The following is a 72,089-nucleotide window of genomic DNA, read 5'->3' as shown; positions in this document are numbered from 1 at the left end:
AATATGTATTTTAGATATTGGGGCATGTTTTATGTTTTAATTCAAGTATTAACATTTTTTATACATTCAAAATAGCATTAATTATTATGTAGACTTTTAACATAAAAGTTTAAAAATGTTTGAAAGTCACATGTTTTATTTGTATTCTTCTAGTGGTTCCGTTAAACTTACTTTTTTAATATTAAAGACTAAAAGTAGTATCTATTCCTATTGTCACCCATTACTTCTCTTCATCCACATTTATTTTGCAATAAATATTTGTTTGTATTTAATAATGTCTTTTTTAAATTGTGTTTTGTATTCCTAGGTAGACGAATATGTGTGTGTGTGTGTGTGTGTGTGTGTGTATTTCTTGTTGAGATACATTTGCTGGTCACTCTCTTTTAAAAGGGATTGGTAGGAGTTATTGTGGACAATTCTCTAGGACTTTTTTATTTCTAATATTCAGAATATGATTGGGGGGCTGCATATAAGATAAAACACAAATAACAATGGCCTAAATAAGGTTTAGAGAGTTACTTTTCTCTCAGATAGCACAAAGCACAGCAACACCAGGGCACCCCTGGGAGTTCAGGTCTCTTCTATATATCCAGTTTGTCAACCTTAAAATATTATTCTCCTCCTCCCACTAAAAGGTACCTCATGGTCCAAGATGGTTTCTGGAAATACAACTATTACATTTACATTTAAAGCAAGAATTACCGTAAGGGAGAAAGGGCTAGAGAGAGTGCTTATCAGGTATCTTGTCTTCCCACTGATGAATTTCCCTCAGACTCCTATCTATTAATCTCACCTTATAGCTCCTGGCCCAGAACACAAAGGTATCCGGGAAAAGTCGTGTTTCAGCGATGTATATTGCCACACTGAATAAAATTGTAGGTTTGTTTCCAAGAAAAGTAATACAATGAATATCATGTGAGCAATATTATAGGAGTTTTACTTTCTCCAGCTTAGTCAAACTTGTGGCTAGTCCTATCTGTCTTTTAGGTATTCTAAAAAGATGACATGAAATACCCCAAAAAACATGCAAAGGAAAAAGACGTTTGCAGGTTTGTGTTAAGGACGTATCAAGCACATCTGCAAATGCCATGCCTTTGTTCAGGAGTCCTGCCTCTATCTATTTGCTCTTCTCTCCTTAGGAAAATGCTTTTGTTGTCATTGCTGTTGCTGTAACACAGCCTGAGCAAGTATTTTTCCCAGCAAGAAATAATGGGATTAAATCCCAGGAGACTGTGAACAAATCTGGTTCTTAAAACACAACATCTATCCCCTCAGGCTCAAAAATAGGCTGTTAGGGCACTTAGACCAGTTGTCAGGTTCTTAGGGTCTGGTACTTCTCTGCAGAATTCAGCCTTAAACTGTGTGCACTGATTCTGTCTGTCCTGAACATGAGCAAGGCAACTCAGAGACTCACGACTGCCTGAATTTCTTTTCTTTTCTACCTTCAGGAAGGAGTAATATCTGAGTTTTGGGGGGGACATTGTGACAATAAGAGAAAGGTTTTGTGAAACCCTGTTAGTGGTTTCTATCTTTTTGTGTCCTAGTATTTCTATCTAATATAACTACGAAAAAATCAAAATATACTTTGGCATAGAGTAGAAATTGGCAAACGTTTTTCTGTAAAGGTCAGATAGTAAATATTTTCAGCTCTGCAGGCTATACAATTCTGTTGCAACAACTCAATTCTGCTATTGTGTTGCTTTCCAAAAGCAGTCATAGACAATTCATAAACAATGAGTGTAGCTCTATTACAATAAAACTTTATTTATGAAAACCGTCAGTGGGCCGTGTTTGGCCTGCAGGCTGTATTTTTCTGACTACCGGCGTAGAAAATTGGTTTATTCCAATGGAGGAATTTGGTATCTTACCTATAGCACAATCTCAGAGACTAAGCTTACGTCACTATAGAAGATGTCATGTCTCATCCCGTTAGTTATTTGAAGAGCTGTTCTACCACCTTTACTTCAGAAATTGCAACATATGCCACCAAATATTGTTCAGAATTTATTGGTTTTTAAATGGTAATATGTGTCTAATTGCTTTATTTTACCTTGAATTTTCCCTATTATCAGAAATAGTTTCACTTTTGCTTTGTTTGTGTTTTAAATCACCCAAACACTTATCTCAATTTTGTTTTTTTCAGCACTGTGCATGGGTCTGTTACCCCTGTAATATCCTATTGCAACTGCCTCTGTACTTCCTGAACTCTGGCTAGCCAGTTCTGATACTTTTCTACAGAAGGTCTGATTACTGAAAATCATTTTCTTTTGTTTGTGATAATGCTTCCATAATTGCAGTTATAAATGAAAGGCCAGAGCAAATCCCTTCTCATCTGGAAACTCACAGATTTTAGTATCTTCTGCTCAATCGAATCCAATTTTGCTTCCAGTGCTTTTCCCACCCTGGGTCATATAAATGAAGCTCACGGTTCTGTGTCTCATTTTTACTCCCCCTTTTTTGATCCCACTTACCTAAGGGAGATGATATTTCTTAAGGCAATTTTTCCTTCTTAGGAAGCAAGATGCAAAACTGGTGACAGTCATAGTCATACATCCAAAGGCCGACCACACCATGGCTGGAATGTCAAACCTAGATGGCACAGTGGCCGGCAAAGAAACGCGGCTTCTCTGCAAGCTGAGAGCATTTATTTATTTTTTATCAAGTAGTATTCCCAAAGTCCTGTCACTGATCTGATTGCTTCAGAAAGCAGTGCCCTATATTAAAACCTTAACTGATGAAAGGAAGTCCAAGAAAGAGTTGTGGAGGTAGACATTTAAAAAATCTTGAAGTTAAACACTTAAGACTTTGGCTGTTTTGTTAAACATCTCTATGGCAAATTTTCTCATGCTATGGGAAAAATATCAACCTACTCTAAAGAGATCACTGTGATAAATCAATTATTATGAAAGACTTTTTAAATAAAAAACTAAGTATTTTTATGGAAAAATACACCAACTCCCAAAAGTTAGCCTCCATTATCATTCAAAAATTGGAGTTTTCATATTTTCTGATGGTATTTTAAGCCTTTGTTTTAGATTGACAAATCTCTCCACTCAGTTCCCCTTGAAGTTTGTTGTCTTAAAACAGACCACAAAGGAAAAAAATCAGTGTGTTTGTATTCCAAATTTCTACCGTCCTTCTGCTAGGTCAAATGGTTGGGTCTAAGGAGAAAAGAAATCTTAAAAAAAAAAAGAATGACCATCTAGCCTCTTGTATTCAGCTATTTTGTTGGTAATGTATTTTATCCGATTACATTTCCAATTATAGCCTTCAACAGTTTTCCTTACACTGTTTGTAAACTGTTATAAATAAAGAAAAGAAAGAAATATCCAAATAGCCAACAGGTACTTTTAAGGTCATATTATCTTATCAATTTTGTAGTAAATACATATCAGTTTTCTCTCTCACTCTCTCATATATATAATATATATATATATATATATACACCAATTTTGTAGTGCATATATATATATAATGTTATATATGTAGTGTATAATATATATACACTACAAAATTGGTATATATTATATATACTATGCATACACTACAAATTTATATATATACAACTATATGTGTTATATATATTATATATACACTATAAAATTGGTACATATATTTTATATATATATATGTGTGCATATATACATTTATATAAAATCCCTTTCATCAGTTAAGGTTCTAATATAGGGCACTGCTTTATGAAGCAATCAGATCAGGGATAGAATTTTGGGTAGTACTTCTTGATGAACATTATGGCTGTATATTAAATAAACAGAAAATGAAATTATAAATAATTTTCCCAAAACATTTTATCTTCTGAACTACTGTAATATTTTACAATAACACTCCCCCTTATAAGCAAATATTTCTGTTTACTGATTCCAGAGCATTACTTCATTCATTTAGTAGTGTGGGTTTTTATTTTGTTTTGTTTTTATTGAGCATCTTTTATGTATGTATTAGAAACTAGGCAAGGCATGGGGAGGGAAAAAAGAATGAGACATACTCTATGCCTTGAAACTCACTGCAAAGTCAAACACATGGACAAACATCCATGAATAAAGGAGACACATAATTTAAAATTAAATAAAGTCTGCACATTGAGAGTACATTTAAGGGGTTAATTAATCATGTTAATTCATTAATAGGGAAATTAGGCAGAGCTCCCTGTTCAGCCCTCAGAAATTTTAGGGGTAGAACTGGCGACAAAGGACACTATTAGCCCTCCATATTGGAAGTGTAGGCTTGCACTCAAAAAAGAGATTTGATCCAATGTACTCAGAACAGCAATATGCTCTGGGATGGAAAGCTTAAGTAATCATGTTGGTAAAGTCAACAATGCTAGACCTCACACTATGGATAAATCTGAAGACTTAATATTTAAGATACAGATATTTCCTATTTGGTACATAAGGAAAATAAAACAGTAGAACGACGGAGTTCTGACTCTGATAACATTTGCCATTGAGATCGTGTGTGCGATTCAAACTGAATTATCCAGTTCATGTTTTCCTGATGATTAGATATAGAATCAAGAAGTTCATTTGGATGTAAAAGAATTTTAAAATTGGAAAAACATTCAGTGAGCTGATTTAGAGCTACTTCGCCTTCCCTTTGTAACATATCTTCCTTAACACAGTCTTCCTTAGGAGTATTTTTATTCTTGCGATAGTTTACTGACAATGATGGTTTCCAGCTTCATCCATGTCCCTACAAAGGACATGAATTCATCATTTTTTATGGCTGCATAGTATTCTATGGTGTATATGTGCCACATTTTCTTAATCCAGTCTGTCATTGTTGGACATTTGGGTTGGTTCCAAGTCTTTGCTATTGTGAATAGTGCCGCAATAAACATACGTGTGTATGTGTCTTTATAGCAGCATGATTTATAGTCCTTTGGGTATATACCCAGTAATGGGATGGCTGGGTCAAATGGTATTTCTAGTCATGTACCCTAAAACTTAAAGTATAATAATAATTTAAAAAAAAACAGAGTATTTTTAAGGAAGTGGTCATTTCCTCTGAAATATGTGCTACTGAATATCTTCTACAGATCTCTTACTTCTCCAGAATTGGCTGATAAAAGTGTTTACTAGGTGCTGAGACTGCTCTGTCACTGGACATGCTATTGGGTGCTTTTTCTGTCCCTACATTCTTCAGACACTCTTGAAATAAGAAAGCCTAGTCTTTGAAGTGGGAAAGATTTCTTCTTATTGAGATCCAAGATTATCACAGATTTATCTGTGAGTGAAAGCTTGCCATAATTGCAATATGAACACTGTCACTAAGATGTAAACTCTGGACATCAGAGACCATCTTTGTTTTTCTCACTACTGTATTCTCAGTGCCCTGAACAGTGCCCAACTCATAGCAAGTACTCAACTGATAATTGTTTACTATTGAACAGCTGAAGATCAAGTATCCCCATAACTGAATAAGTCTAGAAGCCATATTCTTTTAAATTCTTCCACAACTGTGATCATTTAAGTTGCAGCCAACATGAGTTTGATTCACACATATGTTTGGTGCTCATGAAAAAATATCTATGAAACATAGAATGTAGTACCCAATGAGAAACAACATACAATAATTTTTGTTTCATGTGGCTGAAATTTTAGTATAGAAGACAAACTATGAAGATAAAGGTAAAAACAGGCAGATCAAGAAAATGATGAGTGGTGTTCTATAGAGATTGGTTAGGGAAGGATCCTAGACAATATCTCACCTAAACAGAGACTTGTATTAAGTAAAGTAACTTGTGATAACATTGGGAAAGACCACATTAGGCAGAGGGAACAGATCGAGCAAAGCATTGAGGCAGGAATAAGCTTGGTGAGTCCATGGAACGGCGCATAGATAGGCTAGTATGGTTGGAATGGAGACAGCCAAAAGGAAAGAGAAAAGAAATGACTTCAAAAAAGAAGTCAGAGGTGAGATTATGCAACACCTTTTTGGTGATGATGAAGAATGGATTTTATTTTGACATTAGACAATTTTGAATATGGAAGTGATGCAGTATCTTTTTTATAGGTAAGAACCTAGTAGCTGTATGGAGACAAATAATAGTAGTAGGTGACAAATGTGAGCAAGATATTTGGGGTACATTTGTAGATACTAAGGTGAACCCTACAGCTGGATTCAAGGCTAAGACAAAGTGAGGCTTCATGAACCAAGCCTTAGAATGGAATATGATTTGGAATTTAGCAGGTGTTTTCGTTGACTTCAGGCACCTACAGGTTTGGTACTGAAAAAGTCACAGCTGTCTTTAGGTCTGTGTTTTTAATAATCTGAACTTGAATTTTTTTGTGTGTATTGTAATCACTTCTCTATCATAGCCAATGGCTACTCGAGGGATTCTTATGGTGAATCTTCTGGGACTTCAGTAGTTGAAAATGAAAGGGAACATTGCTCTCCCACAGCTGAGAATGAGTGCTGCTGTCAGGATACAGGCATATGAATGGTCCACCTGATAACTTTATGACTACTCTCAACTTTTAATCACGTTTTGCACCAGCCAATGATTGGAAACACCACTGCAACATGAGCTGCCTAGGTAAAGATTAATGAGCTGCCTGGAGAGTTGATCCTCAGGGATATCCTGAATCTTGTTTTCCTGACTCAATCCTTACAGACGTCTGCCACAATGCAATTAAAATCATTAAAAAAAATACCAGCAAAAATAAAGGGACACACTGCAAACGCAGATTTTCAACAAAAAGCGGCATGAGTGTCAAGTGTTCTGGCTTCTTTCCCAGCTCTGTAATGATTAGTGAAGTCATGTGTAGAAAATATCTGCAGCATGCAAAATTTCTGAAGCTGTTGCTAAATTAAAAGTGAATGGAAACAATGTGTGGTTTGCAAAGCTCAGAAGTATGACTATTTGAATTGACATGACAGGATTCACTTTTAAATTGTGATAGCCCAATCCTGTTAAATTATTAAATAAATTATTCAATTATATAATATTTAGAAAAATTACCTTAAAGTTAGAATTACAGCATTCAATCATTCAATTCTATAACCTTCTTTGTATGCAGCCCTTTCCTAGTTAATACATGGAATATTTATCTGTTTATTTTGGATATTGTGGTATTTCTTTGTTACACATCACAGTTGATCTCAGGAGAGATATAGCTCTGTGTCAATCCTACTAACATTCAAAGTTATTCTTATACAGTGTATTTAATTTGACAAAATATTTCCAAATAATTCCCAATCTTATCAGTTCCTGCCACCAGAAGAGAGAGAGACCTGAGACTACTTAGAAAGATGATCTCTAAGGCAAGTTGTATGTGAAAGACACATATGAATGATATGGAAGAAGACTTCGATGAATAAGACTACATATTAGAAATATATAGTTATGAGTATGTAATTTCACAAAATAATGTGAAGTGGTGGTTCATGAGGTCAGGAGATTGAGACCATCCTGGCTAACACGATGAAACCCTGTCTCTACTAAAAATACAAAAAATTAGCCAGGCGTGGTTGCAGGCGCCTGTAGTCCTAGCTACTCAGGAGGCTGAGGCAGGAGAATGGCATGAACCTAGGAGGCAGAGCTTGCAGTGAGCCGAGATCAGGCCACTGCACTCCAGCCTGGACGACAAAGCAAGACTCTGTCTCAAAAAAAAAAAAAAAAGTTTCAATGTGATATTTTATTAAAATTGATAAGGTATTCCAGTTGTTCATATATAAGAATAAAGAAACAAGAAAGGTCTCTCAAAATGTTGGGAACTAAGAATAATTAGTGGGGCTATTACCCTTCCAAGAATTACGTATATTAAACCTCCTATAATTATAAAATGTAATCAACAAACTTTGCCACAGAACAGATAGCAGAAAACAAATAATCCTAGCTCTGTAAGAAGTTGAAATAGGATTTGTATCCCAAATTAGTGAAGAAGCAGCTAAATAAAGACTAACTCATTGCAAAAATATAATCAAAACTTTACCTTTATAACTTAAAATATGAATTTCAGATATAATGATCGAGTTAAATGTTTACAAATAAACTTATTAAAAATTAAAAGTATGTGTGAATATATGTCTGTTTTGAGGATAAGAAAATACATTGTAAGCACAATTTCCATGAATTAAATTCATTACTAATTATCCTATAAATTTAATGCAATTTGATCAATTGCTCAGAAGAATTTTTCTTGAGAAATTTAGCAGACTGATTAAAAACGTGGAAAAAACAATCTGTTAAGATCTAAGGCAGTTTTGCGAATGAAGAGGTAAAGTTTGGGAATGCTTGCCCTTCTAGACATTATAAAGCAGAATTGATTAAAACTGTTGTATTAACACGTGCACTTACAAATGGAGCTGTTCAACAAAGTAGTAAGCCTATAAAAGTATAGAATAGCATCGTTAATCAGTGCAGTGTGAATTGACTATATGCCTGATGGTGTAAGGAAAGTTTGATTATGATCTGAAGAAAGATAAAAGTTGGGTTTCTACATCACGCAATAGATAGAAATAAACCTTTAAATGTATTAAAATTGTAAATATAAATGGAATAATACTAGAAAAAAACAAAATGAAAGAAAATATATTTGTGACCTCAGGGTAGGGAAGTTTTTAAGGCCCCAAAAGCATAAGCTACAATGAGAAAGTTTGGTGGATTTCGCTGCATCCTCAAGTCAAAGGTGTTTGTTCCATGGGTGACACTACACACAACATGAATAAAATGGTGACACATAAGAAGGTGTGTTTGTAATATCAAAAAAAAGGGACAAGAAATAATTATCACCTAGAATATATAGGAGTTTTTGTAAATCAGCAAGAAAAATAGGAAGCTCAGAGGAAACATGGGATTAAGGGTAAAAATACACATTTCACAGAATAGAAACTCATTCAGCTAAGACGAGTAGAAAAAAATTACAGCTAACTTTACCAGTAATTAGATTTACACAAATCAAATAGCAATAAAAAACCACTTGGTACCCACATTATGGCAAAAACTGGAAAGTTGCATGATATGAATTCCTACTAAGGGTGTGGGGGAGAAAAAGAATATATTGTAATTGGGAAGCAATTCTCAAAAGTAATCTGAAGCACAAAGTAAAATTACATATTTATATACTACATGGCTTTGGATAATACACCTGATATCTCTATAATTGACTCATGGGTAATATAACCTACAAAAATTCCTGCATAAGTTCATGAGAAAATGTACAATTACGTTTATCACAGTGTGTTTTGTTAATGGTAACAAAGTATTGGAAACAATCTATCAACCAACCACAAAGAATAGAGAGAAGAAAAGAGTGACTGCCTTGCTAGGGCTGCTTACTAGGGTTTTCTCCAGAAGCAGATTTTGAGACAAGCACTGGGGATACCAAAAGGGTGTCAGCACAGCTTTAATCAATTCTGCTTTATAATGTCTAGAAGGGCAAGTATTCCCAGACTTCCTCAGGGAAGTGGGAAGTTAAAACAGCATGGGAAAGTAGCCAATAAGAGCTTCGTTCTTAAGCCAGCTACTACAGTGGGCAATTGAAACTTAATCGGCAGACAGGCTGCGGAAAATTGTGAAAAACACACATTTCAGAACAATCTCAGCCAACGGAGGAGCAAAGGTATTTATACACTCCCACCCAGTAGCAATTGTGAAGAACTGCCCAGTGGATGTGAATTTCCAAGCACTCTGGAATGCTATGCATTTCAGCAAAGTGAATTCCTGCAGGTCAATGGCAAACCACTGACAGACCTCAAGTACTAGTCATTGGAAATCAATCTGATAAACACAGAAATAGCAAGGAAGTCTGAGGGGATGGGCAGAACACCAACAACATCTGCTACTGTGATTAAAACATGTGATTTAGTGCTACACTGCCATTACCTATTTGCACATGGCATCAGAAGTAGATTTCAAAATCAAGATAGAATCAAAATTAATAAAAATATTTTAAATAAAACATATATGTGAAATAAAACACTGTATGTTTTGAGCTATGTATACCAAATACATATCAAGGAAGAAAAAGGAGAACATTTTATAGCTTGATAAACACAACATGTAATAAACTTAGGGTTATAGTCAACATATGTGTAGTGATCTGAAAAAAAAACAAAATTCTCTATATGTCAAAGAAAATAAAAATATAAATGACAAAGTAGAGAAATACCACAAATGTAACAGGATTTAATACAATTAACTTATTAAAAATGCTGATAAATTAACAAATAGAATAATTTAATTTTATAAAGGGACAAAGATATAAACAAATAATTTGTAGTTTATGAAATCATAGATTTATAAAACATAGCATGAAAATTGTACAGCTCATTAATAAAGTTAAACAGCCCCCACAAAACAACAATGAGATTTTCTTTATTTTGCTTCTCAAATTAGCAAATGTTTTAGTAGTAAATACTCATAATACAAATTTTCTAGAAAAAAATAGATAATATTTATCAAGAACCTTAAAAATATATTGACACTTCTACTCAATAGTTAAGTCAGAGTTTAATCCAACGATAAAATCAAGACAAAAAAAAATCTTGTAAAATGATGTTAATCACAGTTAGTTTTAACAGAAAAAAAGGGAAACAATAAATTCCTTGAAAATCAAATCGTAAGGGGATGACGACAAAAACTTTGTTGCATAAAAATGTTGTTGCTTCTTCATTATCTATGGTGTAGAATAGAATTGGTCAAAGACCCTCTTCTACCCCACCCCGGTCTAGCCTTCTTCGACCTGGATGATTTTGTCTATCATTCATTGAATAGCTATTTATCAATTTTCTAATAAATACCAGATCCTACATTAATTGTGGTGATAAATAAATAATCAAAAGAGATACATTCACTATTCTCAGAAAACTTAAATTGCTGTGTGTTTGTGAGAGGAGAGAGCTTAAAAAATACCTTGACATGATTATTTTATATAGTTGTTAGTACCATGAGGAAAATAAAGGATAATGTGAAAAAGGAACAGCATGGAGGTGAGGGTGGGCTACTGTTTAAACTGGGGCTCATGGACAGCCTCCCTAAGATAACTTTGAGTTGAGGACCCAATGATGAGAAATTATTTTTCTTTACATTCATTCAAAGAAGCTTATGATCAAATTAATATTTATGCATCCAGCAAAAAGATAATTTTCCCACTATAGTTTCAGAATGTTCTAATTCATATTTAAATGTGATGTGATGTGAATTTGTCACATTAAACAATGAAAATACAGCATTCTTCAGAAAGCTATTTGAGAACAACTTTTCTATCTTCTAAAAATAATCCACTGAGTTTGGGGTCTGAGTGAAAGAGTCAAATTCTTAACTCTGTCAATTATTACTTATGTGACCCTGTGAAAAATTTTAAACTAACTGTCTCTGTTTCTTTATTTGTGAAATGGGGATATAAAATAATTCCTAATGGTGGTTAGCAGAACAGTGCTTCCCAAAGATGTCTATGTCCTAATTTGTAGAACCTGAGAGTATGTTATTTTATATAGCAAGGAGGAATTAAGATTGTAGATGGAATTAAGGTTGCTAATTAATCAACCTTAAAATAGGAAGATTATCCGAGATTGTTCAGATAAGCTCAATGCTCACAGGATCTTTAAAAGTGGAAGGGCCTGATGCAATGTTTTATGACTGTAATTGCAGCACTTTGGGAGGCTGAGGTGGGGAGATTGCTTGAACCCAGGAGATCAACACCAGCCTGGGCAACACAGAAAGACTCCATTTCTACTAGCCAGGCATGGTGGCACATGCCTGTCGTCCCAGCTACCAGGGAGGCTGAGGGGAGAGAGTCGCTTGAGCCTGGGAAGTCAAGGCTGCAGTGATCTTTAATAGCACTACTACCCTCCAGCCTGGATGATAGTCCTAGACCCTGTCTCTAACAGGGTCTCTAACAGGGACAGGGTCTGGCTCTGTCAAAAGAGAGAGAAAAAGATGTGACAATGGCAGCAAGATTGAAGTGAAGCAATATGATGATTCAACTCACCATTCCTAGCTTTGAAAATGAAAGTGGGCCAGGACCCAAGGAATGCAAGCAGACTCTAGAAACTAGAAAAGGCAAAGGGATGGGTTACCACAGAGGGCCTTCAAAAGAGAACCAGCCTAGCTGACTGAAATAGGTTGGATTCGTGTCCCTGCCCAAATCTCATGTTGAATTGTAATCCCCAGTGTTGGAGGTAGGGCCTAGTAGGAGGTAATTGGATCATAAGAGAGGATTTCTCATGTATGGTTTAGCACCATCCCCTTGTGCTGTTCTCATGATAGCAAGTGGGTTCTCATGAGATCTAGTTGTTTAAAAGTATGTCGCACTTCCTGCCACACTCTCTCCTGCTCTTGCATTTGCCATGTGAAGTGTCTGCTTCCCCTTTGCCTTCTGCCATGAGTGGAAGCTCCCTGAGGTCTTCCCAGAAGCAAATGCTACCATACTTCCTGATATGGTTTGGCTCTGTGTCCCCACTCAAATCCGAAATTGAATTACAATTCTCAGTGTTGAAGGAGGAGCCTGGTGGAATGTGATTGAAACACAGGGGGACAGACTTCCTCCTTGCTTTTCTCATGATAGAGTTTTCAAGAGATCTGGTTGTTTAAAGTGTGCAGCACCTCCTCCTCTCTCTCCCCCTCTCTCCTGCCACTTTGTGAAGACATGCTTGCTTCCCCTTTGGGCTTCGGCCATGATTATAAGTTTCCTGAGGCCTCCCAGCCATGCTTCCCATACAGACCATGGAACTGTGAGTCAACTAAATCTCTTTTCTTCATAAATTATCCAGTGATATGGTTTGGTTCTGTGACCCCACCCAAATCTCATGTTGAATTGTAATTCCCAATGTTGGGGGAGGGACCTGGTGGGAGGTGATCAGATCATGCAGATATCCCCCTTGCTGTTCTCATGATAGTGAGTGAGTTCTCATAAGATATGGTTGTTTAAAAGTGAGTAGCACTACCTCCTTCACTCTCTGTCATTCCCACTATGTCATATGAAGAAGGTCCTTACTTCCCCTTCACCCTTATGCCATGATGGTAAATGTCCTGAGGCTTGCCCAGTCATGCTTCCTGTTAAGCCTGCAGAAATGTGAGTCAATTAAACCTCTTTGCTTCCTAGCTTACCCAGTCTCAGGTAGTTCTTTGTAGCAGTTTGAGAATGGACTAATACAGAAAATTGGTACCAGAGAGGTATGACATTTCTATAAAGATACCTGAAAATGTGGAAGTGACTTTGGAACTGGGTAACAGGCAGAGTTTGGAACAGCTTGAAGGGTCAAAAGAAGACAGGAAGAGGTGGGAAAATTTGGAACTCCTAGAGACTTGTTGAATGGTTTTATATACCGAATGTACGAAAATACTGATAGTGATATGGACAGTGAAGTCCAGGCTGAGATGGTCTCAGATGGAGATGAGAAACTTATTGGGAACTGGAGTAAATGTCACTCTTTCTATGCTTTAACAAAGAGACTGGAAGCATTGTGCCCCTGCTCTAGACATCTGTAGAACTTTGAACTTGAGATTGATGATTTAGGGTATCTGGTGGAAGAAGTTTCTAAGCAGCAAAGCATTCAAGATGTGGGCTGGCTGCTTCTAAAAGCCTATTCTCATTTGCAAAACCAAATAAATGACCTGAAACTAGAATTTATATTTAAAAGGGAAGCAGAACATAAAAATTTGGAAAATTTTCAGCCTGACCATGTGGTAGAAAGAAAAACACATTTTCTGGGGAGGAATTCAGGGCTGCAGAACTTTGCATAAATAAAGAAGAGTCAAATGTTAATAGCCAGGGCCATGGGAAAAATGCCTCCAGTGCACTTCAGAGACCTTTGTGGCAGCTTCTCTCATCACAGGCCTGGAGACCTAGGAGGAAAAAAGTGAGTTCATTGGTCAGGCCCAGGGCCCCACTGCTCTGTGCAGCCTCAGGACATGGCGCCCCACATCTTTGCCACTCCAGTTCCAGACATGATTAAAAGTCCACAGATAACATCTCAGTCCACTTCTCCAGAGGATGTAAGCTATAAAAAACCTTGGAAGCTTCCATGTGTTGTTGGGCCTGCAGGTATACAGAGTGGAAGAGTTAAAGCTTGAGAGCCTCCACCTAGATTTCAGAAGATATATAGAAATGCCTGGATGTCCAGGCAGAAGTCTGATGTGGGGACAGAGCTCTCATGGAGAACTTCCAGAGCAGTCTGGATGAGAAATATGAGGTTGGAGCCCCTACATGGAGTCCCCACTGGGGACTGCCTAGTGGAGCTATGAGAAGAGGGCCTCCATCCTCCAGACCCCAGAATGGTAGACAGCTTGCACCAGGCAACTAGAAAAGCCACAGGCACTCAGTGCCGCTCAGGAAGCAGGAATGTGCCAAGGCCCTTCCTCTCTCGGATTTTGATGCTTCAGCTTGAGTTTATAGGATTTTGTGAGTGTGAGTCATAGTATTTCACTGGATACAGAGAAATCTGACACTCCACAGACTCTAGAATAGGTCAAATTCCATGAATTATGTGACACATTGAAATACTCTTCAAATACCCTGTTTCTTTATACTTAAAGTTATAAGGCCAATCAGAACTTGGAGAATGGGCTAGTCATTCTTTCACAGCTTTCTTATAGTAACACACTGTCTTCAAATGAGATTCAGGAAAATGGAACATGTAGCCTTAAATCCAGCTTCACACTCTTTCCCATGTGTCACCTCAAGGCTTGATCCTGATTGACACCATGTAGCATGCCACTGGGCTGTCTGCTTTGGAGTCAGCGTAAGAGAGGAAGGGCTGTGGCACAGTCCTGCTTTCTGAGCCGTATTCATGTGGGTTTATATGTTTTAGTTGTAGCTAAATGTTTTCCCAGTATGTGAGATTGCTCTTCCTGGGTGTCCTCATCAGTTTATAATAGAGATGTATAGTGTAACTTCCCTGAGTTCAGAATGCCCAAGAATAAATGCTGGCTCCATGATTTATTAGATGAGCAACTTCAGGCAAGTTACTTCATCTCTGTTTCTCTATTTGTAAAACTGCTTTACAGGATTCTTGTGAGGATAAAATTAGTTGTCATATAGTGCTAGGCTAAAGCCTGCAATATGTAATTAGCCTGCAATAAATGTTAACTTCTATTATTACCTATTTAGGTGACTTGTGAGTGATAGCATTTAAATACGAATATATGATGCTCTCATGGGTTTGAGAGACAAAATATGTAACCTTGCTATAGGTGAAGGAATCAGAAACATGGAATATCAGTAGCACAAAGCCTAAGTCTACAAATGTATGAGTACTTTAGATAGGAGAGACTACACTGACATTCTACACCAGATTTCATACAATTTTAGGGTGAAAAAAATGTAAAGTCCAAGAATTTCATTTGACATCTACTGTTTAAAGAACATTACAATATTTCCTTACAAAAGACAATGACAGAAATAAAAATTATAGCCTCCAGGGGATACTCAGTGAGTTATAGACTTAAACCTCAAAAGGAAGCATGCCATTGTTTATTGTAATTTTCTTCCTTTAACTTCTTCAGTCTTCACCTTCCTTATTACCCTTACATAGGGTTTCTTAGAGTCCCAAGCTAGAAAGATCTTGACTGACCTGCACTGGCACAGTGTATCTAATGCTATTCTTCTCCTCTAAGCTCAATTCCACTTGTGAACTCAGTTGTATTTGAGACCTCAAATCAGGAGCATGTTTTGTTTAAATGTTGTTGACAAACACCAGCATCATAAAGATCTTGAGTCCTAAAACCTGGCATTTATGGGACTGTGTTAGGGGCTGAGAATCTAGGGAAGAGTGGCATGGTCCCTCTACTGCAGGAACTCATTCACCTCTAATAAGAAGCAGGCACCAAACACATGGCATCATTACAACACAGGGAGTGCTGGACAGAATGAGGGAAAGTATCTTGGGGACTCAGAGAAGAAGCAATTAACTTTTTCTAGAAGGTAGAGGAGGAAGTCCTGGGATGCTGCAGCAAGAGCAAACATCTGTCCCAAGTCAAGGACACGTGAAGGTCCACAAAAGAAAAGGTTTAACAGACTGCATAGAAGATTACATTTTCATCAGATTCACAGCCTGCATCTCTGATTCCCTTTCTATGGCCCCAAATTTGGCAAAACCTGAATTAGTCAGAGGGGGTTAGCTCCCCATGAGTGTCTGTCCCAAGAACATTAACAAGTCCTTTCTCAATGAATACATTGAGAACTGAACGGTGACTCAGTTCAGACTTAGTTCATGAACTCCACTGATGAAATCGCTTAGGCTATTTACTAAGATATTGCTTTGAACTAAATCTCTTAAACTGTAAATGCCTTTATTCAAGGATATTTTCCTATAAATTCTAGTGCTTGTGCACGTTGACTCTGGAATTATTTTTTTGTGGCCTAGGGCATTTGGGCAAGTTGTTTGGCTTGTTTCTGTCTGAGTAGTTCATCTGTAAAATATAGAAGAGATAGAATGTGTCAGTCAGGGTTGATTAAGGATTAAAGGTGTCATTCATACACAGAAAGTAGAGTGCCTGGTCCCCAGTAACTGCTCTATAGCTGTTCTATCATAATTCACACAACTTTATGCCACTGAATTTATTCTTTGAAGACAGAGAAAAGGAGAAGGAAGAGTAATCTCATTTCATAATATTGCCTAAGGCCAGCCTGGAAAGAATGTTATTTTTTTTCCCTGAAAGATGATAATAATTATGACAACAATTGTCACAGTTATTTTAAAATTTTTGCTGTTCTATTATATATTTAATCAAAATGGGAAATGTGTTGTCACATAATAATTGATCATGAGTATGATGACAAGTGGTTCTGGGCGTCTATCAAATGAACACAATACATAATACATTTTTTAAGTCACCAGATAAAGGTCTTTATATTACAATTTCTACATTTTCAGATTTGTTTATCTTTGTGTTCTCTCAGTGAATTTCACCATTCGTTGAACATTTTGTGTCAAAATACCCGTACTGGCATTCTAGGCCTTGTGTGGATAAGAGACATACAAGGAAGGGCTCTGGTTCCAGAGCTTCCAGCCACTGCTCTGTCTTGGCCATATGGGTCTAGTACTACTCTCTGCTACTCTCTAGGGTTTCCATGTAGAATGCTTCAATATTTCAATCTAATGGTAGACCTTTCTTCCAGCCTAAACCATTTCCAGACATATAGTCTTAGCCAGCCAAATGTCATCTTTTCTGAATAGGTCAGCCTGCAGCTGCAAAGATCTCGAGAGCTATTGCATCCTGGAGTGGCATGACATTTTGTGGATCACTGCAGTTAAATAGAATTCTCAGCTGCTGGCCAGGAACTCAGTTATTGACTTGACCAATCCTGGCTTTACACAAATATTAGCAATTTACACTAAAAAGGCTAATATTACTACTGAGGATTTAGTGTATCTGAGTTGATTCTCAGCACTGGGGCAATTTTGGAAAATAATTCATGGAGGGATACACTTACAAATATAATAAACATAACTTTTAATCATCTTTGTAAATATAAAAGCATATTATAAAATATGTGTATTATTATAATTAGAGTAGTATAAACCTAACAAGAAATTATCTTGCGAGGTCAATACTTTCTCTTTCATTTGCAATTCTATGCTCACTTCATTGCTTAATATACTTTTCTTTTTGGATTTTCCTTTGGTAAATACTTTTTATATCTATTTTCTAGCTGTATTTATAACAATTTTACTGTTACACCTCAGCAAAAAGTTAAATTACATTGTTTGCCTGTATCCTTTTACTTAGCCATTCCTTTGTTCTCTTATTCAACAAACGTTGGTGCAGTCTTCTACATGTCATGCCCAAATTTAGCACTAGAATTATAAAAATCAAGATAGAGATTTTTTTTTTCCTTAGTGGGATGGGCTGATGAGAGGGTTGAAAGGGTGTATTTCTAAAATAAATCCCACTCAAAAGGATTATGTGCCACAACACAGAATATTCAGAAACATTTATCTCTAAAACTAAATCTAATTCTGTAAGTATAATCCAGGAAGAAGTTCCAGTTAGGAATATACAAACATTATAGCCCTCCAGGGTGATAATTTTGAAATTAGTAGGTAAATGCTGGAATTTTTGCCCCAAACAAATACTACTTCTTTATACCTGCACTTCACTTGCATACGTGCATTATTTCTCCTGAGGTTCATAACTTGAAAGCCCAACATATATTTACACAATTTTGCGGAACAGAGCTCATAAAGCACAATTCCATTTATGTGGTGGTACAAGTTAAAGAACTCACTGCAAAAAGGATAATAAAGGTAATGATGACACTACAAATACAGCCTCAATATGCATCTACAAAATATGCCTGATTCTTACAACAGAAGCTGCAAGTACTCATGCATGAAATTCTGCTTAAATTCTTCAGAAAGTCAGAGATCACAAGTTAACCATTATTCTTATTATAGAAGTATCAGGCTATCTGTACAAACCAACCAGATCCTCATAAATTTGCTATATGATGTCACAGATAGATAATATTCTATCAGCTTTATTGTTTCAAAATATGGAAACTAATATTTACTAAAAACTAATGTTGCTTAAGATATATAAGTAAAGACCAACAGCATTAGGTTAGAATAATTGCTAATCTTTTTGGAAGAATTTAGACTAAACATTCCAAATAAGATATTCTATCACTTACAAAAAAACTCTGAAAGAGAGCTGCTAATATTTGAATGTGCTTGTGAATTGTGGGGTATGGAGGATGAGGGGAAGAATGTCATTAAATTGAAGATTTTTATTCTGTGGATGAGCTAGAGATTGTGAGCTCCAAAGCCATTGTTTTGTAAAAGGGCCATAATATGTAAACACGGAAGGAGTCTAGAAACCAAATAATTAGTCAGAAAAATTGTTTGTTGACAAAGGGTGATTTATTGGGGGAATTTACAGACAGAAGCATGGTCTTGGGCAGCAGCAAGACAGGTAGGTCTCAGCACCATTACTCTTTAGACCCAGGGCCTATATACCATGAGTGTATGGGGTCTATACATGAGACAGTTAAAGGCAACCCTCCAGAACAGGTAAGAATGCTATGTGCTTCATAGCCTATATTTTCTGTGATAACATCAAGATTGCTTCTATCTAAAGGCAGGATTTATAGTAAATGCATCTTATTACACTAAAGACAGTAAATAAAATAGGAATCAGGATGCATTCATGGGACTGGAGTTAATCAGAAGTACAAATAGCAGACTAGCATCCAAGATGGCATCACTTTTGTCTTCATAGCCTCCCTTCTATAGTCTGTGTTTTGATGGATGAAGCTAGAGCTTTTCTTTTTTTTTTTTTTTTTATTATACTTTAGGTTTTAGGGTACATGTACACAATGTGCCGGTTTGTTACATATGTATCCATGTGCCATGTTGATTTCCTGCACCCATTAACTCATCATTTAGCATTAGGTATATCTCCTAATGCTGTCCCTCCCCCCTCCCCCTACCCCACAACAGTCCCCGGAGTGTGATGTTCCCCTTCCTGTGTCCATGAGTTCTCATTGTTCAATTCCCACCTATGAGTGAGAACATGCGGTGTTTGGTTTTTTGTCCTTGCGATAGTTTACTGAGAATGATGGTTTCCAGTTTCATCCATGTCCCTACAAAGGACACGAACTCATCATTTTTTATGGCTGCATAGCATTCCATGGTGTATATGTGCCACATTTTCTTAATCCAGTCTATCGTTGTTGGACATTTGGGTTGGTTCCAACTCTTTGCTATTGTGAATAGTGCCGCAATAAACATACGTGTGCATGTGTCTTTATAGCAGCATGATTTAGCTTTTCAGTTAACATTTCCGTTTTGCCAAGTTGGTCTGTGTTAGACCCTAACAGTTGAGCACTAGATGAAGACTGCAAGGATGAAGGAAGAAGAAATCTGTTCCTTCCTGTTTGTTTTCTCCGGGCTTCCTGCCTGCTTCATGTGCCTGTGAATGTCATTTTAACAGTATTGTTTCATACTGACAGTACAGTTACTTCTTGTAGCAACAGATGAATTTGGTTTATATTTTCTAACACTTGTGGAACTAGTCTCATTGCATTCCCCCTCCATCACAGAAAACCAGCACTAATCCGTAAGAGTCCCCCACTCAAAGACTTGATCATCAGATTCACGGAGGCTGCTTCTTTGAGCTAAGATGCCAGTGCCAGTTACCTCTTATGAAGGGTCCCAGCCCAGTGGAGCCCGTCCTCCATGTTCAGTGTCACCAGTATCAGCTACCAGCATCCCTCTTCTGTTGGTCTGGTTACCTCCATGGAGTCTCTTCATGCTCCTAAGATTTAATAATTTAGCCTTGGAGTGGAGCCGCTTCTTACAGTTGTTACATCTATAATACCCTATTGTTTTCTTTTTGCCTTTAAAAATGTATCTATGTAGCATCTTTAATTCTACTTAATTCTTAATCTTACGTTCTATCTGCTAAAATGACAGTTTTATCTTTTTCTTCCTGACTGGATGTTGACTGGTGGAGATCTGGGAAGGGCCTTGATTTTCTGCATGTCTAACAAGCTCCCAGGTGATGCTGATATTGTTGGTCCATGTGTCACAATCTGATGAAGTAGAATGGCAGGGAGATTTGTGAAAATTTTTAATATATGGTATTTTCATATAATTCAAATGGTACATGTGAACACTGAATATTTGTAAATGAAGAGATTAATTACAGATGTAATACTAATAAATGCTCTAAATGAAATAGCTATTCTCCGTACAGATAGCCTGGCATGAGAACAATATGGGCACATTGAGGAACATCTTCATATCTTTAGATAAATCCATACCAACTGAGAAACAGGAGTCATTCTGATCTAATGCTTGCTTTTTATGTTCTGGTTGGAATGTGTTGGTGAGTGAATGAGTGTTTTAGAAAAGGATATAATTTGAAAACTGAAAAAAAAAAATCCACTGACTGCCTGTCTTAACCTGCTACATTTGATAAAACAATGATTTGAAACATCAGCAGCGTTTACTTTCTTTTTCTTATCTTTTTTTTTTTTTGATGGAAGTTTCGCTCTTGTTGCCCAGGCTGGAGTGCAGTGGCGTAATCTCGGCCCACTGCAACCTCCATCTTTCAGTTTCAAGTGATTCTTCTTCCTCAGCCTCCCCAGTGGCTGGGATTATAGGTGCCTGCCACCACACCCAGCTAATTTTTGTATTTTTAGTAGAGGCGTGGTTTCATCATGTTGCCCAGGCTAGTCTCGAACTCCTGACCTCGTGATCCAGCCTCCTTGAACTCTCAAAGTGCTGAGATTACAGGCATGAGCCACCGAGCCTGGCTCTAATTTTTTTTTTTTTTTTTGAGATGAGATCTCGCTCTGTCTCCCAGCCTGGAGTGCGGTGGCACAATTATGGCTTACTGCAGCCTTAACTTCCTGGGATTAAGGGATCCTTCTACTTCAGCCTCCCAAGTAACTGGGACTACAGGCACACGCCACCACACCAAGCTAATTTTTTCTATTTTTTTGTAGAGACACAGATTTCACTATCTTGTCTAGGCTGGTCTCAAACTCCTGGGCTCAAGTGATCTGCCCACCTTGGCCTCCCAAAATGCTGGGATTATAGACATGAGCCACTGCCTATAGCCAGCATCATTTGCTTATACATGTCAATAATGTGCTTGGTATAATCCATCAAACCTAATACATATAGATTGAAATAATTAAGTAGGATTCTAAAATACATAAACGATGATATATTGAGAAAGAACTGTCCAATTTACAGAGATAGGGTTTTACACATATTTGAAATCTGATCTCAAGAGAGATTGTCAGAATCAAGCAACAGCTAGCATTGGCTTCTGCTTCAACCTGGCAAATGAACAAGTTCAAGGATATGTTACAATGGCTTGCAGAAGCCGTATGTTAATAAGAAGCATAAGAGGAATAGGTATGAATAATACCATGGCAAAATGCACTAATAACCTAATCCAGTGGATTCATTGTTTGTACCTTTCTGAACGAGGCCAGTAGAAATATACCTGAACGGGATTGCCAAGTACCTCTCCAAACACCCAAGAATGGCCTCAGAAATATAAAAAATAAGCACCACTCCTACATAAAACAAAATAGATGAAGCTTCTCAAAAAAACTGAACAGTACTATTACTCTAATGAGGTGGTTATAGAGATTGGGGATCTATTGCAAATAAGAATAATGCTGCCTTTATGGTTGTAAAAGCTAATTATAAGAATTAATATAATTTATCTGTGACTTTTATCAACTTTGCTTCAATCAAGTACACTTGTGGCAACTACACAAAATCCCAAAATTTTGTGATGCTGAGAATTTAAGCATTCATCTGTAGAAACCTATACAAAGTACAATGAAATAAATTGAATCTAAATATTTGCCTAGACAATTAGTATAAGGAAATCAGTCACTTTGGAGTTTGTATACTTTAAAAAGGATCAGAGGCCACTTAACACCTCTTTAACAGTCTGTGAAGATGGTCTTCATCCTGTTTATCAAGACATTGGGCCTGGTGCCTGGAAAATTATAAACATTCAATAACTAAGCTTTTAAAGGTAGTTAAATAGATATTCAATGAGTTTTGTTTGTTTGTGTGTGTGTTTTTTTGGAGACAGAGTCTTGCTTTGTCACACAGGCTGGAGTGCAGTAGTGCAATATGGGCTCACTGCAACCTCCACCTTCCAGGTTCAAGTGATTCTCCTGCCTCAGCCCCCCGAGTAGCTGGAACTGCAGGCACACACCACCATACCCAGCTAATTTTGTTTGTTTGTTTGTTTGTATTTTTTGGTAGAGATGGGGTTTCACCATGTTGGTCAGGCTGGTCTCAAACTTCTGACCTCAAGTGATCAGCCCGCCTCGGATTCCCAAAGTGCTGGTATTATAGGAGTGAGCCACTTTGCCAAGCTAAGTTTTGAATCATTCTAGTTTAAGGAATAGGTGTTCTGTAAAGTAATCGGATGTTGGTAATCTTAGGGAGTAAGTACATTAGCATAATGGACCCCAGGGAATTATAGTTGTACCTAATTAGCACTGAAATTTATTAGTGATAGTTACCAGGTTGGAAGGATATGGCCATGGGCAAAGGACACTTCTCTTAGAAAAGATGATGGAGAGACTAGATACTAGTAAACATGACTTTAGAAGAAAAATTTCACAGTAAGTTAGAGGAGAAGGCACTGTACATTTTATCTTTTTTGATAGAATCATACCTGCAATCTAGATGATTGTCCAGTTTTTCAGAACATTTTGAAATTTGAAATTGCTTATTTCATAAAAAGCTCTTATTATTTTGAGATACATTCCATCAATACCAAGTTTATTGAGAGTTTTAGCATGAAGGGATGTTGAATTTTGTCGAAGGCCTTTTCTGCATCTATTGAGATAATCATGTGGTTTTTGTCATTGGTTCTGTTTATGTGATGGATTATGTTTATTGATTTGCATATGTTGAACCAGCCCTGCATCCCAGGGATGAAGCTGACTTGATCGTGGTGGATAAGCTTTTTGATGTGCTGCTGGATTCGGTTTGCCAGTATTTTATTGAGGATTTTCACATAGATGTTCATCAGGGATATTGGCCTGAAATGTTTTTGTCGTTGTTCTGTCTCTGCAAGATTTTGGCATCAGGAAGATGCTGGTCTCTAAAATGAGTTAGGGAGGATTCCCTCTTCTTCTATTGTTTGGAATAGTTTTTGAAGGAATGGTACCAGCTCCTCTTTGTACATCTGGTAGAATTTTGCTGTTAATTCATCTGTTCCTGGACTTTTTTGGTTGGTAAACTATTAATTATTGCCTCAATTTCAGAACTTGTTATCGGTCTATTCAGGGATTCGACTTCTTCCTGGTATACTGAATGGGCAAAAACTGGAAACATTCCCTTTGAAAACTGGCACAAGACAAGGGTGCCATCTCTCATCACTCATATTCAACATAGTATTGGAAGTTCTGGCCAGGGCAATCGGGCAAAAGAAAGAAATAAAGTGTATTCAAATAGGAAGAGAGGATGTCAAATTGTTTCTGTTTGCAGGTGACATGACATGATTGTATATTTAGAAAACTGCATCGTCTCAGCCCAAAATCTCCTTAAGCTGATAAGCAACTTCAGCAAAGTCTCAGGATACAAAATCAATGAGCGAAAATCACAAGCATTCCTATACACCAATAACAGACAAACAGAGAGCCAAATCATCAGTGAACTCCCATTCACAATTGCTACAAAGAGAATAAAATGCCTAGGAATACAACTTACAAGGGATATGAAGGACCTCTTCAAGGAGAACTACAAACCACTGCTCAAGGAAATAAGAGAGGACACAAATAAATGGAAAAACATTCCATGCTCATTGATAGGGAGAATCAGTATCATGAAAATGGCCATACTGCCCAAAGTAATTTATAGATTCAATGTTATCCCCATCAAGCTACCACTAGTCAGTGGTAATTCTTCACAGAATTAGAAAAAATTTCTTTAACCATCACATGGAGCTAAAAAAAAAAAAAAAAAAAAAAGAAGAGCCTGCATAGCCAAGACAAACCTGGGCAAGAAGAATAAAGCTGCAGGCATCATGCTGCCTGACTTCAAACTATACTACAAGACTACAGTAACCAAAACAGCATGGTACTTGTACCAAAACAGTTATGTAGACCAACAGAATGGAACAGAGGCCTCAGAAATAACACCATACATCTACAACCATCTGATCTTTGACAAACCTGACAGAAACAAGCAATGGTTTTGTAAAAGATTCCCTATTTAATAAATGTTGGAAAAACTGGCTAGCCATATGCAGAAAACTGAGACTGGACCCCTTCCTTACACCTTATACAAAAATAAACTCAAGATAGATCAAAGACTTAAATGTAAGACCTAGGACCATAAAAATCCTAGAAGAAAACCTGGGCAATACCATGCACGACATAGGCACGGGCAAAGACTTCAAAAGCAATGGCAACAAAAGTCAAAATTGACAAATAGGATCTAATTAAACTAAAGAGCTTCTGCACAGCAAAAGAAACTATCATCAGAGTGAACAGGAAACCTACAGAACGGGAGAAATTTTTTGCAATCTATCCATCCGACAAATGGCTAATATGCAGAATCTACAAAGAACTTAAATAAATTTACAAGAAAACAAAAACAAGCAACCCCATCAAAAAGTGGGCAAAGGATATGAACAGACACTTCTCAAAAGAAGACATTTATGCAGCCAACAGACATATGAAAAAATGCTCATTATCACTGGTCATTAGAGAAATGCAAATCAAAACCACAAGGCGATGCCATCTCACGTCAGTTAGAATGGCGATTCTTAAAAAGTCAGGAAACAACAGATGCTGCAGAGGATGTGGAGAAAGAGGAATGCTTTTAGACTATTGATGGAAGTGTAAATCAGTTCAACCATTGTGGAAGACAGTGTGGCGATTCCTCAAGGATCCAGAACTAAAAATACGAATTGACCCAGCAATCCTGTTACTGGGTATATATCTAAAGGATTATAAATCATTCTACTATAAAGACACATGCAAACATATGTTTACTGTGGCACTATTCACAATAGCAAAGACTTGGAACCAATCCAAATATCCATCAATAATAGACTGGATAAAGAAAATGTGGCACCATATACACCATGGAATACTATGCAGCCATGAAAAAGGATGAGTTCATGTCCTTTGTAGGGACATGGATGAAGCTGGAAACCATTGCTCTCATCAAACTATCACAAGTAAAGACAACCAAATACCGCATGTTCTCACTCATAAGTGGAAGCTGAACAATGAGAACACATGGACATAGGGAGGGGAACATCACACACTGGGGCCTGTTGGGGAGTGGGGGGCTACGGGAGGGATAACATTAGGAGAAATACCTAATGTAGGTGACAGGTTGATGGGTGCAGCAAACCACAATGGCATGCGTATACCTATGTAACAAAACTGCACGTGTATCCCAGAACTTAAAGTATAATAAAATAAATAAATAAATAAATAAATAAATAAATAAATAAATAAATAAAATAAAAAGAAATTGCCTTTTCATAAAGTGGTCCATTTTGTTGCTAACCACTTCTAATTATTAGAAATTTTTCCCTTATAGAAGTCAGGGTATGTTTCCTGGTATTCTTTGGTACTAGTTCTGCTTGCTAGAGCAATTCAGAATCAGGTGTATCCCATCACAAGCATCATATTAATATTTGAAGACAGCTGTAATGTTCTGAAGAGGGAAACCTTCTCTCCTCCCAGTCACTAACTGCTAGAACCTTCCACCAAAGAACATGCCTTCTGTACCCTTCTCCACATTGGGCAACAAATTTTACTTTGTCAGTTTTCTAAATATAGAACCATTCCCAGGCTGAGTAGAACATTGAACCCAATATTACGTTCTCTTGAACATTTTAACTGAACATGAGACTGACATTTTTTCTTTCTTTTTTTTTTTTTTGAGTCTCACTCTGTCATCCAGGCTGGAGTGCAGTGACAGTGACGTGATCTCAGCTCACTGCAACCTCCACCTCCTGGGTTCAAGCAATTCTCCTGCCTCAGCCTCCCATGTAGCTAGCTGTGATTACATGCATGCACCACCATGCCCGGCTAATTTTTTGTATTTTTAGTAGAGACGGAGTTTCACCATGTTGGCCAGACTGGTCTCAAACTCCTGACCTTGTGATCTGCCCTCCTAGGACTCCCAAAGTGCTGGGATTACAGACGTGAGCCACCGCCCCTGGCCTGAGATTGACATATTTCTATAGCATTAAAACTTCATTGCATTCATTTTAATTTTGTCTGTTATTCAATATATGTATTTTGGAAGTAAAGAAGGGGGTGCATTATAATTTATTATTGTTATACATGTATGGAAGCTGTTTGCTGAACTGGATTTATTTTGTGGAATTTAATTGTTTACGTGCAGCTCAGATTCGTAATCTACAGACAACATTTGGTATGTATTCCAGGTCTTCAGCATAATTATTCAAAATAAAGAAATGGGAGACATGCACTGAACTCAGAATCCTCTGAAATTTCAAAAGTGAACATTTCAATAAGAAGCTTTCATCTAGGTTTTTATGGTTTTAGGTCTACATTTAAATCTTTTTTTTTTTTTTTTTTTTTTTTTTTGAGACGGAGTCTCGCTCTGTCGCCCAGGCTGGAGTGCGGTGGCGCAATCTCGGCTCACTGCAAGCTCCGCCTCCCGGGTTCACGCCATTCTCCTGCCTCAGCCTCCGAGTAGCTGGGACTACAGGCGCCCGCCACCACGCCCGGCTAATTTTTTTTTGTATTTTTAGTAGAGACGGGGTTTCACCGTGGTCTCGATCTCCTGACCTTGTGATCCGCCCGCCTCGGCCTCCCAAAGTGCTGGGATTACAAGCGTGAGCCACCGCGCCCGGCCAACATTTAAATCTTTAATCCATCTTGAATTAATTTTTGTATAAGGTGTAAGGAAGGGATCCAGTTTCAGCTTTCTACATATGGCTAGCCACTTTTCCCAGCACCATTTATTAAATAGGGAATCCTTTCCCCATTTCTTGTTTTTGTCAGGTTTGTCAAAGATCAGATGATTGTAGAGGTGTGGTATTATTTCTAAGGGCTCTGTTCTGTTCCATTGGTCTATATCTCTGTTTTGGTACCAGTACCATGCTGTTTTGGTTACTGTAGCCTTGTGGTATAGTTTGAAGTCAGGTAGCATGATGCCCTCAGCTTTGTTCTTTTGGCTTAGGATTGTTATTTCGGCACTATTCACAATAGCAAAGACTTGGAACCAACCCAAATGTCCATCAATGATAGACTGGATTAAGAAAATGTGGCACATATACACCATGGGATACTATGCAGCCAGAAAAAAGGAAGAGTTCATGTCCTTTGTAGGGACATGGACGAAGCTGGATACCATCATTCTCTGCAAACTACCACAGGGACAAAAAACCAAACACCACATGTTGTCACTCATGTGGGAATTGAACAATGAGAACACTTGGATACAGGAAGGAGAACATCACACACCGGGGCCTGTCGTGGGGTGAGGGGTGGGGGGAGGGATAGCATTCGGAGATATACCTAATGTAAATGATGAGTTAATGGGTGCAGCACACCAACATGGCACATGTATACATATGTAACAAACCTGCAGGTTGTGCACATGTACCCTAGAGCTTGAAGTATAATAAAAAAAAAAAAGAAGCTTTCAGAGAAGGATTGCTATGAAGGTTTTGTACTAGTCAAAGTCTTAGAGGTAGAGATGATAATGGACTTTTTAAATTGTAAGTCTACATGAATGGTGGTCATAAGAAAGTAGCATAAAACCCCCCCAAAGGTGTTAACCATAAAGTTAACATCTTCGTCTAAGATTTTATTTTGGTTACTGTATTCTAAAGAATAAAATCTTTCTTGAATTTTAAAAAATAATAATAAAAGTGGCCTATCAGACTTGGCTTATTCTAATTCACTGCATATTTCAAACTCCCATGATTGACCAATATTAGGTTTTTATTTAGTCACACTGAGTTCCTTCTTTTTTGAACTCAGTGAAGTGGGAGACCCACCAAAAGTTCTTACATCTGCCAAGCACAAAGTCTTTTCATGAGTTTTATCAGTGGCTGCTATTTTGCCTTAGGTATAACAGTTAGATTTAGAATATATTTGAATTTAGAAGCCATGAGCCCTTCTTTTGTGCAGTGAGGAAACATCTACGAATCTGTGAAATCAGTGAATATATACTGCTTCCTTTATATTTGTTTCTTCTTGCCAGGACATTTTTTCTCATTACACAGGTTTGGAATGCCTTAAAGCATGATAATAATATAATTTGTACTGCTGTCACATCTCCAAGTGCTTAGCAAAAGGAGTTATGTTTTAGGGACAAACTGAGTTATACCAGAAAACAACAATACTAGTGGTAAAACCTAGCAACCAGAAATGGATCATTTTTCAAACTTACATAAAACATTAATGCTGCAAACAGCATTCCAAGGATTTTTAGTATAAACTAATGATAAACCTTAAGGAGTCTAAAGTCATACACCAGCCTAGACAAAAGTAATCTCACCCATTCTTAAATCTTTTACAGGAAATATGGAGCTATAACTGTTACATTTTTGTATTTCTGCACTTCAGATAAAAACAAAAACTCAATCATGGAAGCTTAAATGTCCCTTGAGATGGGAGGGTAGAAAAGAGACTTTGCCTCTAGGTCAACTCCTGAAATAGAGGCTTCAAATTGGTAGTCCACTGATCAGACTTAGTCCTTGTCTGTCTTTTTGTTGGGCTTGCAGCAAGACTCAAAGACTCTTAATTACTTGTAAATATTAAAACATTAGGATATTTCACATATAGTAGCAGATTTCTCTTCAAAAATAGAAAGATATGGCACTGCACATGCAACCGTCTCCTAAAGTAGCATCGGAATATAGGCTTTAGACTAAATGGGTCATTTAATTGGCCATCTTTATTTATTCATCTTACCTCCCTTTCCCTAAAGGATAAGGTAAGGGAGAAGATGTCAAAATTAGTTACAGACTACAATGACTACGGCTGTAGGGGGAAGTTTTGGTTAGATTTTTAGGGATGCTGATTCTGGGATGCACCAACCTGTGCATAAATTTGATTGAGGGCCATCCATAACCTACATTTATGCCCAATAACAAGACACTTTGGTATGATTTAGCTCACTGTAAATTTTGCAAAACTGATTTCATCTCTCCAGTATTACCTTGGATTATAAAGCCAAGTGAGAGTCTCTCCTACAGAAGGAGGCAAAAAAGGTCCCAGAGGCTTTGTCAAGCCAGGAGGAACACTCCAAGTATGGTTGGAGGTTATGGCCATAGGACAGGGGTATATGTAACTATGATGGAGTGAACGCAGAAGGTAATCAGCTATGAGCAGTGTGGAGGTTAAAAGATGATACAGCAGGGGTATTATAGCAAATGCAATGACCAAGACAGATGAGAGTGAAGGAGGGGGTGCGAGTTGAGCTGTTTAGAAACTTGGCTGCAAAAGAAAAATATGTACTGGTGGCAATTTAAGGGATGCCTGGATTAGGTTCCAAATGCCCATCTGTAAACTAAGGAATTTGGCCAGCTGAACAGCTGCACTAGCAGACTGAAACTAGACCAATCTCTTAGGTAGGCAGGAGGAAGGGCAGACAGGATAGGAAATAAGCCATCTATCTTTTTATATTTACAGTTGCACTTTCCACCCGATATTGAAGCAATACAAAAATTAGCATTTTTGTAGTCAATTACAAGTTTTCTGAAATGGTAGAACTCAATCATAACTTGCTGAATTAAATTCATAGATGAAGAAAAACAAATATTTATTTTACTTTAAAATTGGTTTTATTTCTGTGATTTACAAACATGAAAATTACAATATGGACATTTCCATTTAAATAAAATATTTTACGCGGGTGGTTGAACTGTGGCAAAGGAAACCGAGAAAAACCTGCAATTAATACTAATAATATTAGTAAAATAAATAATTATATATTATGAATAAGGTGCATAGTGTGCATTATATTATTTTATCCTTGAAACAAATTTTCAAGGCAAACATGTTATCTATAGTTTACAGCTGAGGAAGGGAAAGATACGAGAGAGAGCCTGTAGAGCCAGGGAGTATTAAAGCCAGGTCTGCAATCAAAGATGGTTTGATTCTACCACCATACAAATACATGGTGGGTTTGGTACATTAATCTATCTCAAAGGTTACTGTTAATTTTCATTGTTTTGTTAATATTATATTAACATATTCTTGAATATTTCAGAGCACGTTTTACAATTATTTTGAAATAAGAATCTGTAAGCAATGACTTTTTTTTATATTCCTTGCCCGACAAAGCTGCCTAGGACCTTCAGTATAATTACAGAGAAAAGTGGTTAAAGGAGGCACCCTTTGTTTCATTTCTGATTTCAGAATTATTTTTTAACATTTAATCTTTAAACAAGATACTTGCTGTAGGTTTTTGTGAATACCTTTAAATAGGTTAATGTTTTTATTAATATTTTATTAATATTTTGCTATAGATTTTATTATAAGAGGATATAGAACTTTTTTCAGTTGCTTTTACTGAAGCTAATAAGATATATGAATTACAGTTTTACTCAGTTAATTTATCATTAAACAACTTTCATTCAGAAGTTAAACTATTAATATATTGATAATGATAAATTATGTTTGTTACATATTGTTGTATTCAGTTGATTAAAATCTTGTTCAGTATATTTGTATCTGAATCCATGAGTGAGATTTCCCAGTGAATTTCCTTTTAGACTTCTCCTCATCAGGTTTTTGGAATCAAAGTTATGCAAGTCTTAAAAAAAAATGAGTTAATGAGTTTTCATTCTTTTTCTACATTCAAGAGTAGTTTTATGAGAGTAGAATCATTGGCCAGAATGGAATCTAATAATTGTTTAATATTGCTCTTTGCGCCTAGAGTTTAATAATTCTCTTTGTGGAAAGAGTTTAATAATTTAATTTCTTCAATAACTATGTCTATCCATATTTTGTTTTCTTATGGTAGTTCTTTGTTATATATGTTAGTTGTATCTCTTTTATTTGTTAATTCCACGTAAATATTCAAATATATTGAAGCAATTTTTTTACTATCTTTTTAATGTTTGTCACATCTGTATTCACGTATAATTTTTAATTCTATTTCATCTCAAGCCCTCTTTTTATTTTCTTAGTCAATTTTTAGGAAAATTGATAATTTATGAAGCTTTTTAACGAACCTACTTTTTTTTATTTTCATTGTTATACATTTGTTTCCTATGTAATGAATCTTTTCAGTTTTAATCAGTTTATTTCTTCTATCTTATCCATGTTTTCTTTTGGTCTTTTTCTGACTCAAAATAGGTAATTCAGTCACTGATTTTCTTTTTTTAAGTAAGATTTTAAGACTGCAGCCTTCCACTCAAGATACTAATTTAAATGTATCCAATTTTCTATAAGTAGCATTTTAATCACTCAGTTTGATCATTTTCCCTTTCTAATTTATTCAGAGATTATTTGGAAATAATATTTCTTAACATGTAAACATACATAAATTTTGTTCTATTTTAATTATGTTCCAGCCAAATATATATTTATGATACAAAGCTATTGAAATGTATTGACTTTATTATTCAATACAAAATCCATTTTTAAAAGTTATCTGTGTGATTGAAAACATTGTGAATTACACAGTCGTTGTATACGATTTATTATTTGTGCATGAATATCTCATTGTTCCAGCAACTTTACTTGAAAAGTGTATGATTTCCCAATAAGTTGATGTATATCCTTTGTTGAAAATCAGTAGACCTTAAATATAATGATTTGTTTTTGGACTCTCAATTTAATCAGTGTAGATATCTTGATCTATATGTCTAGTCTTATGCTAGTACCATACTGTCTAGATAACTACAGCTTTAAAGTGTTGGGTGTGGAGTGGAAGTCCTCCAACTTTAATTTTTAAAAATTGGTTATTCTGCCGGGCGCGGTGGTTCAAGCCTGTAATCCCAGCACTTTGGGAGGCCGAGGCGGGTGGATCACGAGGTCAGGAGATCGAGACCATCCTGGCTAACACGGTGAAACCCCGTCTCTACTAAAAAATACAAAAAAATTAGCCGGGCGTGCTGGCGGGCGCCTGTGGTCCCAGCTACTTGGGAGGCTGAGGCAGGAGAATGGCGTGAACCCAGGAGGTGGAGGTTGCGGTGAGCCGAGATCGCGCCACCGCACTCCAGCCTGGGGGACAGAGAAAGACTCTGTCTCAAAAAAAAAAAAAAAAAATTGGTTATTCTAGATTATTATGTATCTTCATATAAGTATTTGGATCAGCTTGTAATTTCTATAAAAATGTCTGCTGGAATTTTGATAGGTATTATGTTGAATTTATAGATAAATTTGGGGACAATTGCCATCTTGACATTAATGAGTCCTCCAACCCATGAATACAAAATATTCCTTTATTTATATAAGTATTCCTTTATTTACCGCGACAATATTCTGTCGCTTTCAGTGTATAAGCAATAAATTTCTTTTGTACTTTGTGTTAATTTTGTTGCTACATCTTTTACTCTTTTCATGCTGCTGTGAATTAAGTTGTATTCTGTGATGTTTTGGGATTGTTAATTGTGTATAGAAATACAACTGCTAGCTTCGATTAATCATTTCATTTTGGGATAATTGCATATTCACATGCGATTGTAAGATGTAGTATAGAGAGTTGTTTTGCCCCATCTCCCCAGTTTCCCAAATGGTTTCATTTTGCAAATTATACTATACTATTACTATCAACATACACTGATACAGTAAAGGTACAGAAGAGTTTCATCACCAAAAGGTAACTCATGTTGCCCAATTTTAGCTACGTCCACTTCCCTTCTCTTCCTCTTTATCCACTAGCAACTACTAACTGTTTTCTACTGCTGTAACTTTTTGGAAGAAGATTTTTAAATACATAATATTTTGCATATTTATGTGCTACACGTGATTTTTGTTACATGCATAGAATTGGAATGATCAAGTCAGGGTATCTGGGGTATGCATCACCTTCAGTACTTATTATTTTTATATGTTCAGAACATTTCAAGTTATCTTCTCCAGCTACCTTGAAATACACAATATGTTGTTGCTAACTATAGTCGCCCTACTCTGCTATCGCACATTGAAACTTTTGTCTTCTATCTAACTGTATGTTTCTACCTATGGATAAACCTCCCTTCATACCCTCACCCCCACACATACTCTTACCTGCCTCGGATATCTATCTATTTACTCTCTATAGTAACAATTTTTGTATGTTGACTTTGCATCCATTGCAACTTTACTGAGTCATTAGGTTTTTTGCAGATATAAGACCACATTATCAGTAAAAAGGGAAAGTTTGACTTCTTTCCTAAATTGAATGTCAATTATTTTTTTTTTCTTTTGCCTGATTGCTTTGGCTAGGACTTCCAGTACTTTGTGGAATTAAAGTACTGAAAGTGGGTATCCTGTCTTGTTCGATTCTCAGGATAAAGACTTTCAGCTCTTCCTCATTTGGTACCATGTTAACAGTGGATTTGTCCCATATAGGCTTCATTATGTTGAGCTATGTTGCTTCTGTGCCTAGTTTGTTGAGTTTTACAGTGAAGGGATGTTAAATTTTATCAAGTACTTTTTATATGTCTACTGAGATGCTCGTGTTTTTTTTTCTTCATTCTGTTGATGTTATGTATCACATTTATTGATTAGAGTATGAAACTTGAATAAATCCCACTTGAACATGGGGTATTATGTTTGAGTGTGCTGTTGGATTCATTTTTCTAGTATTTTGTTGAGAATTTTGCATCTATTCATCAAGGATATTGGCTTGCAGTTTTTGTTTTCGTTATGTCTTTATTTGGTTTTGGTGTTAAGGTAATTCTGGCCTCACACACTGAGTTAGGGATAATTCTCTCCTCTTCATTTTTTTTGGAACAATTTGAGGAGATTTTGTGTTAGTCCTTCATTGAAAGTTTGGCACAAATCAGTAGTAAAGCTCTCTGATCCTGGACTTTTATCTGTTGGAAGACTTCTAATTACTGATTCAATCTCATTACTGATTATTGGTCTGTGCAGGTTTTCTGTTTCTTTCTGATTCAATCTTAGGAGGTTGTATATTTCCAGGAATTTATACATTTATTCTAGGTTTTCCAGTTTGTTAAGTATATAGTTGTTCATCATAGTCTCAGATGTATCAGTCTGTGTTATCAGTTGTAACATGTCCTACTTCATTTCTGATTTTATATGGGTCTTCTCTCTCTCTCTCTTTTGTTAGTTTATCAAATGGTTTATCCATTTTTTTCATTTTTTTCAAACACCAACATTTAATTTCATTGATCTTTTATTTTGTGTTTTGTTGTATTTTATTTAGTTCTACTCTGAATTTTATTATTTCCTTCCTTCTACTAATTTTGGCTTTGATTTGTTCTTGCTTTTCTAGTTCCCTGAGGTGCATCATTAAATTGTGTATTTGAAATCTTTCTACTTTTTTGATGTAGGTGTTTATTGCTATAAACTTCCCTCTTAGTACTGCTTTTGCAATATCTCATAGGTTTTTTGTATGTTGTGTTTTTATTTTAGTTTGTTTCAAGAAAATTTTTATTTACTTCTTAACTTTTTTCCTTGACCTAATGGATATTCGACAGCATGTTGTTTAATTTCCATGTACTTGTACAGTTTGCAAAGTTCTTGTTACTGACTTCTAGCTTTATTCCATTGTAGTTTGAGAAGATATTTAATATGATTTCAATTTTTAAATATTTGCCCATGTCCCTTGAGACCCAGGTGGTCTGCACTGGGGGTGGTGGTGTCTACAGCGGGCTGGGTGCACCAGTCCTCAGGCCCACAGGTGCTGCATGTGAGTGGTTTGCAAGCTGTCATGGTAGTGAAAGGTGGCGTGGACCTGACCTCAAATGCTGAAAGGAATGCTCAGGTGCAAATTGTGGGCTGGGCTAGGTGATCCCCAGTTCCTTTGTTGGCATGTTCAGGTACCTGGTGGGAGTGGCGCTGGGCTGAAGAGACTTACCCTCAAGCCTCCCAGCGGTGCGTGTAGGGACTGGCTTTTATAGGCAGGAACAGGGTAGAGCCAGGCCCGCAGTGGAGCGCTCAGTTGGGGGCAGCAGCCTCTGTTCTGTGGTTGTATTACTGAGGAAGGCAGAGTTGCTTGCAGTGGAAGCAGCCATCAGATGTCAGTGGGGCACACGCTTCATTCATGCCTCAGCTTCACAGAAGTCTGTAGCAGTGGATGTTATAAGCAGTGGAATTTGTCCCCAAGGCATTTGAAAATGCATAGCTGCCCTTATGCTGTAGGTGGGCTAGGTTACTGGCAGTTGGCCCCAGTGGTGGCAGCTGTGGTGAGGGAGTGTCAGTGGGGCTCTAGGGATGTAGGGATTCAGAGGCTGTTGTACCCCAGGGCAGGATGCAGTCTAGTGCAGGATGGGCTTTCAAAGTGGCACCATACTGCTTAGGACTTGGGAGTTTGTGGGACCCAGTATGAGCTACCTCTGCAGCAATACCTTCTTTTGGTCTCCAGGCAGCTTCCTGTGTTAGTCTCAGGTCCCATGAAGGTCGAGGGGCTCTCTCATGGCTAGGATTGTAGGACTCATAGTTGGAATGTGGATCACTGGGTGTCTTTCACTCACACTTTTCCTGCATCAGGGAGCCCATCCAGAGTTCCAGCCTATCCTGGCCAAACAGGCCTCCTCCCTTCCCTCTCCTTCCTTGTTTGTGGTGCTTCCCATCATTTCTCTGTTGAATTTCAATGTTCTCTCTTAGATGATCTATTTAAAGTGTGATTATCTATTTACCGTTTTGGTTCCTCTCTGTGGAAGAGGCAAGTACCAGATACATTTAGTCAGCCATCTTAAAGCCCCTATCATTTTCATAATTTTTTATTTCAAGTATATTATATAAATTGAATTGGATTATACATAATTTGTTGTTATTGACTTTCATCATTCATCATAATTCTCTGGAGACTCAACCTATTTCTTGTGTTTATCGATAGTTTCTTCCTTTTTGTTGCTGAATTGTATTTAATGTTATAGATGTACTATAATTTAAGCATTTCTTATTTGTTTTTAGTTTTTGACTATTACAGGTTTTTGGATAAACATAATCTTTGTTTCTCTAGATTAAGCTCAGGAGTTCAATGACTGTATCAAAGGAAAATTCCATGTTTTTCTTTAGAATTTGAATTTGCCAAATTGTTTTCCAGAATGGATGTACCATTTGACTTCTTCACAGCAATGTATAGATGATCCAGTTTCTCTTCATCTCCACCAGCACTTGATATTGCCAGTATTTTTTGCTTTAGCCATTCTGATAGGTGTACAATGACATCTCATTATGGTTTTGGTTTGGATTTCTCTAATAATGATATTGTGCCATCATTTTATGTGCTTACTAGATAGATAGATTAGAAGATAGATGGATGGATGGATAGATAGATAGATAGATAGATAGATAGATAGATAGATAGATGATAGATAGATGATAGGTAGATCGATAGACTGATAGAAGATAGAGAGATAGACCCTAGTTCTTCAGATATCTGGTTTGCAAATACTCTCTCCAAGTCTGTAGCTTGTGTTTTCATTCTCTAAACAAGATCTTTCACAGAGCAAAATTTTTAATTTTGATGAAGTTCAATTAATCAATTTTTTCCTTTAATGAATTTTGCTTTTGGTGTCAACAATTCTTTGCTTAGTCCTAGATTCTGAAAGTGTTCTAATTTTTTCTAAAAGATTTTTAGTTTAAATTTACATGTTCGTTTTGCATTAATTTTTATACAAGGTGTGAGATGTAGGTCAAGTTTAATTTTTGTTGTTATTGTTGTTGCTTGTAATTGTCCAATTGTTCTCTCACAATCTGATGAAAAAGCCACTTTTCAAAGTTCCACTGAGTTGCTTTTTCACCTTGCTACACCTGCATCGGGCAATTTTTGGGCTTCTTCTTTCAAAAGTCGTGGTATTCAAGCTCTGAGATTCTTTACGCTGTTTGATCTAGTCTATTGTTGAAGTTTATGAATATATTTTGTATTTCAGTCAATGAATTCCTAAGTGTCAGAATTTGAAACTGTTTCATTGATCTATTGTATCTAAATTTCCACCAATACCATACAATATTGACTACTGTAGTTATATAATAAATTTTTAAAAACTGGAGAATCATTTTTCCCACTGCATTCTTCATTTTCAAAGTTGTTTGACTATGCTAGGAGTTTTTCTTGTTATCGTTTTCATATGAATTTTAGAATAATCTTAGTTATACCTAAAAATAATGCTGTCATTTTGACAGAGGTTTTTCTTGAATTTTTTAAAATAGGTATACCAGCTAGGGGAGAATTGAAGTCTTTACTATGCTGAGTTTTCCAAAATATAAATACAGTGTGACTTTCCTTGATTTATTTCACCAGCTTTTTGTAGTATTTTTCTTTTCTAAAGGTCAGTTATGTACATTTTTTGTTAGATTTATACATATTTTATTTTTTTCAGTGATTGTAAACTCTATTTTTAATATTTTGTATATGTGTGTTTAATGCTAGTATATAGTAATAAAATCAATTTGTATATGTTTATCTGAGTTTTTAAATAAAGCAATGATGAATTAATTCAAATTTTTCTGCGTTAATATAATCATATATTGTTTCTTTCAACTGTCAAATGGTAGATTACTTTGATTGATTTTCAAATATCAAACCAATGTTGCATCCTTATAATAAACACCACTTACTCGTGGTGTATAATTATTTTTATATATTGCTAAATTCTATTTGCTAGCATTCTTTTGAGAATCTTGAAATTATATTTATGAGAGGTATGCATCTACATTTTTTATACCATCTTTATGTGGTTTTAGTATCAGAGTAATATTAACTTCATAAAACCTATTGAGAAATATTTCTTCCTCTTTTGTTTTCTTCAGGAGATTGTGTAGAAATGTTAATTCTTCTTTAAATATATAGTAGAATTTTCCAGTAAAACCAACTGAGCCCAGATATTTATCATTTAAGAGATTTAAAGTTAAAAATTCAAAGTCCTTATTGGTTATAAAACTATTTGAAGTTTTGTAAATATGCATTTATTTTGTAATGGATGAGTTTTGGTGGTTTGTGCTTTCGAAAATTGGTCATTTAAAATTCATGTGTAATGTCATCTGTACTATTTTCATATTATTTTGATGTCTGCTGGGCCTATAGTATTGTCCTCATTTTATTCTTGTTGTTGGTAATCTATATTTTATGTATTTTTATTTCTCAGTTGTCTTGGAAGTTTGTGTTATTCTTTCCAAAAAATAAGGTTTTTGTTATTTTCTATTCTGTTCTGGTTTTTAATTTTATTAATTTCTGCTCTTTTTATTTTACTTCTGCTTATCTTAATATTGCTTTGCCATTCTAATTTTAGTTCTTGAAGGAAGAAGCTTAGGTTATTGATTTTATACTTTTCCTCTTATCTAATGTATTCGGTTCTGTAAATTTATCTCTTGGCACTGCTTTAGTTGAAGTTCACAAATTTTAATATGTATTTCTAATTGAATCTTATTCCCATTTTCATTATGAATTATATTCTTTATTTCATTTTCAGATTATTCATTGCTCATATGTAAAAGATAATTGTTTTGTTTACTTATCTTCTGCCACCTTGTTGTAGTTGCTTATTAATCCTAATAACTTTTTGTGGATTCTTAAAAAATAGTCTACAAACAAGATCATGTCATTTGCCAGCGAATACTGTTTTACTTCTTAATTCTCATTCTGGGTGCCTTTTATTTCTTTTGCTTCTTCTTTTTTGAGACGCAGTCTCGCTCTGTCGCCCAGGCTGGATGGAGTGCAGTGGCACGATCTCGGCTCACTGCAAGCTCCACCTCCTGGGTTCACGCCATTCTCCCGCCTCAGCCTCCCGAGTAGCTGGCACCACAGGCGCCTGCCACCACGCCAGGCTAATTTTTTGTATTTTTAGTATAGACAGGGTTTCACCGTGTTAGCCAGGATGGTCTCGATCTCCTGACCTCATGATCCACCTGCCTCGGCCTCTCAAAGTGCTGGGATTACAGGCATGAGCCACCGCGCCTGGCCTCTTTCGCTTCTCTTATTGCATGCAGTGATTCTTCCAGTACTAAGTTTAATAGGAATGCAGAGAGCAAATATCTTCACCTTTTTACTGATTTATGGGAAAGGCATTCAATCTTTCACCATTGAGTATATTTGCTTTTTATTTTTTGTAAGAGCCCTTTATGTCAAGGATGTTCTCTTCTATTCCAACTTTGTCAAGAATGTCTTTAAAAAAAATTTGTTTGTTTTTAAATCATGAATTGATATTTCATTTTGTCAAATGCTTTCTCTTTATCTCTTGAGATGATTAAAGCCATTTTTTTCTTTACTGTATTAATATGGTATACTACATAACTCATTTTCTGATGTTAAACTAATCTTGCATTTCTGGGATAAGTTCTAATTAGTCATACTGATAATCCTTTTTGTATATCATTAAATTTTGTTCACAGAAATTTTGTTGAATATTTTTGTCTACATTTAATAGAGTTATTTGTCATTTTCTTTTATTGTAACGATTATCTGCTTTTTGTATAAGGGTAATACTGTTGTCATTGAATTAACTGAGAAGTGTATCTCATTTTTATTCTGAAAAAGATTGTGAAGTATTGCAATGTGTGGAGTATTGCATTATTTCTTCTTTAAATGTTTGCTAAAGTTTGCTAGTGTAACCACCTTGGCCTGAGTTTTTCTTGGTGGGAAGTTTTTTGGTTACTAATTCAATTTCTTTACCTCTGTTGTAGCTTTTTAAGGCAGTCTAACATGTATACTTTGGTATCTCATTGTGGTTTTAACTTGCATTTCTCTAATAGATTATAATGTAGATCATCTACTCATGTAATTATTTGCCATCACATATCTTTCTGATGCAGTGTCTGTTCACATATTTGGTCCATTGTTTATTTTTCTTATTGATGTGCTTTGATAATTATTTCTATAGTTTAGATACAAGTCCTTTGTCAGAAATATTGTATTAGTACATTTTCGCACTGCTATAACGAAATACCTGAGACTAGGTAATTTATAAAGGGAAGAGATTTAATTGACTCACAGTTCCACATGGCTGGGAGGCCTCAGGCAACTTACAATCATGGAGGAAGGTGAAGGGGAAGCAGGCACCTTTTTCAAAAGGTGGCAGGAGGGAGTGAGAGCAAAGGAATAAAAACTGCCATGCAGAAAACTATCAGATCTCGTGAGAACTCACTCATTCTCATGAGAAAAGCATGAGGAAAACCACGCACATGATCCAATTATCTCCCACCAGGTCTCTCCCTCAACACCTGGAGATTATAATTTAAGGTGAGATTTGGGTGGCAACACAAAGCCTAACCGTATCATTTCATCCCTGGGCCCTCCCAAAATCTCATGTCCCTTTCACATTTCAAAACCAATCATGCCTTCCCAACAGTCCCCCAACATCTTAATTCATTCCAGCATTAACACAAAAGTCCACAGTCCAAAGTCTCATCTGAGAGAAGGCAGTTCCTTGCCACCTATGAGGATGTAAAATCAAAAACAAGTTAGTTGCTTCCTAGATACAATGGGGGTATGGGCATTCGGTAAATTCTTCTATTCCAAATGGGAGAAATTGACCAAAACAAAGGAGCTACAGGCCCCATGCAAATCCAAAACCCTGTGGGGCAGTCATTAAAATGTAAAGCTCCGAAATGATCTCCTTTGACTCCCCTTCACATTCGGGGGCATGCTGATGCAAGGGTTGGGCTCCCATGGCCTTGTGCAATTTCTTCACAGGCTGGCATTGAGTACCTGTGGCTTTTCCAGATGCACAGTGCAAGCTGTCCGTGGATCTACCATTCTGGGGTCTGGAGGATGGTGACCCTCTTCTCACTGTTCCACTAGGCAATGCCTCAGTGGGAACTGTATATGGGTGCTCCAACCCCACATTCCTTTTCTGCACTGCCCTGACAGAGGTTATCCATGATCATATCAGCAGTAGACTTCTGCCTGGACATCCAGGCATTTCCACACATGCTCTGAAATCTAGGCTGAAGTTTCCCAACTTCAATTCTTGAGTTCTGTGCACCCAGAGGCCCAACACCATGTGGAAGCCACCAAGACTTGGGGCTCTTACCCTCTGCAGCAATGGCAAGGGCTGTACCTTGGCCTCTTTTAGCCATGGCTGGACGTGGAGAAGCTGGGACAGAAAGCACCAAGTCCTGAGGCTGCACAAAGTGGAAGTCCCTGGGCCTGGCCCATGAACTCTTTTTTCCTTCCTAGGCCTCTGGGCTTGTGATGAGAGGAGGGATGCTGTGAGGGTCTCCGACATACCCTGGAGACATTTTTCACATTGCCTTGAAAATTAACATTTGGCTCCTTGTTACTTATCAAAATTTCTGCAGCCAACTTGAATTTCTCCCTAGAAAATGGGTTTTTCTTTAAAACATCATGATTGGGCTGCATATTTTCCAAACTTCTATTCTCTGCTTCCTCTTGAATGCTTTGCCACTTAGGTATTTCTTCTGCCAGATACCCTAAATGATCTCCCTCAAATGTAAAGTTACACAGATCTCTAGGGTAGGGGCAAAATGTCACCAGTCTCCTTGCTAAAGCATAGCAAGAGTGTCCTTTGCTCCAATTTCCAATAAGTTTCTCATGTCTATCTGAGACCACCTCACCCCAGACTTCATTGTCCATACTATCAGCATTTTGGTCAAAAGCATTCAACAAGTCTCTAGGAAGTTCCAAACTTTCCCACATTTCCCTGTCTTCTGAGCCTTCCAAACTGTTCCAACCTGTGCCCACTACTCAGAGCCAAAATCACTTTCACATTTTGTGTATCTTTATAGCAATACCCCACTCTCTGTAGTACTAATTTAATGTATTAATTAGCTTTTGCACTGCTATAAAGAAATACCTGAGAGTGGGTAATTTATAAAGGAAAGAGATTTAATTCACTCCCAGTTCTGAATGGTTGGGGGAGGCCTCAGGAAAATTAGAATCATGGCAGAAGCTGAGGGGGAAGCAGGTACCTTCTTCACAAGGCCACAGGAGGGAATGAGAGCAAGGCAGGAAAAATTGCCACTGATAAAACCATCAGATCTCATGAGAATTCACGCACTATCATGAGAACAGCATGGGAAAAACCACTCCCATGTTCCAATCACCTCCCACCAGGTCTCTCCCTCAACAACCGGGGATAACAATTTATCAAGATGAGATTTGGGTGGAGACACAAAGCCTAACCATATCAACTATAATTTCCAAATATTTTTCTCAGAGTGTGTTTTTGCCTTTTCTTTCTCTAAACAGTTATCTTTCACTATGCCAAAATTTGTAATTTTAATGAAATCCAATCAATTTTTATCTTTTTTTCATCATGCTTTTGGTGTCATATCTAAAACTCTTTGCCCAACTAAAGTCACACAGATATATCTATATGTACATACAGATATAGATATAGATATTTTTTGAGACGGAGTCTTGCTCTGTCGCCAGGCTGGAGTGCAGTGGCACAATCTCAGCTCACAGCAACCTCCGCCTCCCGGGTTCATGTGATTCCGCTGCCTCAGCCTCCCAAGTAGCTGGGATTACAGGCATGTGCCACCACACCTGGCTAATTTTTTGTATTTTAGTAGAGACGTGGTTTTACCATGTTGGCCAAGATGGTCTCGATCTCCTGACCTTGTGATCCACTTGCCTCAGCCTCCCAAAGTGCTGGGATTACAGGCGCAAGCCATCACGCCTGGCCCGAAGTCACACATACATATTTCTGTCTTTTTTTCTAGCGATTTTATAGTTTTAGATTTTATATTTAGTTTTATAATCTATTTTAAGGCTTTGTGTCTAAGATGAGAGGTATAGGCTAAGATTCTCTTTACTGGCATTAAGATTATGAATTATTCATTTTTTCTTCATTGAATTGCCTTTCCATGTTTGTTCATGTGAACTTGCTGTATTTGTACGGGGCAGGTTTTTGTTTCTGTATTCAGTTCCGCTGACTGATGTGTCTATTCGTTTTAGAATTTATTTACTGTTTTTTAATATGGGATAGTGCTATGTTGTCCAGGCCAGTCTTAAACTCCTGGGCTCAAGTGATTCTCTCACCTCAGCATCCTGAGTAGCTGGGATTATATGTTCAAGCCACCATGTTTGGCTCAGTGCATACATGCTTTAGCCAATACCTACTGCCATGATTACTATATTTTTATGATAAGTCATGAAATTGGGTAATGTGAGTCCTCCAATTTTGTGGGTTTTTTTCTCAAAATTATTTTGTCTACTCTCATTCCTTGTCATTTTTCTCATCCCCTTGCTCTTTCTATATATACATATGTATTAGAAGTAGTTTATCAACATCTACCAAAATAATTCTAGAAATTTGATTGTGATTGCATTAAATCTATGAATTCTTTTTTTTTTTTACTCAGAGGTTTCCAACACACTTTATTTTGCAGACCACTGGTTTGTAGCTTTTGAGGACCAACATCTGTATCAATTCCTATAAAATGTCCAATCAATTTCAGTTCCGTAGCAGCCTCTTCCATACTGCACACCATACTTATGACTGGAGGTCCAGTTACACATGCATGAAGGCTGCCCTGCCCGCTGGTTCCTGGAGGAGGGCGCGTCTGAGTTCAAGCCTCTTCCAGGAGCTTGATCTTCCCAGGGGTCATTTCCTTTGGCAAGAAGTCAGTTTACATGTGTGGCTTTGGTGCCTGTGAGCAGGAAGCACCAGAAACGTGCAGGATGTGCTGCTTTTTCTCTCATGAAGACGGGCACTTGAGGATCCAGTGCCCTTGTGCTTAATGACAGGAATCCTTCCTCATTGCTTAGTAGGTTAAAATATAAGGAAGCCTCCATTTACAAAACACAGAGAACATCTTTTTAGATTGCCTATTTATTCTAGAACTACAAAATTTAATTCAAGAAAATATAGGTCCCATGAAAGACTTAAAAGTTTTATAAAACTAAAATCTAGTTTTTCCCGATAAATTGTACTTTAGGCAAAACCCTCCCAATGCTTCTAAAATAATACTAAAAGGGGCATCTGATTATATAAGAGCAATTTAAAAAATTAAATATTTATTTGAATAACAAGTTTAAGTTCGAGCTGCAATGTTGGCAATGCAGGTTTTTAACACAGATCACAAAAAGCGTGCACAAAAAAGTACTGGCGCAAAGGACAAAATAATGCTAAGAATTAGGCTAAATAGCTGCTGATTTTAACAAAAGGCCTGAAATCACTATACAAAATATAAAATGTATGAAACACTACCATCCACAGAACAGTCTTTATTATTGATTATATTTAAAAATTATTTGCGTAATTATATATTGAATTGTAAATGAGTATTATACATGAACCTCCATTCGGAAGGCAATTCCTTGTAGCACTGTAGAACATCTAATTACATTGCAAAAAGTATCCTTTTTTTGCTGTCGATAAAACAGTTAATGGTATTACTGTAAATATCAGGAAGGCTACAAAAAAAGAAATAAGATTTCTTTTTTGTCTTCAAAGTGTTTTCCATGCAGTGAAGCACTTGCTGTGTTAAACTGAATGCACTACTGGAGAATGTTCTGGGTCCGAGATGCTCTTGAGAGACAAGACTAGGCTTTTCAAATCAAACACTCAAAGGAATCATGCAACCCTCTTAGGACTGGGATACCGTCATGTGTCACTTACCAATGCTGTCTCTCCAGAAAACCATTCAAGATGCTTAAAAAAACATCAGACTTCTATGATAAATATACATAAAATGAAGACACCAACTGCTATTTGACATGACTACTGGTAATGTCTGTGCTATGTGAAAGCACCTTTAAAAACAACCTATGCGGCAAGAGCTAAGTGTCTAAAGATTCAAAATGAATCAACAGTATTGGATAACAATATAATTCTCAACTCAGAAGCTGCCTCAAGATTAGGTGCATCTTCAGTTAATGTAACAGGAAAAAAAGGCAATGGATTTTATTTTATTAATTGTATCCACTTACAAACCGACCTAAGGCCACCCCGATGTGTAGACACAATGAGATTTTTGTTGTTTATAGTCTTTAATTGAAGTGATAAGGGAAATAGTTCTATTTAAAAACAAAACCAAACAGCTATTTCTGTCTAGATTAAGAGGTGGCCCCGGGTGTGGGATTCACGTTTTGAGTAGCCACTTGTGGTGCGACCTCGATGATCCGGGGTTTGTCTTTGATTCTCGCTGTGCGGTTGCCCTTCTCTACAATCCCAATAATCCATGCTTGGTGGCCTTCACCGTATTTGGGGGACTTTATCTCTGCACAGAACCAAGCTGCTTGCTCACGTGGTAAACAGATCAGAAGGCCGCCTGAAGCCTCCAGGCAGGTCCCGTGCATGAGGCCGAACATGTTTCCGCAGGCCTTGCTCACCGCAGCCATCTTGGCCAGCACCGGGAGGTTGTGAATTACAAACGACACCTCGTTCCTCTGCTGCTTGACCAGGTTCTGCGCATGGCCCAAAATCCCGAAGCCCGTGATGTCAGTGGCGGCGTGGGCATCGAAAGTGTGCATGAGTCCTGCAGCTGTCCTGTTGAGCCTCGCCATGTTCATCATCGCCTCCTGGTAGGCCAGCTCTACATCTTCTTGGGTGACCACTAGTTTAATCTTATTCCATTTCTCAGGAATATCCAGCCACTGGTGCACAGCCACTGCCACCTGTGTCCCCAGGGGTTTTGTCAACACCAGCACGTCCCCTGGCACTGCATTGTCTGGCACGATAAATTCATTGGGCTGGCAGACAGTGGTAGCGACTCCTCCCAGGACAATCCAGGGGTTTAGTACTGTTTGGCTGCCCGTTACAGACGTTCCTGCTTCCTCAGCTGGGTCTTTAAAACCTCGGATAATCAGAGGCATCACTTTATCCCTTTCCCTGTTGGTCATTTTATTACTGACTCCAAGGAGCATCAGCATATTGTCACATTCCGTGACCCCCATTGCATAGAGGTCACTGAGGACATTGGCACATGCTATCCTGCCCATCATGTAAGGGTCGTCTACGATTGGGTAAATGTAATCTGTGGTTTGAACCAAGGAAAGCACACCATGCCTCAAAGGAATGACGCAAGTATCCATTCCAATGCCAAGCCTTGGCATAACGGCTCCCAGAAACTGCTCATCTTCTTGGAAGTGGTTCTCCTGTAAAGATTCCAGCAATTTTTGCAGGACATCTTGGGGCACTTTGCAGCCTGTGCCCTTCAGTTCAGTGAATCTGGTTAGCCGGAAGCTTTTGTCCAATTCGTAACTTTCCGAGTTAAAGGACTCCCGCGTAGACATGGTTCTTGGGTCCCGCTCTCCTCACAGCTCAGCCCCTCCCCTCCCTCTGCGGGTTGGCTGGGTTCTTCGTGGATCCACCCGCTCGCTTTGCGCCCTCCGCCTCCTCCTGAAAACGGGCCGCTCCCACAATGCACCGGGCACGGCCGGGCTCCCTTAAGCGTCGCCTGAATGAAAATGCCGCGCCCGGCGGCGGCGGCGGGGGCCCGGGCCCGCGCCTGGGCGCCGCGGGGTTTCGCCTGCCTCGGCGCGGCCCTGGGGGAGCGGGGCCGCTGTGCTCACGCCGGCTGGGCGCGCGGGGTATGAATTCTTTTGAGAAGGACTGACAATATAAGACTTCCAATCTGGTAATTGAATAATATCTCCTTTTATATATGACTTTCATTTTTTAATCAATATTTTTTACTTTTCAGTATATAGATCCTTCAAATTTTTGTCAGATTATATTGAAGTATTTCATTTTAGATAGTACTATTATAATAGTACTTTTTATAAAATTTAAATTCCAATTTATTACTAGTATGTAGAAATACAAAGGACTTTTAAATTAGATATTGTTATCTGTAACCTTTCTAAACATATTTGTTACAGCAAATTCTTCAGAGTTTTCTACTTATACAGCCATGTTTCCTGCAAAAAGAGAAAATATGTTGATTTTTCACCAATCTTCATCTTTCATTTTTATTTTTCATAGCTGATTTTGGTGGTTACGACTTCTAGTATAGTGTAAATAGGAGTGGTGACAGTGGACAGACTTGCCTTATTCTGACTTTAGAGAAAAATAATTCATTGTATCATCATTGTTAGTTGTAGGACTTTTTAGATACCTTTTTATAAGATTAAATTTTGATCTTCTTGGTAAAAATTTCACATATTGTGCTAAGAATTTCCACAGAAAAAGGATGGGGGAATGGGAATTAAGGCAGAAAAAAAAAGTCATTTAGGAAAGAAAAATACTTTACCCTGGTATATAGAAATCATTTAACTAAAAAGTGAACTATAGTCATTTCTAAACCAGAGATGCATTCTTAAAGTGTGATTCCTAGAACAGCAGCAGAAGCATCACTGGTAACTCAGAAATGCAGTCTTAGACCACACTTCCAAAGCCAGTCTCTGAATCAGAAACTGGAGGTGGAAACCAGCAGTCTGCCTTTTAACAAGTCCTCCAGCTGATTCCAATGTACATAACAGTTGGAGTACCACCAATCTAAACCATACGCTGCAACTCATAATATGTTTAAATACTTAACAAAATGGCAAAGCACATTAGGAGAACTTGTTTGTCAAATAAGAGCACATTCTCATCAGCTCTGCAACCAAGAACAGACCTTAATCAGTTTGTGCTTACAAAATCAAAAAACTCACACCCTGGGACCAATCTAATTGGAACATACAGAACAAAGTCAGTTCCATTTCATGGTGTTCCAACTAATGAAACTTTACCTCTCTGCCTAGAATGTAGAACTTTATTCTGCTCTAACATTTTATGCCTGCTTTCTCTGTAGCAAAGGATTTCCTATGTGAGTTCCTGATCCCCTTCTGTTCTGACCTGGTAGTCACACCTGTCAACAAGGTGCTCAAGTTCTGGCCTTTGGATTCTGGCGGAACATCAAAACTGCTGAGTAAGTAATCTCCCAATAGTTTATAACTGCAGCTTTCAAAATTTTGGAATCAGCAGAATTACTTCTTCAAATGAAACTTTACGAGAATTTCAATTTATAAAACGAATATATGCTGAGCCATTGTTAAGAAATGGAGGAGCTGAGTGGCAGCTGAGGCAGGAAAGAGGTAATCCTAGGTTCTTTTCCTGGTTTTGTGAGCATTTTAGACTTTATGAGATGAGAATTTTAGGCTTCATGAAATTCACTGATTAGATAATCACTCAGAACTGGGAACTGAAAGCTGAAAAATCAGAATATCTGGACACCAGTAACTTTCCAAGTCCAATATTTTAAACCAAACATAATTTGTATTTTTAGTGAAACTCATCAGTTAAATGACCTTCAAATTTTACACTAAATGGGATGTTTAAAAAAAGGAAAAGAGTGACAAATTTATTTGGTCACAATCAGTAAATACACTTTCCATTTTCAAGGTTGGATTTATGTTTCCTAGATAGACTCGCTTCTTCAGGGATAATGGTGGGGTAGATCTTGTTCACTTTATTTTACAAAAACTCTTCCAAGTATGCCATTTATATGTTCACATCAAATAATCTTCACGGATTGCATGAGGGTTAACTACTAGTAAATTACCAAATTATATTAACCTAAAGTTAAGTGACTAGAGCTTTTATTCTTCTTTTTTTAAGTTTTTTTTCTAAAACTCACTTGGAAAAATAATGATAGTGAAATAAGCACAAAGGCTAAGAGAAAACGACTATGGCCAAAAAAAAAAAAAAAAAAAATGATGATAGTTGATATGATTTGGCTGTGTCCTCACCAAAATCTCAACTTGAATTGTACCTACCAGAGTTCCCAGGTGTTTCAGGAGGGACTTATGGGGAGGTAATCGAATCATGGGGGCCGGTCTTTCTCGTGCTGTTTTCCTGATAGTAAGTCTCTGATGGGTTTATCAGGTGTTTCTGCTTTTCTGCTTTTGCTTCTTTCTCGTTTTCTTTTGCCTTTGCCATGTAAGAGTCTTTCACTTCCCACCATGATTCTGAGGCCTCCCCAGCCATGTGGAACTGTAAGTCCAATAAAACCTTTTTTTGTTCCCAGTTTTGGGTATGTCTTTATCAGCAGTGTGAAAACAGACTAATACAATATTGATAATGACAAATCTATTGTCTTTTGCTTAAATATTCAGTGAAAAATGTCTGCACAATCCTCTCTCAAGCATGATGAAAGCTACTATTTACTTTAGGGAAGTGAAAGTGTATTTATTATGAGGGAGCTTTCTTTTACTTTCACCGTGTTAAAGAAACTGTGTAGAAAATACGCATTTAAAAGATCATAACAAAGAGCAGAATTACCAAAAGAACCGACTGGCTAGCCACTGAAGTTTAACTGTTTCTTCAGGTACTCCAATATAAATGAGTAATTAATTTACTTTGATTCCCAAAAGTATTAATGACTATCTTCATCCTCCCTCATTGTCTGGAAGAGAGTAACACAGAAATCACTAGCAGTTTTCTCACTTCTAATTAAGTAAGCAAATATGCATTTACAGTTTTGAGAAGTATTCCTACCTAAATAATTATAAGTATGGATTACATTCTGTTTTAAATTATTCCAAAAGTTGAAATCACAGGATAAAATTTTCCTTAGTAATGCATGAGTCACCACTGTCCTAACACAATTTCTCAGATATGTATTCAATGTATTCGTGAACCTCTATTTTAGGACACAATTTATATAACACACAGCATTTATCATCTTACTTGTGTCTTGTAGAACAACAAATGGGCATGTTTTCTAAGTGTTTAAATAATGATTTGAGAAGATCCTTATAGCATCTCTTCGAGGTATATAGTAACACCTTTCTCCTAGCAGTAAGGAAACAAATGAAACCCCAAGATAGATCAAAGACTTGGTAAGAGACTGTGAGAATTTTTCAGGCCTCAGAACTGCATTATCATTGTTCACTGAGAAAAATACAGACAGAATATGAACACATTTGGCAATAACACTGAATTGAGCATTCTTGTCCTCCATTCAAAGTTATAAATCAACTTTCTTTCTCTAGAAAACTATATATTTACTGCATATCCCACATTTAACTCAAATCAGAACTTGACCTAATAGGCATATAAAAATGACATCAAGCAGTTACTTCTTGGAAAGACTTCTGGTTCCAAAATACTGACAAAGAAGCAAGCTGGCTTAACTATCCCCCACAGAAAACCAAAAACAAATATATAGTACTGAGATTATCACCAGCAATATCCCAGAATTCAAATAAGAGGATAAGACAGTTCCCAGAGCCAAAGGGAAGTGAAAAGACTCGAAGCACACGGAAGGAGAATCAAACCTCTGTATCCATGATGCCCCTGCCCCGAAAATGCCCCACATCAAGTGCATGAGAATTTTATAACTCATGATTTCTAGAGAGGGAAAAATGAAATTAAGATGGACTACCAGCTTCCCCATCATTTAAGATTCCCTGGCAGGAGGCCTGTCCTTACTTCAACCCACAGAGATCACCAACAGTATCTGAAGGGTAGAATATCCCTGACAATCACCCTAAACAAAGGAGGGAGGTAGGACTACCATCCCCTGCTCTGGAAACTCTGCTCTATAACTCTGCTAAAGGAGGTGCCAAATCAGAGTGGCTGTTCAGAAGCATCACATTGTAGAAGGTTTGTTCCACAGGTACCCTGAACACACATCTGTAGCCAGCCTTCCCACACTAATGGAATACCAGCTTTGGGACCTTCCCATTCTGACCTTCAGCATTCTGATTGTTTACTAGAACTGAGCCAAACCTAGGCTTAAAGGCCTTCAAGTGCTGAAAAGGAGGCAGTGACCTTGTTGGGGTAAAAATAAAAACATCAACAGGCAAATTACAAAAAAAAAAATCTAAGCAAATATATCCTAAAAAAAAACAAAACAAAACAGAGAGCAAAGACTAGAATAAGTAACTAATTCTTCAATGCAAATATATAGACATACATCTACAAGAAAAAAAAATGGAATCATGAACTCTTCAAATGAACAAAGCAAGGAACCAGTGACTGACTCCACTGGGACCATGGCATGTGAATGCTCTTAATAAAATTCTAAATAGCAGTTTTAAGGAAGCTCAGTGATTTCCAAGATAACCCAGAAAAGCAGTCCAGACATTTATTAGACACATGTAACAAAGAGATTGAAATAATTTTAAAAATCAAACAGAAATCTTCTAACTGAGAAAAACATTTGCTGAACTGAGAAATACATTAGAGGCTCTCACCAGCAGAATGGATCAAGCGTGAAAATGATCAGTGAGCTATTCAATAATATACATAAGACAAGAAAAAAAAATGAATGAAAAGGAAAGCTTACCTACAAGATATAGAAAACTACCTCAAAAGATCAAATCTAAGAATTATTGCTTTTTTTTTTTTTTTTTTTTTTTTTGAGACGGAGTCTTGCTCTGTCTCCCAGGCGGGAGTGCAATGGCGTGATCTCGGCTCACTGCAAGCTCCGCCTCCCGGGTTCATGCCATTCTCCTGCCTCAGCCTCCCGAGTAGCTGGGACTACAGGCGCCTGCCAACACGTCCGGCTAATTTTTTGTATTTTTAGTAGAGATGGGGTTTCACTGTGTTAGCCAGGATGGTCTCGATCTCCTGACCTCGTGATCCGCCCGCCTCGGCCTCCCAAAGTGCTGGGATTACAGGCTTGAGCCACCGCGCCCGGCCGAATTATTGCTTTTTAAGAAGGAGCTGAGCAAACACAAGGGGTAGAAAACTTAAACAGAAAATTTTCCAAATTTTGAAAAACGGACAAATATTTAAGTACAGGAAGGTTAGAGAACACTACATAACTTGACCCAAATAAGACTACCTCAAGGCAGGAATTAATCAAACTTTCCAAGGTCAAAACAAGGAGAGGGTTCTAAAAGGAGTAAGAGTAAGCAGAAAACAAGTTGTAAAAGAGCTCCAATTCATCAGGGAGCTGACGTCTTAATGAATACCACACAGACCAACAAGGTGTGGGAAGGCATATTCAATGTACTGAAAGAAGTAACTACCATTTAAGAATATTTTATCCCACAAAGCTATGTTTTACATATGAAAGAGAAACTCTTTCCCGGACAAACAAAAGCTGAAAAAAATTGCCAACACCAGCCTCTTTTATAAGAATTGCAAAAGGGAGTTCTTTCATCTGAAAAAAATCTGAAGAAAAAAAAAAAACCACCAACATTGAAAACATTAGAAGGTATAAAACACACTGGTAAAATTAAGTACATGAACTAACCCAGAATACTCTAATATTGTAATTGTGTTGTGCAATTCACTTGTAACTCTAGTATAAAGCCCAAAGGCAACTCTATCAAGAATAATAATAGCAATAGCAATCTGTGAAGAGATAGGCAACATTAAAAGACGTGAATTGAGACAACGTAAAGTCAAGGTGTAGTTAAAAATAAAGTTGGTGTAGCGTATTTCTTTCCATTATTTTTCTTTTTGTGATCTAAGATGGCATCTTTATTTAAAATAACTTGTCATATCTATAATATCTATATGATGTTTCTTGTAAGCCACATGGTAACTGCAATGCAAAACTTGTAATAGATTCATTAAAAATCAAAAGCAACACATTAAGACATACTACCAGAAAAAATCACCTAGCCACAGGAAACACAGTAAGCAAAGAAGAAAGGAAGAGAGGAGTTACAAAACAACCAGTAAACAAAGAACAACATGGCAGTAGTAAGCCCTTACTTATCATTAATAACACTGAATGTAAATGGATTCAATTCTTCAATTAAAAGGCATAGAGTGGCTGAATGAATAAAGAAACAAGACTCAACTATATTATGCATATTCCAAAAAAAAGGAAGAAAGAAAGAAAGCAGCACTTCACATATAAAGTCACATTTAGACTGAAATTGAAGGGGTGGAAAAAATATTCCATGCATCTGGAAACCAAAAATTAGCAGGAGTAGCTATTCTTATATCACATAATAGAGAATACAAATCAATAACTTTAAAAGCGCACAAAAAGATCACCATAAAATGATAAACGGCTCAGTTTATCAAAAGGACATAACAATTTTAAGTATCCATATGCCCAACACCAGAGTGCCCAAGTATATAAAGCAAACATTAATAGATCTAAAAGAAGAGAGAGATTACAATACAATAATTATAGGAAACTTCAACACTCCACTCTCAGTAATGAGAAGGTAACGCAGACAAAAAATCAACAAAGAAACATCAGAATTAAACTACACACTAGTTCAAATAGGCCTAATGGACATTTATGGAACATTTCACTCAACTTCTGTACAATACACATTCTTTTAATCAGGACATAAACATTTTCTTGAATAGACCATATTGTGAGCCACAAAATAAGTCTTGACAAATTTAAAAAGGTAGAAATCATGTCGATTATCTTTTCTGACCACAAGTGAATAAATTTAGAAATCATTAACAAGAGGAATTTGGAAAATACACAAACACCTAGAAGTTAAACAACATGCTCCAAAACTAACAATGGGTCAATGAAGACATTAATAAGGTAATTAAAAAAAATTAAAATGGAAATACAATATAGCAAAGTGTACACAATACAACAAAAACAGTACTAAGAGGAAAGTTTATAGAAATACACTTCAAAAAAGTTTACATCAGAGTTTACAAGAAAAAAAGTGAAAAGACTTCAGATAAACAACTGAATGATTCACCTCAAGAAACTAGAAAAGCAAGAACAAAGCAAATTAAAAATTAGTAGGAGACAAATAATAAAGATAAGAGCAGAAATAGCTAAAAGTGGTACCTTATAAAAGAAAATAAAACAAATAGAAGAACAACTAAATAACTTGGTTTTTTGAAAAGATAAATAAAATCAACAAACCTTTAGCTAGACTAAGGAAAAAAGAGGGAAAATCCAAATAAATAAAATCAATAATGAAAAAGAAGACAACTCAGACCACAGAACACAAAGATCAGTAGATACCATTATGAACATCTACGTGTCAACAAATTGGAAAACCTGAAGAGATGGGTAAATTGCTGGACACGTACAACCTACCAAGATTGAACCACGACAAAATAGAAAACCTCAGCAAATAAATAATGTGTAATAAGATTAAAACTGTAATAAAAAGTCTCTCATCAAAGAAAAACTCAAGACATGATGGCTTCACTGTTTAATTCTACCAAACATTTAAAGGAGAATTAATAACAATTCTTCTCAAACTCTTCAAAAAATTAAGAGAAGGAGATGCTTTCAAACTTGTTATGCAAAGTTAGCATTTTCCTGATCCAAAACCAGACAAAGACATAACCAAAAAAGAAAACTACAGGTCAATATCCTTGATGAATATAGTTCCAAAATCCTCAACAAAATATGAGCAAATATGATTTAACAACACATTAAAAAGATCATTCACCATGAACCACTGGGATTCATCCCAGGAATGCAAGTGATGAATGTTAACACATGCAAATCAATAAACATGATGCATTATGTTAATAGAAGCAAGAACAAAAATCATACTCTCATCTCAATAGATGTTGAAAGCATTCAATAAAATTCAACATTCCTTTATGATTAAAACCCTTCAACAAAATAGGTATAGAAGGAAAATACCTTAAAATAATACAGGCTATATATGACAAACCCAAGATGAACATTGGACTGAACAGGGGGAAAAAAAAAGTCTTTCCTCAAAGATGAAGAACAAGACAAGGATGGCCACTTTCATCATTTTTATTCAATATGATACTGGAAGCCCTGGCCAGAGCAATTAAACAAGAGAAAGAAAGAAAAGGCATACAAATTGAAAAGGAAGGAGTCAGATTAGCCTTTTACTCAGATAACAAAATGTAATACTTAGAAATACCTTCCAGCAAAAATACTGTTAAATATGATAAGCAAATTCAGTAAAGTTCAGGGTACAAAATGAACATCCAGAAATCAGTACCATTTATATACATCAACAGCAAACAATCTGAACAAGAAATCAGAAAAGCAATCCCATTTGCAATAGCTACAAAGAATATAAAATATTTATGAATCGATTTAACTAAAGAAGTGAAAGAGCTATGTAAGAAAAACAATAAAACACTGATGAAAGACATTGGAAAGGACACAAAAAATTGAAAAAATATTCCATGCCCATGGATTGAAAGAATTAATATTGTTAAAATGAAAATACTGCCCAAAGAAACTTATAGATTCAATACAATTTCTATCAAAATACCAATGTCCTTCTTCATAGAAATATGGAAACAATTCTAAAAATTATATAGAACCACAAAAAACCTCATATAGACAATGCTGAGCAAAAAGAACAAAGCTGGAGACATCATACTACCTGACTTCAAAATACACTACAAAGCTAATAGTAACTAAATCAGCATGGTACAAGCATAAAAATAGACACACAAACCAGTGGGAAAGGATAGCGAGCCTAGATATAAACCTATGCACTTATGGCCAACTTACTTTTTTGAGAAAAGAACCAAAAACAAACATTGGGGAAAAGACAATTTCTTCAATAAATGGTGCTGGGAAAACTGAATAATCATACACAGAAGAATGAAACTATTATCTCTCACCATATCCAAAAATTGAATCAAGATGAATTAAAAACTTAAATCTATCTCCTGAATCTATGTAACTCTTAGAATAAAACATTGGGCAATGCTTATGAGATTGGTCTGGGCAAGGAATTTTTGTATAAGAACTTATAAGCATTGGCCACCAAAGGAAAAAAGATAAATAATATTATATCAAGTTAACAAGCTTCTTCACAGCAAAGAAAACAGTCAACAAAGTGAAGTGACAACCCACAGAACGGGAGAAAATATTTGCAAATTATTCATCTGACAAAGGATTAGTAACCAGAATATATAAGGAGCAAAAACAACTCTACTTGGGAAAAAAATCCAATTAAAATTGGGCTAAGAATCTGAGTAGACAGTTCTCAATAGAAGACACACAAGTGACCATCAAATATATGAAAAAATGTTCAATATCACCAGTCATCAGAGAAATGATTACCATATAAAATATCTCATATTGGTTAAAGTGGCTTAAAAAATACAAGTAATAACAGATGCTGGTGAGGATGTGGAGAAAGGAAAACCCTTGTATACTGTTGATGGAAATGTAAATTAGTATAGCCACTAAGGAAAATCATATGAAGGTTCCTCAAAAAACTAAAAATAGAACTCCCATATGATCCAGTAATTCCACTACTGGGTATATATACAAAAAGAAAAAGAAAATCGTATATCAAGGAGCTACCTGCTCTCCCATGTTTATTTCAGCACTATTCACAATGGCCAACATATGAAATCAACCTAAGTGTCCGTGAATGTATGAATGGGTAAATAAAATGTGGTATATATACACAATGGAATATTTTTTAGCCATAAAAAGAATGAAATTCTGTCATTTCCAGCAACATGGATGGAAATGGAAGTCATTAAATAAAATAGGCAAAGCACAGGAAGACAAATATCATATGTTCTCACTCACATGCAAAAGTTAAAAAAGTTATCTCGTAAAGACAGAGACTAGTGGTGCCTGTGAAGGGCAATGGTGAGGGATGATGAGGAGAGGTTGATTAATGGGTATAAATACACAGTTTGACTGAAGAATTAAGACCTAGAATTTGATAGATCAATAGGGTGACGACAGTTTACAATAATCTCTTGTATATTTTAAAAGAGCTAGAGGAGAATAATTTGAATGGATTTAGCGTAAATAAAAGACAAATATTTAAGTGGTAGAATCCAAATTACACTAATTTGATCTTTATACATTTTAAGTGTGTATTAAATCATTACCTATACCCAGAAGATATGTGTATCTATTATGTATTAATTAATTTTTTAAAACATTACAGTAACTTGTTGAAATCCACAGAAGCCTTGTTTGAATATAGACAGTGATGAATACTAAAGATTCAACCATGAAAAATGCACAAAAAAGCATTTTTATGAAAAAAACAGTTTTTTTCTCTTTAGGGCAGAAGGGTTTAATCAAAAGTTTTAATTAATGCTTTTGAAATTAGCATTTAATTTATAATTTACTTAGTTTATTGCGAACAAGGCTGACTTCACATATCTAAATAAAATATTTTCCTCAGCAAATTGGCCCTTGAGAGAAGAAAAATTGCAAAATCTGAATTGATTTTTTAATGTACATCTTTCAACTGCTGCTTTTTCAGAGAACCTGAATTCCATTCCCATACTCAGTTTCTTCTCTTATTATCTTTACCGGATCCTTGTCAATTTTATTTTATTCACCTGAAAAATTATCAGATCCACACCTTTGTGGAGCCCATGAGGAAGAACACTATGCATGTAAGCAGCAAACCCCAGGCTGGGTTGGCTTAGACCTGAGACAGGCAGCAAGGGCATTTCCAATTGACAGTAGAAAACAACAATGGGAATGGACGCTTTTTGTGAAAAAAAGGTTCTCATAAACTCATGGGCAGCCATAAGCTTTTAAAGGGAGCCACACCATAGACTTTGATTTCCATCACCTGTAATTGTCAAATAATAATGTTATTATTATTAAAAACAGATAATGTTTAGTAAGTTCTTGCCATGAGCCATACAGGAACAACTATATAAAATATAAAGGTAGTAAAATCAAAAATGAAAAGCTTTGGTAACATAACTAGAAAACTTACTTTTTAAAACAGGATTTTTACTAAGTCTAGGTAAGAAGACTTTTTGTACTTCACAAAAGGTATCCAAAAGAGGACAGTTTAAGTGGAATACAAAGTGATGCAGGCTTTTTTTTTTTTTTTTTTTTTTTGTTAATTTTTGCATACAAAAACAATAAACACTTTCTAAAAATACATACAAAGAAAAAGATGCGTATCAAACATATTAGGAAGGTTGCACATGGGAAGTCGGGGAATAGAAATGGGGGGTGGGAGTTAAAATAAATGAGAGAGGGACTTTATATGGATCAGTGATAATAACTCAATCCTCTATTTGACAAAGAAGAGGGAGAAGGAGGAGGAAGAAAAAGAAAGTGGGATAAAGGATCAGAAAGGGAAGAAAATAGAAAAAATTAGAGTATGACTCCAGGGTAGACCTGTTTTGTTGTCACTGAGTTGGTTGGTTGGTTTGTCTGTTGTATTCTTCATGTTTCTCCAAGTTGGCCAGACTGGTCTCGAACTCCTAGCCCGAAGTGATCAACCCGCCTCGCCCCCCAGAGTGCCGGGACCACAGGCGTGAGCCACCACGTCCAGCCCCCACATTGCTTCTGGCCTCCGTGGTAGACCTAAAGTGATGCAGGCTTTAATGAGTTTTTTGGTAGACAGTGAAACATGGTACAAGTACCATCCAGACTACCAGTACTAGCACATGATCAGGGATCTGAAGTTAGGAGAAAGATGAGGAGAGAATGAGAACCAGCAGTTATTAGAGTATGTATGTATTTCATTCAATGATAATTTAAAAAAAAACAGAGGAAGTAATATTATATTCTTTATCTCATAGATGAAAGCCTCAAGATGAGTTTAAAAGGGCCAGAACTAAAATTCAAACTTACCTGGGCCTCATTCCAAAGCCATTGTTTTGCTCTTAGAATTATCTGCCTCTGCACACCAGTCAGAGCAAGATGCTGCTCTAGCCATTCCTGGACGGTGTCCTCAGCCCAGTGTCAGTGTAGATGGATTCTGGCAAATACACACACCTGTATTATAGTTACAGGTGTCACATTAGGATGTTAGTGGGTCATTTTTCTAGGTGCTGTAGACTGGCTTTGGGTCTTTGGGTGAAATTTAACCAAAAGATTATACAACTGGAATCAGGTTTTCTAAACTGTTACAAAATTGGATTAAAGCAGTTCATTCTAGTTGTCACCAAAGCACAACCTCCTTAATTGGATATCACATGAATTGGGAATTCAGGAATATGAAATTCCACCATGCAAATAGCATTTCAGTTTCTCAGGCCACAGATCTTGGAATTATGATTGACAATTCTCTTTCTCTCACACCCTTTGTTCAATTTCTCTGGAAATCCTTTTGTCTCTACCTTCAAAATATATCCAGAATCTGGCCCTTTCACACCATCTTCACAGCTACCACTCTGTTTTAAGCCACCACTATACCACTATTTCTCACTTGAATGTTTCAATAGCCTCCTAATGGTCATTTGCTTACATTCTTGTCCTTACCTATTGTTCTTCACAGAGAATCCAACTGATCCTTTTAAAATTCATTTGCTCCTCAGTGCAAAATCTTCCATTGGCATTCTATTTCACTCAGGATAAAAGACAAAGTTCTTAGGAGATTTACAAGGCCTGACTTGATCTCTGCCTGCACTCTCTTTGCTTTCCAGCCCCATCTCCAATTATTCTCATCTTTGCTCATTCTGTTCCGGTCATCCTTGCTATTTCTTAATACCAGAGTCATGCCCCTTCCTTGGAGACTTTGTAAGAGCTGTTTCCTCTGCCTGGAATTTTCTTCCCCCAGAGTCAATGTGGTTGCCTCCTGTACCTTCTTCCAACCTTTGTTCAAATGTCACCTTTTCAATAAGTTTTACTCTCTCCATCCTATTTAAAATGACAACATCCTTTAGTTAACATCCTCCTTATTATGCTGTAGCTACTTTTTCTTTTTCAATATCGGATCTCTAAAGGATTTTTTTTACAGAGATCCAAGAGCATACTTCAAGCATTTTTATAGAAATGTAAACCAGATCAATCCAGGCATACCCCTTGTTCTGCTACACTTTTTGGCTATAGCAGGGAAGCATTCCCTTTGAAAAACAGCACCCCAAGTGGAAGTGTTCCTTATACTACCATTGGGAAGCCAGTGATCTCATTCTTCATTAAAAAACACCAATTTCCCATCCAACAAATTCATTTTTATTTCAGAGCATTCTTGTGAAAATGTACAATGAGATTCTCATAACTGAGTATATTGATTCACCACTAAGATAACAGCACTTTCAAAATAGCCTCTGAGAATCAGAAAAAGAGAATATTTTAACACTTAGGAATTCTGTAGGTGTTGAAAACATATCATTGCTTTGTGGATTTGTTCAAAATCCTCTTGACTGAGAGGGGAGATTTTTTAAAGAGGCCGAAGTATTTTATCTGGGAATGTAAATTAAACAAACTTGTTCTGGTTGTTTTCAGGAGTTCTAGAAGCTTTACAAGGTTTAGTGAAAAAATTAAGTATTAACAAAAATGAAGAGGATCAGGTAGCTTTTATTCTATGAAACTACATTTTCATTCTGTATAGCAATAGATGAGCTCTTATCAGTGGGTGCTTTCTAAACAGACCTCAACATTGTAAGATAGTGTCTCTGATAACAGGTTTGTAATTACATGAGAAACACTTCAAGTATATGGTTACTTCTCTCACAGACTTAAATTTAGGTTCCCTTAGATTTGAAGCTAATCAGGGAAAACTTCTACACTAAATATGTTTATCCAGTCACTGCAGCCCAACTAGGCTTTTACAGTAAAGTATAGTATAGCAAACTCCACAAAATTGCACAAACTCTTTGTCACAGCCATAAAATGGGTCCTAAGTACTTACTTCCATAAGGGGAAAATTAGAGTGACCAACTGAACAATCATCAGTGCAATTGATAGATTTCAGTCAGGTCAATACAGTTTGATATTGATTGTTCTCTTCCCATCCCTCATCACCATCTACTTCATCCCCACTCTGGTTTCAACCATTAGGGGGCTAGGCTTGGGGTTTCATGGGTAGGCTCCCTCCCTATGCATTCCACTCCTCTCCCCACTGGAATCCTCTAGACTTTACTCCATCAGGATTTTTCCCTGAAATAGAATTTCTTTCAGTTTAGCTCAATTTAATTTTAGGTTTCTTCTTTTAGGATTTATTGACAGGAATGTTTCACCTTATTTGTGACATAGAATGATTCTATTTCACATTAGAATTTTAGAATCAGTCTCTTGAGTAGTAATTTGGCAGAAATATTTTATTTGGATTAATCAGCAATCCACAATTTGCTCTTGCTACTGTGTTTAAGTCACAAACTCCCTGATCAGTGTTAAACAAATTGTTTTTCAAAAATACAAATAGGATTTTAATAGATGTAATGCCACAGTAGGTTCTGTGGACAAACATGTTTGGGAAATGTTGGCTTAAGTCAAATTAATGGTTTTATTTCAGTTTTCTATTTTGTTTTGTTTTATTCATATGCTTGATGAATCTATAAAAGGTGATATAGTATAATTTCCAGAATTATTTAAACTAGAGAGTATTTTAGACTAATATGAAAGAATAATTTAAAAAATTCTATCTTAAAATACTAGTAATGTAAATATTCCTTTTAAAATATACATTTAGTTTTTTTAATTTCCCGATTAAGTGATTAATTAAAATGTCAGAATTCTAAGAAAAATTTGTTTACAACATTAGGAAGGGTACATAAGTACATTCAGATGTCAGTAATACTATCCTTTGTCATTAAAAAAAAATGGAAGTTTAAAATATCCACCAGACACCAAATTGAATTTTGATAAGATTTTCAATGTTAAACCTGTTAAATTGACTGACTCAAGTTAAAAAGGAAACCCTTTCCTAATTTTTGTTCTAATTCCATCTTTTAAAAGTAAAATTTTAAAGAATAACTTTATTATTACTATTCATATTATCATTATGGTAGACAGAACTTTGAGCTAAGGTAAAAAGGCAAATTCAAGTACCAGCTATGACTTTTATCAGCTAGGGTATTGGTCCAGCGGAGTTTCTATGTCATCCTTCAAAGGAAAAATAATAGTAATACAATTTAATGACACTCAATATTCATTACTGAGAATTTTCAATGGTCCAGGCCTTATGCTACATGGCAGGTATATAAAACAATGAACTCCAAAGTTTGCAGCAATCTAGTAGGGGGAAATAAACATAATTTTTAAGAAGACAACATAAAATAGTGAGAAAAAATATGGACCAAAATACAAATGTAACAGAGTTGTTACTAAGAAATTGGCATTCTGTAATTAGTGTCAGGGCATTGAAAAGGAGCTTAGCTAAGGCAGGAGAATCAGCCTCTGCAAAGGTGTGGTAATGTGGAAGAGTATGGCAAGTTTTGGAAACCATGGGTGTCATGGATCTTTTCCATGATAGGCAAAGGCCACGTGATGGAAACTCTCACTCATAAGCTAAGAAACTCAAACTTATTTTACCCAGGGAGGAGGGAAGTTTACAGGGTTTAAGCAGTGTGGTGACCTGAGCATGCATATGCTTTGGTTAGGGAAGCAGGACCATAGGAGAGCCAGGGCAACATCATTTTAAAATCAACATCATTTTAAAACTAGCAAAGCATATTCCTTGATAGTCATGAGCAATGGTCATGAGGTGTTTACAACCACTGAAGCAGTTTAGTAATGCTTTCCCACAAGGACAAATTCCTATGACAGTGGAATGTTCAGATGTCCTGATATCACATAACAACATATGCTTTTAAGATAGTAATAGTCATGTTTGATGTACTTAGGCACTACAATACCAAATATAACTTTCTTTAAATCAACAAAGTACTAAATTTTGTCATGTCAGCTCACCCACAAGTAGAGCTAATTTAGCTTAGCTTTTACATAGATGAGGCCCCTATGTAAGAAGAGTTTAAAACAAAGATGATGTGTTCCTCCTGCTCTTGCTTTCTGAGAACACCCTACTCTGTAGCTGAGTAGCTTTCAATAAACTATCTTTCTCACTGAACTTTGTGACTTGCCTTGAATTCCTTCCTGTGCAAGATCAAAGAACCCTATCTTGGGGTCTGGATCAAGACCCCTTTGTCCAGCAATACTGAACAGGTTATACTGCCCAGGACAGGAAAAAGGTGATCATCTACTCTACTTCCCCATAAATTTGTTTGGAGGATCAGTTTCTTTTTAGAACATTCTGTCATACAAACACAAGGTATTTGTAGGCTGCTCCTCTCAGAGTAAGGCTTTTACCAGATTTTACGACATAAACTCTACATTTAACTTCTTTTTAAAGTTTTCTGTCCTAAATGGTGGATTCCCTCTAGATTTCCTGTCATGAAAAGGAATTCTAGACAAATGCCACAAAGTCATATAGCAAGATTTAGGGGTAGGCCTCATTTGGAAATTTTACAAAGCCCAAGGATAAGCAAGTGTAGGGATGAAACAGTTACACAATCTTTAATTCCCTTATTGTCCCCCAGAGGTGTGTGCTGCGACCCGGATGCTACAGGGCCTACAGTGTGGACACCTATTTCCTCCTCCCAGCTTTTCCCCCTTTTTAAAAGTCAGCTGGGGGAAAGTAGCCTTGCCAATGAGGAGATTAGGGGCTGTCAAAGCAGAAGAGCCTGGATCAGTGTGTCAGCTCTTTGTAGGCATTATCTGCAATATAGGTTGCCCAGCATCCAGAGACCTGAAGGCCTATGGAATATTGCAAGGCCCTGTCGTAGGGACAGAGTCATTAGTCTGATGAAAGCCTGAACCTGGGGGCATATCCTGTCTCTGAGGAAAATTGGACCTTACAGTCCAAGCTATCTTGTCCAGAAAACCCTAGTAAGCTCCCAGGGTCATTTTTAGATTATCCTGCTTATTTCTCTTTAGCTCTATATTGATGATTTAGATGCTATAGAAAGTTTATGCATTTCAGAGATGCTCATTGTAATGTGCTGTAGTCCCTGTAGTCCCAATCGCATGCAATAATATCTCCAACTTTATTTTTTTTTCCTTTTCAAGGCTTCCCAGGCTGGGAAACACTAAATTAAGCATTAAATTGTAGTCTGATTTTTAAATTGCTAAATTTTATGAAACTACTCTGCATCATTATTTAATAAAATACTACATTGTGTGGCTCAGATAATTAAATCACAGAAAAATGTCCAATGTCATACTAATGATAATGAGAGAGACAGCACACAGCCAAGGGTCCCCGGCGAAACCCTGCCTTCAAGCCTAAAACAGTCTGAAGGCCAAAAAACCGGACTGCTGGTCGCAAATGAAGCCCATCCTTTCCCGATTGATTCTTTCTGAATAATGCCCACCTGTACACTAGAGGATGGGGTAGAGTTCAGGAAGTTTGCACCGTTTTGCGGGGGAGGGGAGTGGAGAGGAGCCTGGCCCCTCCTTTTCAAATGTGGTGACCTGAGATTCAATCTGTGAGGCAGGAAACCTTCTAACAGGACTCTCTCGCTTTGCTGAGAGTTATTTTTTTTTTTTTTTTTTTTTTTTTTGAGACGGAGTCTCGCTCTGTCGCCCAGGCTGGAGTGCAGTGGCGCAATCTCGGCTCACTGCAAGTTCCGCCTCCCGGGTTCACGCCATTCTCCTGCCTCAGCCTCTCCGAGTAGCTGGGACTACAGGCGCCCGCCATCACGCCCGGCTAATTTTTTTCTATTTTTAGTAGAGACGGGGTTTCACCATGGTCTCGATCTCCTGACCTCGTGATCCACCCACCTCGGCCTTCCAAAGTGCTGGGATTACAAGCGTGAGCCACCGCGCCCGGCCTGCTGAGAGTTATTTTTTCTTTTCCCCTTTCATCCAGTAAATTCCATTTTCCTCACCTTTCTATGTGTCTGTGAGCCTAACCTTTCCTGGTCATGTGACAAGAGCCCTGTTTTAGCTGAATTAAGGAGAAAGTTCTGCAACACTTTTGGCATGCAGACATGGGGCTTGAAGAAAGATGGTAACATATAAACTAAAATATCTTTTTTTCTTTGACTTCTAAGCTTTTTTTGTCCTCAGCCTTCTTCTGAGGGTAGAGGAAATTATGCCTCACCAGACCACACTACTCCTGGGGGTCAGAAATGTTGGCCATTTCTTTCTGTTTTCAGGATGGACTGGTGAACTGGTGGTTCCCCAGCAACCCCTGTCAAGTTTGGGAACCCATTGGCATAAGAATTAGAGGTTCTTCCTCCAGCCATCTTTCTAACCCTGCATTTTAACTATTTTTTCCTTTTCTCTACCTGTCAGAAGTTAACTTTTATGTGAGAGGCTTTTCCTTTTCTTTTTAGAAAACATTTTACAGGGCAGGACCCCAGCTATCACTGTTTATATTCTCTGTAAAATTTTAATTATGAAAAAGGATTTGTGGGGTTGATCTTAAGCTATAGCAAACCCAGTGTGCTTTGCCTAACTTTGTGTATGTTCAGTAGCAAACTTTGCTGCAGGCCTCCATCTTATTTTACCATGATCTGTAACCACATGGCAATGTTTTGTTCTAGCCTCCACCATTTTACAATGGCACTTAGGTTCAATTCTGGCTTAGAGAATGAGTACTTTAGGTTGATATCTGTATAACTATTGCCATTTGCTGATTCTCTTCACCTCTGTGAACAACTTCCAGCCTTTTTCTTAAATCTTCTTTTCTCTGGGTTATCTTGAAAGTTTCTAAATTCTGTAAGAACTGCTTACACTCTTTGGAAATACCTCATATATTCACAGTTAAATCATAACCTTAATTGAGGCTTGTTGGTTTTACCTGTGAGGTTACCATTAGTAAAGTTTAAAAGACAAAAAATATTGGCTTCCTGGTGCAGTTAAAGTCAGGTAGTAAGGGAGTTAAAAGGATTTTCTTAGAGAGTGTTCAGCTTAATTGCAAGTAAATATTCAAGTTATAGGTATATTTAAAAGGCTTTTATGTTTTTCTCTTCTGGGATCTTGTTTTGTTGGAACAAGTTTTTTTCCAGTTGACTGATTCTTTTTCAGTTGACTGAATTCTTTTTCTCCACCTTGTCTTGCCACTCTTAATGTATGCATGAGAGGATAATAATCCAATTAGGAGATTAGCAAATGAAAAATCTTATAGCCACTGGATTTTCTTCTGCCAGTCTATGTAGTTATATATGGGTTGTGTGTGATGTCTATAAAAGAGAGCTAATTAATTGGCATGAAGAAAAATAAGTGCTTGGATCAAATATTTTTAAGGGAAGATAAAAGCTGTGGTGCCTTATAGTTCATGTGACTTTAATCTTTGAAAAATAAAAACAGCCTTAAAAATTATTAGTAAAATGCAGAGGTCATCAAAATAGGTGAGCTAAATCATGCAGGTCAGGTACTAGGTTTGCTAAATGTTTTGGGGTTATAAACTGCTTTTTTGGTTTTTGAGAACTGTTTAACTTCCTGCCTAACAATTGGTAAGGCCTGGGAACATATGAAACTAATCATACCCTTAATTATGCTGAAAGGAGTCAAACCTTCAAAACGTGGCTGCACCTAGCACACAATTAAAACAACTTACCAGGCTTTACATTAAAGTTAAAAATTGCTAGGAGTTGCCATTATAACATGTAATACAAACTACTGGAAATATATTTACATACAAGGTGTGTAAAAACAGTAAAATTTGTTTTTAATGAAAGATTATTAAAAGGCAAAAAAATAAATTCTTGCCTAGGGTTAAATAATTGTTTTAAATTAGATAAGATAAAGCTATAAATTCAAACAACTGGTGGAAAGATTGTAAAAATTAATATTGCAAAATAAATTCCATGTATGAGCATATTGACTAAATTCAATAGGGTTTTTCTGTACATTGAGCATTGAAATAAAAGCACAACAAGGTATTCTTAAGGTGCTAATCTGCTTTTTAGCAAAATTTGTAAGGCATTATAAAGGGTTTTTGCTTTTTAAAATTTCAGAATCATCATTTTGGCAAAATAAATAATTTATGGTAATCTGAAATTCTATTTAATAACATGAAGTGTTTTAAACCTCTAACACATCTATCAGGCTTCTCAAAATCAAACTTCAGTTTCAAAATTGTCTTTCCTGATGCCTAGCTTTTGGATGCTACAGAGGGCCCCTGTAGTATTCACAAGAGAGGTAAACAGGATTATTTGACATGTTTAGTTACATGGACTTGCCAAAGTGGTGTTCAATGTTCTTTAGGTTATAATTTGGTGAATAATATTAATATATGTTCTGAAACTGTAGGAGATTTCTAAAATTTTAATGTATAAAGTATATGGTCTCAATCATAAGTAAGGTTGTTATGCTAAGTTATTGTAAACCACAGAGATAACCAAACTTATTTGTCAATTGTATTTCTAACTGTAACTGCCTTGGACATTTTGTTATTCAGAGACAATTGTTGCCTTGTTTTGATCCTTTTCAAAAGATGGTTTATAATCAGCCATAGAACGCTGACAGGTGCTCTCAAATACAGGTTTCTGATAACTTTGGAGATTGGGACATTGGAATAAAGGAAAAATGTACAGGACTCATGAAGAGCTTAAATGTTCATGAATATCAAGCTAAACAAGGGTTAACTAAATGGACTAAACTCACAGAAAAATGAAGCCATCTTTTTTACTTTTGTTTGGAATATTGCTGATTCTTGTTTTTTAGAGTCAGTAAAATTTATTTTGAACTATTTATGGCCTTTAATTATTGAGTAATGTATACTCCTGTGAACAAAATTTGGAGCATATTTGTCTATCTCTGCCTGGCTTTTCCAGAATTTGGAACCTAGTTGTGAGTATTCTTATAGCAATATAATTGTTTGCATCAGTGAAATAAGATCCATTTTCTTTCACAACAGGGTGCAATTGGAGAAACTGGTTGTTTTATCAGGGCTTTGACTAGAAGGGAGTCCCTTTAAGGAGTCAAGTTCGACTTGCAGAGCCGATAAAAGGTCCTTGAGAAAACTGGTCTCATACTCTTGTCTATGTGGTCTTGTACAGGGTTCCTGACCTATGGTTAGTAAAGAGTGTCACTTTCTGACAGGCACAGGAGCTCCAAATTGATTTGGGGACCTTAATAGGAGAGGATTATGCAACTCACAGGTATTTAAGGCTACAAACCCATGGCTGGGCTTGGATTTAAATGGTCTTATCTGAGATTCCTTGTGGAACAGAGTTTCATCAAAGCCAATCTAAAAGGCTTATGTATAAATAATTATTCCTGCTGCACTTTATGTAAATAGTCAGGTCAATTATAAGACTAAAATTTATTTTGCAAACATTATGATTTTTTTTAACAAAAATGAGGACTGGAGAGAGAGGAATTATGTTTCAAAATGTATTATACATTTGTCATTTGATTCTAGACTCATTAGCTGTTTTTAAGCTTTTGCTCACATTAGACTAACTCTGCTTTTTCCTGTGAACCAACCAGCAATCTCTGACTGTAGCTCAGGAGGAACAAAGGGATGGGTGATATAAAACTCTGGATCAATTATTCTAGTTCTGAGCAATTGTCCTGCAAATTCTGCTGGGTAATGGGACTAAATAGGATGCCCATCACCTGGAGGATGCCTTTTTGCAAAAGTAAGACCAAGGGAGCCAATGAAAGCCAAGCCCCATGCACCAAAATCTTAGCAAGTATAACTGTAGCCACCAGTTATCTGGGCATGTCACAAGACATCCTTTTCTCTCCTCTGTTGGAGGAGGACTCAATTCCACAGCTTCACCTTAGCGTTTGGTTTATGATAAGGAGTTCTTGCAATCCCTGAGACACATTTTTTTTATCTCAAACTTAATTCCAAGCTTTGCATCCAGAAAACTGGATCAAAGGGATTCAGAGGTAGATGATAATGAGAGCTGAAAGGCATAGTGCAGGTGAGCATGACTGATTCCTGTCAATTAAGCCAAGTTTCCCATTTCATGGATAAAGATCATGCTAATAACCATGGCATAAATGAGGTCTAGGGAATTCAAAGGTACTGAGCAGGGGAGATAGGGCATATGTGGATAAGAGCAGATATTCCTACCACCTAACCCCCCTGTTAACGTCATTTTAACACTACTGGGTGGCACTTTGTCACAGTCATTAGGACTCAGGGATACAAGGATGGAGTAAAGAATGAGAGATGCCTTGATTTCTCTCCCTCATGTACCCCAGGTATTTGCTAGGAAAAGAAGGGAACCAGGGAGGCCTGCTCCTCTCTTTCTAGATGAGTAGCCATTTGTCTTCAGTCTGTACACCTTTTGAATTCATCCTGCACCCCAGGACTCCTTTGAAAAAAATGCCTTTTTCTCCCTTTTTTCTCCTCTGTGCTCCCTTCATGGATAGGTAGTTATGTCTGTATACTACAGCACACTCCCCTAGGATGCATCCTCCAAACTGGAAAGAGTTAATTTGCCAAACCTTAGACTGGTTGGCTTAGGATTGGGCTCAGGGAAAGGAAAACCAGAAGACTGGCATGCCGAAAGAACAGTAAAAGTTTTTTTTTTTTTTTTTTCCAACCACACTTTTGGACTTCCTCTACCTGTGCAAATTGGTAAAAAGTCTTGGGATTTTTGGGCTGTCATTAACCTCCCCCACCACCTTGTTTTGTTTTAAGACTTGTTTTCTAATAACCCAGTTTGTCTCTTCTTGACTTCTGGCCATTAAACTCCAAATGGTCGTGCAACCAGAGCCTGGGACAATTGTTCCTTTTGCTGAGAACCCTTAGATAGGCCTCTAAGGGAGATCTGACTGCTCTTTTCCCAAAACAGTGCCACCTGTCAGCAGGAAGCAGTTAAGATCAGTCTTCATCCTTTTCCTTCTCTTTATTCTAATGGCAGTTAGGTGTACTTTTTAGAGGGGGGAATGATAGAGACAGGAGACAGCCAAGGGTCCCTAGTGAAACCGTGCCTTCAAGCCTAAAACACCCTGAAGGCTGAAAAGCTGGATTTCTGGTCCCAGATGATGCCTGCCCTTTCCTGACTGATTATTTCTGAATAATGCCCACCTGTGCACTGGACGGGGTGGAGCTTGGGAAGTTCATGCTGTTTGCAGTGGGGAGAAGCTTAGCCTCTCCTGTTCCTGTGTGATGACCTGGGCTTCAGTGTGTGAGGCTGGAAATCTGCTAGCAGACCTCTCTCTCACTTTGCTGAGAGTTATTTTTTCTATTTCCTTTACGCCCAATAACTTCTATTGTGCGCACACTTCTAGGTGTCTGTTAGTCTAATCTTTCCTAGTTGTGTGACAAGAGCCTGGTTTTTGCTGAACTAAGGAGAAAGTTCTGCAACAATAATACAAAAACTTCCACTTCAGAAGGAGATGAAGCCTTCGGAAAAGTTTCATGGGGAAGGATTTGAGGTATTTTGAAAGAAATGGATTATTTTGTACACAAAGACAAGGATGAGTACAATCTAAATGTGTAGGCAGGAGAGGAAAACAAAAATAATAGCACAGCCACAGAGCTGGAAGTGAGCATGAAATCAGTGGATAGGCTTTGTAGGGTTGACATGGGTAAATGATAAGGTTCTTGGTCAATTGCCATACTAAGTAGAAAAAGAAATCTTCAAGAGGTAAAATGGACTTTATTTTAAATATAGATATACATATATGTATATATACATACATATATGTGTATATTAAAGTACAAAATAGTGCTGTCACTCTATTGCTTGCAAGCCCTTTTTTATTACTGAATTCAAGTACAAAATCCTCAAGAAGGCTTTTTTTTTTCTTTTTTTATTATTATACTTTAGGTTTTAGGGTACATGTGCACAATGTGCAAGTTTGTTACATATGTATCCATGTGCCATGTTGATTTCCTGCACCCATTAACTCGTCATTTAGCATTAGGTGTATCTCCTAAAGCTGTCCCTCCCCCCTCCCCCAACCCCACAACAGTCCCCGGAGTGTGATGTTCCCCTTCCTGTGTCCATGAGTTCTCATCGTTCAGTTCCCACCTATGAGTAAGAACATGCGGTGTTTGGTTTTTTGTCCTTGGCGATAGTTTACTGAGAATGATGTTTTCCAATTTCATCCATGTCCCTACAAAGGACATGAACTCATCATTTTTTATGGCTGCATAGTATTCCATGGTGTATATGTGCCACATTTTCTTAATCCAGTCTATCGTTGTTGGACATTTGGGTTGGTTCCAACTCTTTGCTATTGTGAATAGTGCCCAATAAACATACGTGTGCATGTGTCTTTATAGCAGCATGATGTATAGTCCTTTGGGTATATACCCAGTAATGGGATGGCTGGGTCAAATGGTATTTCTAGTTCTAGATCCCTGAGGAATCGCCACACTGACTTCCACAATGGTTGAACTAGTTTACAGTCCCACCAACAGTCTAAAAGTGTTCCTATTTCTCCACATCCTCTCCAGAACCTGTCGTTTCCTGATTTTTTAGTGATGGCCATTCTAAATGGTGTGAGATGGTATCTTCCTGTGGTTTTGATTTGCATTTCTCTGATGGCCAGTGATGATGAGCATTTCTTCATGTGTTTTTTGGCTGCATAAATGTCTTCTTTTGAGAAGCGTCTGTTCATGTCCTTTGCCCACTTTTTGATGGGGTTGTTTTTTTTTTCTTGTAAATTTGTTTGAGTTCATTGTAGATTCTGGATATTAGCCCTTTGTCAGATGAGTAGGTTGCAAAAATTTTCTCCCATTGTGTAGGTTGCCTGTTCACTGTGACGTAGTTTCTTTTGCTGTGCAGAAGCTCTTTAGTTTAATTAGATCCCATTTGTCAATTTTGGCTTTTGTTGCCATTGCTTTTGGTGTTTTAGACATGAAGTCCTTGCCCACGCCTATGTCCTGAATGGTATTGCCTAGGTTTTCTTGTAGGATTTTAATGGTTTTAGGTCTAACATTTAAGTCTTTAATCCATCTTGAATTAATTTTTGTATAAAGTGTAAGGAAGGGATCCAGTTTCAGCTTTCTACATATGGCTAGCCAGTTTTCCCAGCACCATTTATTAAATAGGGAATCCTTTCCCCATTTCTTGTTTTTGTCAGGTTTGTCAAAGATCAGATAGTTGTAGATATGCAGCATCATTTCTGAGGGCTCTGTCCTGTTCCATCGATCTATGTCTCTGTTGTGGTACCAGT

The 72,089-nt window shown here is 36.9% G+C and overlaps 1 protein-coding gene across 2 annotated transcripts; it reads right to left on the bottom strand.

Annotated features, from left to right (window-relative positions):
* Positions 1-44,494: 44,494 nt before the first annotated feature.
* On the bottom strand, positions 44,495-46,779 carry LOC129480444 (selenide, water dikinase 1-like). Of its 2 annotated transcripts, XM_055274209.2 has the most exons (2): positions 45,982-46,778; positions 44,495-45,774 (listed from the first exon to the last, which is right to left on the bottom strand). In XM_055274209.2, the coding sequence occupies exons 1-2, from the start codon at positions 46,729-46,731 to the stop codon at positions 45,553-45,555; spliced, it is 972 nt and encodes a 323-aa protein (XP_055130184.1). In that variant the 5' UTR covers positions 46,732-46,778; the 3' UTR covers positions 44,495-45,552. The 2 variants fall into 2 exon arrangements, with proteins under 2 accessions (XP_055130184.1, XP_055130183.1); XM_055274208.2 differs by having other exon boundaries at positions 44,495-46,779.
* Between the last annotated feature and the right edge of the window lie 25,310 nt (positions 46,780-72,089).

Source organism: Symphalangus syndactylus, chromosome 4 (assembly GCF_028878055.3).
Source record: "Symphalangus syndactylus isolate Jambi chromosome 4, NHGRI_mSymSyn1-v2.1_pri, whole genome shotgun sequence".
In the NCBI taxonomy this organism is placed as follows: Eukaryota; Metazoa; Chordata; class Mammalia; order Primates; family Hylobatidae; genus Symphalangus; species Symphalangus syndactylus.
Note: the sequence above shows the minus strand (reverse complement) of the source record. Positions and strands in the feature narration are given on the sequence as shown.

What these genes read in the sequence shown, in the direction of transcription:
- LOC129480444 (XM_055274208.2), bottom strand. Translation starts at nt 46,731, where the DNA reads ATGTCTACGCGGGAGTCCTTTAACTCGGAAAGTTACGAATTGGACAAA.